The 63,873-nt window shown below is 41.7% G+C and overlaps 2 protein-coding genes and 1 non-coding gene across 4 annotated transcripts; 2 read left to right on the forward strand and 1 right to left on the reverse strand.

Moving 5' to 3' along the window:
* Positions 1-1,111: 1,111 nt before the first annotated feature.
* On the reverse strand, positions 1,112-7,931 carry LOC122111156 (HLA class II histocompatibility antigen, DR alpha chain). Of its 2 annotated transcripts, none has more exons than XM_042683894.1 (5): positions 7,790-7,931; positions 3,800-4,045; positions 3,056-3,337; positions 2,643-2,815; positions 1,112-1,484 (listed from the first exon to the last, which is right to left on the reverse strand). In XM_042683894.1, the coding sequence occupies exons 1-4, from the start codon at positions 7,866-7,868 to the stop codon at positions 2,664-2,666; spliced, it is 759 nt and encodes a 252-aa protein (XP_042539828.1). In that variant the 5' UTR covers positions 7,869-7,931; the 3' UTR covers positions 1,112-1,484; positions 2,643-2,663. The 2 variants fall into 2 exon arrangements, with proteins under 2 accessions (XP_042539828.1, XP_042539827.1); XM_042683893.1 differs by having other exon boundaries at positions 1,112-1,490; positions 2,653-2,815; positions 7,790-7,930.
* Positions 7,932-29,457: 21,526 nt separating this feature from the next.
* Positions 29,458-60,419, forward strand: Tsbp1 (testis expressed basic protein 1). Its single transcript, XM_042684249.1, has 21 exons — positions 29,458-29,472; positions 31,283-31,303; positions 32,261-32,281; positions 32,921-32,941; positions 36,255-36,275; positions 37,705-37,725; positions 39,251-39,271; positions 39,875-39,889; positions 40,578-40,598; positions 41,748-41,771; positions 42,068-42,091; positions 42,994-43,014; positions 44,379-44,399; positions 46,435-46,455; positions 48,079-48,093; positions 50,676-50,696; positions 51,014-51,031; positions 52,573-52,587; positions 53,720-53,740; positions 55,522-55,536; positions 58,730-60,419. Coding segments are annotated over exons 1-21 (1,803 nt in total). The 5' UTR covers positions 29,458-29,471; the 3' UTR covers positions 60,154-60,419.
* Positions 30,301-30,405, forward strand: LOC122111570. Its single transcript, XR_006148021.1, has one exon. It is a non-coding gene; the product is annotated as a U6 spliceosomal RNA (small nuclear RNA).
* Positions 60,420-63,873: the final 3,454 nt, after the last annotated feature.

Raw genomic sequence — 63,873 nt, forward strand, 5'->3', positions numbered from 1 at the left:
CTGCCCAGGCTGACTCTGAACTATGATCCTCAGATCTCAGCCTCCTGAGAAGCTGGGATTATCTATACAGTTTTAAGGACAAGAAATAGGAGGGGAGAAAGGAGGATTATTTCACAACACAACAATATTTCAGGTCAATAAAATGACCTGTGTGACACTATAATAACAGTTATATGACTTCATATACTTATCAGAACTGTATAATACATAGTGAACTATGGATTTTGGTTCATAATAAATAGCATTATTAGTTAATCTGTTGTAACAAATGTAGAATACTAACACAAGATTTAAATAACAGGAGCAACCTGAGGGGAGGGTACAGTTACAGAAGGGGCTAATCACAGCTCCTTATACTTTCTCCACAAGTTTTGTGTGAACTTAAAATGGCTCTAAGAAGCAAAGTCTAAGAAATGTACTCACCTGACGTATGTAACTGTAACCCCTCTATACATCACCTTTAAAAAAACAGTTAAGAAGTAAATAGGGGGGAAAAGTAAAGTCCATTAAACAACCTTTCTTACATGGAAGAACATAAATTTAGACAGATTTTTTTTTCTATACTTCTGTACATTTTACTGTGTTCTCAATTGCATACCTTGCTTATTTTAGAATAAAAGTTATACAAATGTGCCTAAATTGCATCCTCAATATTCTCAAGATGCTTGAAATGAGAACAAACCCTAATAAACCTGGGTATTTCTGGTTAATTTCACATCTTTTAGATACATTCAGCAGCCAGATATTTCAGGATGGAAGGAATATATATATATATATATATAATATACACATATTATATATATGGGATATTTTGGTTGGTTGTAGGGCTTGAACTCAAGGCCTGGGCACTGCCCCTAAACTCTTTTGCTCAGACTAGTACCTACCACTTTGAGCCATAGCTCCATTTCCAGTTTTTAAGTGACTAATTGGAGATAAGAGTCTCATGAGGACTTCTCTGGCTAGGCTGGCTTCAAACCACCATCCTCAGATCTCAGCCTCCTGAACAGCTAGGATTACAGGCATGAGCCGCTGGCACCCAACTGACCATGTATGTTTTTCAGAACCCTTCCACCCTTCCCCACCCCAATCCCACTAAGAACTGAATCAGACATGAAAAAAACACCACAAAAAAAGTTTATTGCAGGTAGACAAATCATAATTCAAAGAAATGCATGCAAGTTTTCTCCATGTAATGCTCAACATGTTCCATAGTGGAGACAGACATTATGGAATTGATCAGAGAGGAATGACATGGCAATGATAAAAGAGGAAATGGAGGGAGAGCAGACGAGGGAAGCCGTGGTGGACAAGCACCCAGTTCTCTGTCAGGCTAGGATGAGACTGGGGAAGACATCTCTACTCTTGATGTTTAGGGGTTAGAAAATGCTGAAGGTACCTATTTTCAGTGATGCGAACAGCTGGACATTTATCAGCTTTGGAAAGCTTTGAAAGCAGAAATTTCTTCACTGAACCTCTAAGATAGGTTTTACCTGTAATGAGACACATAAAGTTAGTTACTAAGAAGCTTAAGATGAATATTCTGAGCTCTTTCTTTCAGATATTCCCCAATCCTCCTAATCATTTGACTTTGGAAATGTCAAATGTAACATTACCAACGTGAATTGTAAACCCTACTTTTCAAGTTTGTATGACCTTTATCTCTCTCTCTTTCCCTGTCCCCCTCTCTCTCTTATTCTCTCTCCCTCCTTCCCTCCCTCTCCCTCCTTTTCTCCTTCTCTCTCTTTTGTGCCAATACTAGTTTGAACTCAGGATCTTATGCTCTTCCTTAGCTTTTACCCCCAAGGCTGGTGTTTTATCACATGAGCCACATCTCCACTTTCAGCATTTTTTACTTGTTAATTGAAGATTTAAGTTTCTCAGAGTTGTCTGCCCCAGCTGTCTTCAAACCTTGATCTTCAAGATCTCAACCTCCTAAATAGCTAGGGTTGTGGACATAAGCCACCAGTGCCTGCCTTAAGCTTTTCTTTTAAAAGATCTTCTAAGGCCGGGCACTGGTGGCTCATGCCTGTAATTCTCGATACTCAGGAGGCTGAGATCTGAGAATTGTGGTTCAAAGCCAGTTCAGGCAGGAAAGTCCGAAAGACTCTTATCTCCAATAAACCACCAGAAAACTGGAAGTGGTGCTGTAGCTCAAGTGGTAGAGTGCTAGCCTTGAGCTGAAGAGCTAAGGGACAGTGCCCAGGCCCAGAGTTCAAGACATATAGCCTATCAAAAACAAAAAAAAACTTCTAAGATCAGAAATAGCCCTTGACTGTTAAGGGATTTCCATTTCATGCCAGGAACTCACCCTAACTCTAAAGATGTCAGGCTCTGGAAATGCTTTGAAGTTGATGGGCTGCCTTAGAAAACACAATTCAATAAGTGCCTAAACCTTGAGGTTCCCTGCCTAAATAATCAGGATGCAGTATTCTAACATCCACTGGTCTTGAGACTGAAGGTTGGTTTGGAATTACATCTATGGGAAGTGATGACAGAGCCCAAGGCTATGGGAAACCAGATGATACCATTGCCTGATTTCTTCTAGCAAAAAGAAATCAAGAAGTCCAATTTTTCTTTCCCTGTGTAGTGTCACATGTGTTTCCCTCCTTCAGACACCACCATACTGTCTTCTTCTGGCCATACCAAACCCACCTCCATAGGTCTCACAGAGGTCCTCGGCGTTGTTTATTGCCTTTGTGTACACCCTTGATGATAAAAATGGTTCCAACAACAATGCCCACCAGACCCACAATCAGGCCCAGGGCGCACACGGCATTCTCTGTGGTTTCTGAGAGGGGAGCTGGCTGGTCCAACTCTGGAGGGAAAGAAAAGAATAGGTAGTAGTAAAAGGAGGGAGGGCCCATTTGAACACTAGTGATCAATAAATGAAAGAAGAGAAAAATAGAATTCGGTGTCGAGGCAATTGTAGATCTAAGCGGGGAGGAGTGTGAAATTACAGCAGAGCTTATGAAACACTAAATTCTGAGGGCCTAGTCACAAGCATCAAGGGAGGAAAACCTTAGAATAGGCAGGGAATTGAAGGGTGTTTGCATACCCCAGTGCTTGAGAAGAGGTTCATCCAGCCCCCAGTGCTCCACTTTGCAGTCATAAACATCTTCCGTGGAGGGCAGGAAGGGTAAGTAGTAGAATTTGCGGAAAAGGTTGTCGTCCCTGGGGAAGAAGACTGTCTCTGACACCCCCATGGTAACTGGTTTGCTGTTTTTCAGCCAGGTGACGTTGACCACTGGAGGAGAGAACTTGTCGACGAAACAGATGAGGACGTTGGGCTCCCCTGCTTCTGCAGGGCTGCTGGACAGCACGGTCACCTCTGGAGCCACTGGAGGACACATGACAGACATTAGCTTCCTATCTTTAGGCTTGCTTCTCAGTCTCGACCTTCTACACTGACTTGCGGTACAAACATATCTGAAGCAGCAGTTGGAATTAGGCCCTGAGAAGTGTATGCCCCATTCGCCAATGCCTATCTCTGATCTTCTAGAGCCAAGCTTGAAGTATATAAAATATCCAAGAACCTAATTTTTAATCCATCTCCCCACCACCACCACCACCACACATACATACCCTATAGACTCAGAGCAGTGAGTGCTCATGTATGGCAGAGATATTAAGGAAGGATAACTATTAGAAAATTCTTGGGCTTGTCCCATGAGAATATAGGGTTTTCTGAGGCATGGGTAGGCCTCAGAGCGAGAGTCATGATAATATGGCAGACATTGCTGAAGTATCTATTTTAAAGCTATGGATGCCCACATCCGGGAGTGCAGTCGAGAGGCAGTACCATTGGCATCTGGAGTGTAGTTGGAGCGCTTCATCATGATGTCCAGATTGGCTTTGTCCACAGCTATGTTGTCCAAGGCACCCTGAGCTTCAAAGCTGGCAAACTGTCCGAATTCTTTAAGCCTCCAAACCGTCTCTTTCTTTGCTATATCCACGTGAAAAATCTCATCACCATCAAAGTCAAACATGAATTCTCCTCTTTGGTCAGGAAGCAGATAGAACTCCGCCTGGATGATCTTATGTTCCTCTGAAAAGACAGGAAAGGGAGTTGAGGAGGGAATCAAGAGGAGACAAGAACACATATGCCATATGGGTAGGAGATGATGGAGAGGGAATGGGCCAAGTGGAATCAAGGAAGAGGGAGAGTTGGGATGAGTGGCAGATAACGGGCATCCTTACTGAGTAAAGCTGGAAGGTTGAAAACAACAACAACAATAAAACACAGCAGGGATTGGTTAGAGAGGGTAAATGGAAGGAGAGATCAGAGCTGTAGAATCAATAATATTGAAATTCATTCAGTTTCTTACCTAGATTATTTCTAGCTATTTATGTGTAGCTTTTCCAATTCTGCTGCTATGGTTCATTTCTACTGCAGGTTTTAAATAAGTAATTTCTTACTACATCCAAAGCCCTCTAAGCAAGCACTGATCACATTGTATTTAAAGACAAGACTTAGGGGAAATACAACGGGGTGGGGCGGTGGGGGGGGGGGGGAGGGTGATCTGAGGAGCCCGTGAAATTGAGATTAAGACCTTGTAGTGTTGTAGAGTGCTGGCTTTCATGGGTCCCAAGCCCTACCGTGAATACTACCTCTGTGTAAAAGATTGGCTCTAGATTGGCTTCAGCAACTTGATACCTATCTTAATGCTACTTGGATTGAGACTCTCGTTGAAGGTTCTATTCTCTCATGATTCACACTGAGTCTAACCAAATACAGGAAAAATCAACTTGAAAATAGTCAACTTGATTAACCATGTATGGCTGATAGACAGGTGGTTTCTCCACTTATGTCTTCAGAGGAAAAAGTGAGTGATTTAAAAGTCTGATTGTAGGGGAGGGGGGAGGCTGGGAAGGGATGTGAAGGGTAAACAAAGGAGGAGGCTGCAATGCTTGGTAAGAAATGTATGCATTATCCTGCCCATGTAATTGTAACCCCTCTGTACAGTATGTTCTCAAATAAAATAAAATAAAATTAAAAAAAAGTCTGATTGTATATTCATATACCTAGGGACTAATTTAGCATTTGCCTCTATACACAGATTTTCTTTTTTTTTGGGGGGGGGGGGGAGGGTGTCCAGTCGTGGGGCCTGAACTCTGGGCCTGGGCGCTGTCCCTCAGCTCAAGGCTCAAGGCTAGCGCTCTACCACTTGAGCCACATACCACTTCTGGCTTTTTTCTTTTTTGCTTATGTGGTGCAGAGGAATTGAACCCAGGGCCTCATGCATGCAAGGCAAGCGCTCTACCACTGAGCCAACTTCCCAGCCCTATACACAGATTTTCTAACTGCCTTTTCCCAACCCAAGGAAAGAGCTTGTGTCTTTCCTGGGCAGTAAAAATGTATACTTCATATTATGGATCTGAGATCTGGGTTATTTTCATTCTACCTGCAAATATCTGAAGGGATACCTCTGCGTGAACAAAAATACTCTCATTCACTCTTTCTATCTATGAGAGCACTGAAATTTAGTTTATATATAGTCTAGGTATAAGATATATATATATATACATATATATATAGTGCCCAGATAGAGGTTTCTAATTTTCAATTTTACTAATGTTCCAGAAAGAAAAATTAAAGCCCACAAATAACATTTGTTAATGCCTATCCATAATATTTCCCCACCCTCTGTAACTTTGGCTCAAACCAAGCCAAAAGTATTGCTACCCATCTTAGTTTTGTCCAAGTAAACTAAATTTGGCTATATTCTAAACTAATTTAGTGTATATATGTATTATACATTATATAGTAATATGTATGCTAAATTATATATACTAATTATATTCTAAACTAATTTAATATACATATACAATAGCATAAATGTTTGCTCTGGAGATGACAGAGAATGATAGCAGAAGCTCCATTTATTTGTTGTCCTATTCTTTTGGAAATATTTCTAAATAGCCATAGATCTTACAAGAGCTACTGTAGAATGAGGCAGGAGTAGCTAGCACTGTTCCAAATACTATTAAATTAAATGTCTGCCCTTCTCCTTCCCTTGTTGCTTTTGGATGACTTTTCTTTCTAGTGATCTTTAATACATTCATTGCTTATGTTCAAAATATGCTGACTGGCTGGGTGCTGGTGGCTCAAGCCTGTACTCCTAGTTACTCAGGAGGCTGAGATCAGATGGTTACAGTTCAAAGCCAAACCACATGAAAACTGGAAGTACAGCTGTGGCTCAAAGTAGCAGAGCATTAGCCTTGAGCAAAAGAGCTCAAGGACAGCACCCAGGCCCTGAGTTCAAACTCTTTTTTTTGGGGGGGGGGAGGTCCGGTCGTGGGGCCTGAACTCTGGGCCTGGGCGCTGTCCCTCAGCTCTTCAGTTCAAAGCAAGCACTCTACCCTTGAGTCACAGTACCACTTCCAGATTTTTTTTTCTGCTTATGTGGTGCTGAGGAATCGAACCCAGGGCCTCATGCATGCAAGGCAAGCGTTCTACCATTAAGCCACCTTCCCAGCCCCCAAACTCTTTTTTTTGGGAGGGGAGGTCAGTTGTGGGGCTTGAACTCTGGGCCTGAGCACTGTCCCTCAGCTCTTCAGTTCAAGGCCAGTGCTCTACCACTTAAGCTACAGCGCCACTTCCCGTTTTCTGAGTATTTATTGGAGATAAGAGTTTCACGGACTTTCCTGCCCAGGCTGGCTTTGAACCGTGATCCTCAGATCTCAGTCTCCTGAGTAGCTAGGATTACAGGCCTGAGCCAGCAGTGCCCAGACTGTTCAAACTCTTTAACTGACGAGGAGGAGGGTGGGGGAGGGAGGGAGGGAGGGAGGGAAAGAGGAGGAGGAGGAGAAAGAAGAAGAAGAAGAAGGAGGAGGAGGAGGAGGAGAAGGAGGAGGAGGAGGAGGAGGAGGAGAAGAAAATAAAAGTGAGAGAAGGGGTGGGTTAGGAGCAATGGGTGGCAATGTTATCAGACACTGTATTCATATACTGTTTTGTAGAATGGAAACTTTTTTGTACAACCACTTAAAGATAATAAAAAAAATTAAAAACTTGGGAGAAAGGGGGGCAGGGGTGAAAACCTAAAAGAAAATGCAAAAAAGAAGCACTATTCAAAAAGAAATATATTCATTACCTGACTTATATAACTGTAATCCCTCTGTGCATCACTTTTACAATACAGATTAAAAAAAATTAATGCCATGATTCAGCTAAGATAAGTGCTAAGAACTTTTCATACTTTTTTTTTTTCATTTAATTCTAAAATTTATGGTGAGGTTTCTAAGTTTTGGCGGGGTGGGGGGAGAAGAGCCAGTCCTGGAGCTTGATCTCAGGGCCTGAGCACTGTCCTTGAGCTTCTCTTGCTCAAGGCTAGCACTCTACCACTTGAGCCATAGCTCTGCTTCTGGCTTTTTTTTTTTTTTGGTAGTTTATTGTAGATAAGAGCCTCAGGGACTTTCCTGCCCAAGCTGGCTTCAAATCTTGATCTTCAGAACTCAGCCTCCTAAGTAGCTAAGATTACAGGCATGAGCCACTAGTGCCAACCTGAGATTTCTAATTTTTAATTTTACTAATGTTCCAGAAAGAAAAATTAAAGCCCACAAATAAAATCTGTTAATGCCTATCCGTAGTATTTCCCCCACCCTCTGTAACTTTGGCTTATACCAAGTCAAAAGTATCACTACCCAGTTTAGTTTTGTGCAAATAAACTAAATTTGACTTACTTCAATTTTTAATAGTTTCCTATTTAAGCCAAAGATTGTCCTGCAAATGTCCACAGTTCATTTCTCAAGAGCTTCGTCTACTGTCCCTAGTTTTTCTCTCAGGACTTACCTTTGATAGCCCATGACTCCTGAGGGCTCATCAGGATAGCCATGAAGAAAATTTCTAACAGGACTCCATTTAAGGCCATTTCTTCCTGGGTGTTGTGATGGGGACCCGCAGAGCTCTCAAGAGAGACAGACTAGAAAAGAATAAAGATAAGAGAATTAAAGTTCAAATCAGTGGAGCAGTAGCCAATCAGAAAATTCTTTTGAGATGACACAGCTGTTGCTAGGGAAAGGGCCCTCCTAAAGGGTGCCAGATAGGGAATATGTAGCTCAGCATTTAATACCAGACTCTTCATTTATTTGTTATTTCAAGAAGCAAATTTCCTTAAGAATTATTTTATCCATTTATTCCAGAAGTCTCTTAAGTGAGCAGAATAAAATTTTAAGTTTTTGAGAATATTATTCAATTTACTCTCTCGTGAATCCAATTACTCTCTCTCCCAATCCAAATTCTAGAAAGGAATATACTTAGGAGTAGTTGAAGCACATTAATGAGAAAAGAACTGGGGTTGGAGGCATGGTTCAGTTGGTAGAACACTTAGCCAGTGAGTAAAAGTGTCAGGTACTGAGTTCAAGTCCCTGTTTCAGACCAAAAGTTAGCTGGGGAGAGGGGCGAAAGACTATGGGGAAAGGGGGAGAGAGGGAGGAGGGAAGGAAGGATTGATGGAAGTACCATACCTAAAGTGGGTGCTAACACCAATCATGCCTCTGGGATATGATAGCATGAAGCTTTGTGTGTTTTGTTTTGATTTCTGTTTTTAGGAGCAATGAACCAAGTTAAACTGTCCGACTATGGAGAATGCTTGAATTTGGGCAGTACAGACAGCAGCTTCACTTAAGAATCTCCTGGGTTGGGCTGGGAAGGTGGCTCAGTGGTAGAGTGCTTGCCTTGCATGCCTGAGGCCCTGGGTTCAATTCCTCAGCACCACCACATAAGCAAAAAGAAAAAAGCCAGAAGTGGTGCTGTGGCTCAAGTGGTAGAGCGCTAGCCTTGAGCTGAAGAGCTGAGGGACAGCGCCCAAGCCCAGAGTTCAGGCCCCACGACCGGACCCAAAAATAAATAAATAAACAAGAATCTCCTGGGCGAGTTGGGAATGTGGCTTAGTGGTAGAGTGCTTGCCTAGCATGCATGAAGCCCTGCGTTCAATTCCTCAGTACCACATAAACACAAAAGGCTGGAAGTGGTGCTGGCTCAAGTGGTAGAGTGCTAGCCTTGAGGAGAAAAGAAGCTCAGGGACAGTGCATAACGCTGGGTAGAGACGGAAAGCTTTGCCTTAGAACACAGAGCTGAACTTATAAACAACCAAATGTAATGGAGGCACCTTCTCTGTGTGCCACACACTGGGGACACTCTTTTATAAGAGTCTGACTGGAGGGAGTGCCTCATTTGGCCACTTAGGTCAGTACCATAGACCGGGCACACTAAAGGTAAAGAATCCACAGGTAAACTTTACTACACCTTCTCTCATGTAAAGAGATTATGAAAGCTCTTCTGCCATACAGCTACTAGAGTTCTGAACCAAAGAAGATATTTTGATCTTCTCTCCATGGGGAATACTAAAAGATGAGAGTTTCTGAAGCTTCTGTGTTAGAACACAAAGTGTGAGAGAAAAGAAAAATTCAAACTACACGTGGACAGGACGGTAATCTCAGTGCTTCCAACAAAAAGTGACCTGTGGCTGGGATGTAGCTTAATGACAGAGTGCTTGCCTAGTATGCGTGAAGCCCTGGGTTCCATTCCCTTGTACCACATACACAGAAAAGGCCAGACATGGCCCTGTGCCTCAAGTGATAGAGTGCTAGCCTTGAGCAAAAGGAGCTCAGGAATAGTGCCCAGGCCCTGAGTTCAAGCCCCAGGACTGGCAAAAAAAACAAAATGTGAGCTGTCAGTGTTGCAAGTCTTGCGATAGTGTGTCTATCATTCAGCATCAGTTGTAACCCATCTGCTTAGGGTAGATTTCCACACTGCTGCACCATTATTCTGCTATGCAACTCCCCTCCCAGATCAGGAGGGCAAACATCCTAAACATTACTGATTTTCTCATCACATCCAAGGGCTTGCAACATCCTCACATGCTCTGAATTATTAATTCTGAGATCACTAAGAGGAGACCACAGCACAACTCTGTCCTATATATACATTCCTATCAGGAATGTATTTCTTGGAAGCAGGGTATAGGCTAGAAGAAGATCTATGATGTAGCCTCATCTCATCTTCAGAGGCAAAAGCACTAGTACTATTTTTCTGTGTACCATCATGCCTTAAAAGCTGCTTAACATACACACAGTTGCTTCAACAACTGAGCCTTCAATCCAAAGTGCTGCTCAGTAACCTATGACATGCCTTAGACCTCCACCACGGATTGGCTCTGCTAAGGAGATGACTAAAACTGAGACACTTTCAAAAAGACTTTCAGTTCTCCTTGTCTGAAATTGGCAAGAAGTTGTTCCTATTTGGCCAGCACTCACGGTTTCCTGGTCTCTCAAGCTCTAGCTTCTGGTGTGTGGTAGGGGATTTCCAAGGGCACCTGAATGGCGTCATCATCTTGATGTCATGAAGACTTGAGGCAAGCACTCTACCACTGAGCCATCGTCCCAGCCCCAATTTTCTGGTGGTTAATTGAAAATAAGAATCTAATGGAGGGCTGGGAAGGTGGCTCAGTGGTAGAGCGCTTGCCTTGCATGCATGAGGCCCTGGGTTCGATTCCTCAGCACCACCTAAGCAGAAAAAGCTAGAAATGGGCACTGTGGCTCAAGTGGTAGAGCACTCGCCTTGAGCTGAAGAGCTGAGGGACAGCGTCCAGGCCCAGAGTTCAGGCCCCATGACCGACAAAAAAGAAAGAAAGAAAGAGAGAAAGAGAGAGAGAAAGGGAGAGAGAAAGAAAGAAAGAAAGAAAGAAAGGAAGAAAGAAAGGAAGAAAGAAAGAAAGAAAGAGGCTAGAAAGGTGGCTCAGTGGTAGAGCGCTTGCCTTGCATGCATGAGGCCCTGGGTTCGATTCCTCAGCACCATATAAGCAAAAAGAAAAAAGCCAGAAGTGGCGCTGTGGCTCAAGTGGTAGAGCTCTAGCCTTGAGCTGAAGAACTGAGGGACAGTGCCCAGGCCCAGAGTTCAGGCCCCACGACTGGACTCAAAAAAAGAAAGAAAGAAAGAGAGAGAGAGAGAGAGAGAGAGAGGAAGGGAGGGAAGGAAAGAAAGGAAGGAAGGAAAGAAAGGAAGAAAGAAACTAATGGACTTATTTGCTTAGGCTGGCTTTGAACCACAATCACCAGATCTCAGCCTCCAGAGTAGCTACAATTACAGGCGTGAGCCACCAATGTCTAGCCTGGGGTTTCTTTTAAACAACAACTTCACTGCCAGGCTGTTTTGTCTGTGGAGGTTCTGGTGCATAGGGCAATAGGAGAGGAATGGAATGGGATCCATTCTCAAGAGACTGATCCTGGAGAAGAGGCCTGATCTAGGAGGTAAGACAGTGGCCTCACCCAGAGTACTGTTTTGGGGTGCATGTCTCAAAACTACTTGTCACTCTCTCCCGCTGCAGGCAGAAGACAGACCAAGAGCACTGAGGAACAACTACACTAGGATATGAAGAGGGCTGATTTTTCTTTCTCTTCCTTGCAGGACTTATACATGTGTAATTCCCATTGCCAGGAAATCTCTAAAAATAAATCATCTTTCTGGTGAGTTGACTTGAAAACTTTTAAAATCACTTTCTACCAAGTCTCTAAGAGTAGAAGCAGATAACCTCTGTGTGAATTTCCACAGGTTCATAGCAAAGACGCTAACATCTCTTGGTTTGATATTGTTTTCTAAATAAGAAAATTCCCTTATTCTCACATTTCATCTCCTTTCTTGTTTCACTCTCTCATCTTTCCAAGCCGCTTCACTCCCAATAGTGGCATGTAATACCTAAGAATACCTAAGAATAATGGGAGCAGTGAACATAACGTGCTGTCCTATGTTAAAACAAAAGAAATGGACCCCAGAAATGAATCGGTTTGTCCAAAGTAAAGCTTGGATACATTTATAGCAAAAGTTAGAATTTAAATCCCAGGCATTCGAAGTTCCTTTTGTCATCTGGTGCCTGAGACAGAAACAAGGAGGGAAGCAGAAAGGGAGAGGGAGAGAGAGAGGCAGGAGACAGAGAGGAGAGAGAGATCCTAGAATTTGGAGGAAATCAATCTTGTCAAGAGAGTAAGTCTTTGAAGGTCAGGACTGTGAGCGTGTCTCTGGTGCCCTCTGGAGGCCACATAGGCCTACAACTCCTATTCTTGCCTTCTCTGGAATCTGTTCCTCCTGCCGACTCTGTGTCATAAGCATTTGTCCAGATTCTCCCAAGTGTGAAGTCTAATCAGGATAGTAAAGAGTTTGTGTCTTCTTTTTCTCTTCCACATACAATTTTCATACAAAAAATTTCCATTCAGCCAGGTGCCAGTGGTTCACACCTATAATCCTAACCACTCAGGAGGCTGAGATCTGAGGATTACAGTTCAAAGTCAGTCTGGGCAGGAAAGTCTGTAAACTCTGAGCCCGGGTACTGTCCCTCAGCTCTTCAGCTCACCACTAGCGCTCTACCACTTGAGCCACAGTGCCACTTCCAGCTTTTTCTGCTTATGTGGTACTAAGGAATCGAACCCAGGGCCTCATGCATGCAAGGCAAGCACTCTACCACTGAGCCACCTTCCCAGCCCCATGTGAAGAGTCTTCTCTACAATGAACTACCAAAGAGCAGAAAGTAGAGCTGTGGCTCAAGCATTAGAGCTGTAGGCTTGATCAAAAAATGTTCAGGGACAGCACCCAGGACCTGAGTACAAGCCATAGGGGTGTGTGTGTTTGTGTGTGTGTGTGTGTGTGTGTGTGTGTGTGTGTGTGTGTGTGTTCATAGCATAATTTAGTCCACAGTTTTTATTTCAAAACTAGTTGGCCATAGGGAGCTGGTGGCTTACACCTGTAATCTTAGCTACTCTACTCAGGAGACTGAGATCTGAGGATCTCAGTTCAAAGACAGCCTGAGCAAGAAAGTGTGTGATACTCTTATCTCCAATTAGGCACTAAAAAAGCTGGCAGTAGGGGGCTATGGCTCAAGTGGTAGAGCACTAATCTTGAACAAGGATAGCTCAGGGACAGCACTCAGACTCTGAGTTTAAGAAAAAAGGAAACAAACTTGGTTGGCCACTATTTATATAATAATTTGTAAGGAAAGACACACACAAGTTTAAATAGAGCTATTTTAAGCAATTAATTGGTCATGAAACAAAACTAGGAAGATGGATACTGATTCCTGGCAGAATCTCAGCACTGACCTTACTGAAGAGTCTAGTTTTTATGCAAAGCACTAGGGTGTGTCATGACAAGTTGGTCTGGAAACCTCTAGATAATCTCCACCCCCTCCCCCATACCATGTGTCTCTGCTCAGTGTCACTTCTGTTCCGGGACAAGAAATGGGCCAGGGCTGGGGCAGGTTTTCCTCATTCCCAGCTCTGACCTCTGCTGCATGTCAAGGACACTTTTTGTTCCCAGACCATCACAATCCTCCCGCCCCACTGTGAGAGTGGCTTTTTATTCATAACACCACATTCTTTTTTTTTAATTTTATTTTATTGTCAAGGTGAACACCACATTCTTCACCCACCAACCCCATATCTTGCCTCTCTCTGGCCTCTTTCTGCCCATTTTTGTTTTTTGGTCTGTCATGGGGCTTGAACTCTGGGCCTGCATGCTGTCCCTGAGCCTGGCTGAACACCACACTCTTAGTGCCTGCATTCAGGCAGCATTTGAGTGTTCCAGGAACAATCAGGGTTTTCAGGGTCTGTGGGGAAAGGGAGTCTGTGGGCAAGGCTGCCATTTGGGTCCAGGGCCTAAGTGGGGAGCAGGCCCTGCTATGCTGATGGAGAGGTAGGGTGAAGAGATCCCTAAGCCTTCATCCATCCTTACGTTTGTCTCCTATGCAAACCTCTCTTCTTCACTTCACAGTGAAGGCCACACAGAAGGGCTTTACCTAAACTTAAGTGGGAAAGAGGAAATCCTCACACTAGAACTGCTAGAAGCATTTTCTACCCCTCAGGGCTGGCACTCTACTACTTGAGCCATAGCTCTACTTTGGGATTTTTTGTTGTTGTTGGGGAGGGGTTTGGGTGGTTAATTGGAGAGAAGAGTCTCACAAACTTTCCTACCTAGGCTGGCTTTGAACCACAATCCTCACATCTTAACTATGATTACAAGAATAATCCTAGTTTTATTTTTAAATACAAAAATGTTTTCACTTTTAGCTGGGTGCTGGTGGCGCACACCTGTAATCCTAGCTATTCAGGAGGCTGAGGATTGAGGTTCAAAGCCAGCCTAGGCAGGAAAGTCCATGAGACTCTTATCTCCACTTCACCAGAAAACCAGAAGTGGTGCTGTGGCTCAAATGGCAGAGCACTAGACTTGAGCTGAAGAGCTCTGGGACAATGCCCAGGCCCAGAGTTCAAGCCCCATGACTGACAAAAACAAAAATCGGAAAAAAAAATGTTTTTACTTTTGATTCCTAAACACTTCTAAAGTGTTCTCAGGCCTCGAATATCTCCAGAAAATTAGAAATCATTCTAAATCCTAATAAAGTTTCCACCCAATATCCTACATCAATTTCAAGATCCACCCAAGTATTCTTAAATCTTCCCAGCTGCTCAGTCTTCTTCCGGTCCCCTTAGAACCTCTGGAAGTTCTAAGGCATTGTTGCCACACCCACTCCGGAACCTTCCTAGACCACACCTCCCATAGGCCACTCAGGTCTCACCAACCTGAGCTACACAATTCCTCAGGGGCCCTCTGCATCTTCGCCTACGAGGGCCTCCCTGACACTCAAGCTCTTACTGCTTAGGAACAGTGAGCTTGACTTGCCATTTTATCTTTGTCTCCTCCTGACAAAGGAATCCAAATGACGTGGGATCCCCTGAAGACAATACCTGAAAAATGGCCATCTTGGGTATGGACCCTCACGGAGGCTTTCTTGATCTGTCTCAAGATCCTGCTTCTGGAGACACTGACACCATTGCTTTACCTCTTGGCCTGCTTTCCTTTCAAACTCAGGATCCATTGTTTTGTTCTCTCTCTTTCCTTGGGGAATCTGGGGGGAAATAGCTCATGTTTAACTAAGTTCTATAGTGAAACAGAGTTTCTTCTTTGGTTTGAACTGGTCAAAAACAATCAACTTCCAGCTGGGTCCTGGTGGTCCAGGTCTGTAAACCTAGCTACTGCTCAGGAGGCTGAGATCTGAGGGTTATGGTTCAAAGCCAGGCTAGGTGGTAAAGTCGGTGAGACTCCTATTTCAAATTAATCTCTGAAATGCTAGAAGTGGAGCTGTGGTTCAAGAGGTAGAGTGCTAGCTTTGAGCAAAGACACTCAGAGACAACACTTAGACAGAAAAAGAAAGAAAGAAAGAAAGGAAGGAAGGAAGGAAGGAGAGGGAGAAGGAGAGGGAGAGGGAGGGGAGGGAAAAAAGGGGGGGAAGATAGGAAGGCAGGGATGGTAAGGGGGAACAAAGGAGGAGGCAACAATGCTTGATAACAAATGTACTCATTACCTTGCTCATGTAATTGTAACTCCCTGTAGGGTATTTTCACAATTTAAAAAACAAAGAAAGAAAGAAAGAAAGAAGAAAAAGATAGATAGAAAGAAAGAAAGAGAGAGAGGGAGGGAGGGAGGAAGGGAGGGAGGGAGGAAGGAAGCAGGCAAGCAGGCAGGCAAGAGGAAAGAAAAGAAGGAAGGAAGGAAGGAAAAGAAGGAAGGAAGGAAGGAGCAAGAGAGAGGGAGGGAGGAAAGGAAGGAAGGAAGAAGGGAAGGAGGGAGGGAGGGAGGAGAGAGGGGAAAAAGACAAAGCCTGGTGTGGGTGGGAAGAAGAAGCAGTCTATCTGTCGACCAGAAATTTTCCCCGATAATGACCTGGCCCAAATCCATAAGCAGTACAGATGAGTTTTCTTTTGTTTCAGAAATAACTTTGGCTATCATCCTGACTCTACTGGGACTTGCAATTTTGGCTATTTTGGTGACAAGGTGGACACGGCGGAAACAAAATGGTGAGTGACAATGAATCTAAATGCAGGTTCCCCGTCACACACCCAGAGGAGGGGGCCAGGATCTAGTCTGCACCTCGCTCTCCTTACAACATAGCTGGAAATGTTGCCAGTGTTTGAGGGTCTGTTTCAACACAAGTCAAAGAATCTTGAACTTAGTGATACTCTTTGCAATGTTAAAGTCCTAAAGCTTATGTTATTAATGCTGTAAATTTTTTAAAAATCACAGAGCAGTTAGCAAGAGATAATAATAATAATGATAAGGATGATGATGATGATGATGATGATGATACTTTAAAACACCTTACACCTATAATCCTTACTTGGGAGACTGAGTGGGAATGAGAAGATTTTGAGTTGAGGTCAGTTCTGACAGAAGAATTTATGGGGGTCCTCTTCTCAACCCATAGCTGGTGTTCTGGCATACACCCGTCATCCCAAGCTACTTGGGAGCTAGGATTGGGAGAATCATGGTAACAGGCAATCTTGTATATGAGACCTTGTCTCCACAAGTGCAAAGCTGGACACCGTAGCACATGCCTGTGACCCCAGAAAACAACAGGAAGCTCCAAGTAGGCAGTTCAGGCACATCACTGGCATAGAGCAAGAAACGATCCAAAAACAACCAGTAAAAGACTGTTGGAGGTTTGGATCATCTGTAGAGTGCCAGCCTAGCATATCCAAAGCCCTGGGTTCAACACCTGTACCACCCTCCAAAAAATACTCTAAATTATCTAAGCTAAGGGAAATTACCTGAGTATGAAAAGAGAAAGAGAGCTGAACACCAGTGGCTCATACCTGTAATCCTGGCTATACAGGAGGCTGAGATCTGAGGATGGCGGTTTGAAGCCAGCCCAGGCAGGAAAGTCCATGAGAAGCCAGAAGTAAAACTCCACTCAATGGTAGAGCACTACTACTACTCAATGGTAGACTCAAATGATAGAGCACTAGCCTTGAGCATTAACACTTATGGACAGCACTCAGGCCCTGAGTTCAAGTTCTAAGGCTGGTACAAAAAAAAAATGGATTGATAAGACAGTAGCTAATAGACATCAATATCTAATATTACATGAAAAGAATTGGAGACTTAGTAACTTAATGAGGAAAGATGATAAAATGAGACAAATGCAGAGCAGTATTTGTCAGTGAAACAGAGATGGAGTTACTGAATGTGAACACTTATTTCTATAGCATAAGGCTCCTCATTATCTCTTCCCCTCCAGTCGCCTGTTCCCTCCTTATTTCTTATCTTCAGCCTCAACCCTCAGTGGGGAAAAAGTAGTGTGAAAATATGATACAATTTGGCTAGCTTTAAAAAGGTGTGGGAGAAAGTGTGAGTCAGGAATGCATTAAATCCGAAAGATCACCTTGGAGCAAAGAAGTATAATCTAGAATAAGGAAAACTGGGTCAGAGGGAATATATCTATCTCAAGTAATTAATAGAAACATTTTTGCCTAATTCTTTTTCACAGAAATGTATATCTCCAGATACAGTTCAGAACAAAGTAAGTACCTCCACCCATGAGAAAAAGAAATTAGTTAGCATGTGCCAATGTGGTAGGAACAAAATTTGTTCAGTTCATCATTTCATGTCCAGCACCTATTAAAAATAAACTTCTAAATTACCAAGAGAATGCTACCAAAGATTTCTTAGTACTTTGAAAGCCAACGTTTATTGCACAGAATAAATGAGTAAGCATGATCTTGAGTTTTGGAGATAGCAAACTCCTCAGGAATGAGACCAGATGATTCCATGAAAAGTCCAAATCTGATGAGTTAGTTCATGTTACATTAACTCTTGGGTCTTTAGATGAAAAACTCCACTGATAATCACAAAGGAAAATCATAGATCTCTGTCTGCTTTTGCTCTTAAGGTACTGGACTTCTGGACTATGAGGATGATAGAGGTAACTAGATTAAAAACTACTGTAGTGTAAGAATTGTTCTTTAGGAACATGATTAGTTAGCATAACATCTTTTTGTTGCTACAATGTCCAACCCTATATGCGTATGTATATGTAAGTACAAAAGATCTGTGCACTTTGCTCAGAAAACATTTTTCTCCCTAACACCACTAAAACAATTCATTGTTGGATGCTGGTAGCCCACACCTGTAATCTTAGCTACTCAAGAAGCTGAGATCTGAAGATTGTGGTTAAAAGCCAGCCCCGGCAGGAAAATCTGTAAGACTCTTTTCTCCAATGATCCACCAGAAAACCGGAAGTGGTGCTTTGGCTCAAAGTGGTAGAGCACAAGCCTTGAGCAAAGAGCTCAGGGATGGGCTGGGAAGGTGGCTCAGTGGTAGTGTGCTTGCCTCACTTACCTGAGGCCCTGGGTTCGATTCCTCAGCACCACATAAATGGAAAAAGCTGGAAGTGGCACTGTGGCTCAAGTGATAGAGCTCTAGCCTTGAGCTGAAGAGCTGAGGGTCAGCACCCAGGCCCAGAGTTCAAGCCCCAGGGCTGACAAAAAAAAAAAAAAAAGAGCTCAAGGACAGTGCCCAGGCCCAGAGTTCAAGCCCCAGGATTGTTTACTTCAGATCTTCTAAGGGTTAATGAACCTTCTTGAAATGATGTGTAAAGACGTGTAAAATTGGGGATAAAATGTTTACATCTGGGGGGAGGGACAGTCTTGGGGCCTGAACTCAGGGCCTGAGGGTTTTCCCTGAGTTTCTTTGGCTCAGGGCTAGTGCTCTACCAACTTGAGAGCCACAGAGCCACTTCAGGCCTATTCTGAGTAAGAGATAAGAATCTCATGGACTTTCCTGTCTAGGCTGGCTTCAAACCATGATCCTCAGATCTCAGCCTCCTGAGTAGCTAGGATTACAAACATGAGCCACCAGTGCTTTGTCTTATTCCTGTATTGAGCCACTAATGTCTCTAGTAGACCTGCCTACCAAAAGGGTTACGAGGTTTACATATAAAACAATTATATTCATTCTCTCTCTTTCTCTTTCTATCTCCTCTCTCTCTTTCTCTCTTTCTCTCTCTCTCTCTCTCTCTCTCTCTCTCTCTCTCTCTCTCTCTCATCCCTGAGGAGGAAGGGAAAAGAGAGAAATTTAGCTATTTTGGTCATTCTGCTTGTTGCTTATGTTTTATATTTGTTTCATCCCTCTCCTCCTTACCTCTCTATGATTCATCTGTCATAAACAATAAAGGTGAAAAGAAAAGAGTTATGGCGGGCTGGGAAGGTGGCTCAGTGGTAGAGCGCTTGCCTTGCATGCATGAGGCCCTAGGTTCAATTCCTAAGCACCACATAAGAAAAAAGAAAAAAGCCGGAAGTGGCACTGTGGCTCAAGTGGTAAAGCACTAGCCTTGAGCTGAAGAGCTGAGGGACAGTGCCCAGGCCCAGAGTTCAGGCCCCATGACCAGACCCTCCAAGAAAGAAAGAAAGAGAAAGAAAGGAAGGAAGGAAAGAAAGAAAGAGAGTTATGGCATCTTCTCTTTGCTTTCTGATGTAGAACCCAAAGAAAATGGGAATATCTGGGAAAATAACATATATTATTTGTAATGATGTAGAGTAATGGTAGACATATTTTTCGATGACCTGTTGGTAAGATTAATGTTTTCATTTCCTTTCCTAAAATAGGTATTTCCAATAAAAAATCTAAAAGATCAAGAGGTAAATATATTCTCATGTGATTAGAAAGCAAAGTAGATAACACCTCCCAACCTGTAATCTCACTGTGTTTTCATCTTCTTTTAGATTTCCAACATTCGTATTCAACAGAAAGTGGTAAATAAGTTAGATACTAGATCATTAAACAAATAACACATATAAGTATATTTATAAGAAATTAAGCCTTTGGGGGTTGGGAAGGTGGCTCAGTGGTAGAGTGCTTGCCTTGCATGCCTGAGGCCCTGGGTTTGATTCCTCAGCACCACAAAAACAGAAAAAGCTGGAAGTGGTGCAGTGGCTCAAGTGGTAGAGCACTAGCCTTGAGCTGAAGAGCTGAGGGACAGCTCCCAGGCCCAGAGTTCAGGCCCACGACCCGCAAAAAAAAAAAAGAAAAGAAAAGAAAAAAGAAATTAAGCATTTTGACTTTTTTTCTTCAATCCTATAATCATTTTACATGAGGCCCAAGGAAAGTATATTTTAAAATTACGATAAAACATAAGAAAAAATATCCACATTTCTTCCTGCCATAATAGTCTAAGGGGCTGTAAAACCTGCTGTGTGATTCAGCTTCCACTCACTCTGATAAAATATTGGAGAAAAACAACTAAAATGAAGAAAGATGTGCTTAGAGTCTCTGGTTTCCTAAGTCTCAGTTCATTTTCCCTTGGTCTAGCTGCTTTTAGGCACATGTCGGAGCAAACTACTCAGCTCATGCCAGTTGGAAAGCAGAGAGAGTTCATGTTCATAACAAAGTCCCTTCCCCCAAATACATTCTTAAATGAATTCATACATTCATGAGGTCAAGGCCCTCATAATCCAATCACTTCCAAAAGGCCCCACCTCTGAACCCTGATACATTCATTGGGGACAAACCCTTTGACACAGGAGCTTTGAGGTGAGGATTACAGGTATGAGCCACCACCAGTACCTGCCAACATGGCTTATTTTTGTGTGTGTGTGATTGACTTTGTTTCCAGATGTTTTAGCAATTCTGTTTCCATTATTTCACTAAGAAATAAGTTTTAGGGCTGGGAAGGTGGCTCAGTGGTACAGCGCTTGCCTTGCGTGCATGAGGCCCTGGGTTCGATTCCTCAGCACCACATAAGCAGGAAAAAAAAAGCCGGAAGTGGCGCTGTGGCTCAAGTGGTAGAGTGCTAGCCCTGAGCGGAATTGCTGAGGGACAGCGCCCAGGCCCAGAGTTCAGGCCCCACGACTGGACCCAAAAAAAAAAAAAAAAAAAAAAGAAGTTTTAGGTCATGAAAAATATATTCAAGAATAATAGATACATGAATATGTATTTGTTAAAAAAAAAAAGTGTCATGAAACCAGGCACCAATAGCTCGCGCCTGTAATTCTAGCTACTCAGGAGGCTGAGATCTGAGGATCACAGTTTGAAGCCAGCTGGGGCAAGAAAATATGTGAGACTCCTATCTCCAGTTAACCACCAAAAAGCCAGAAGTGGCTTTGAAAAAAAGCTAGAGTGGCTCAAGTGTTTGAGTGCTAGCCTTGAGCAAGGGAGCTCAGGGACAGTGCCCAGGCCCTCTGGTCAAGACCCCAGGATTTGCACCAAAATAAACAGTCATTGAACTTGAATTCTCAATTGACTAAGTAAATACCTTACCATTCCTTATCTTAATTGATCTCATTTGTCTTATAACTAATATATTCTTTTTCTGTTAGCCTTTGCCTGCTTTTTTAAAAATTTTATTTAACCCCTAAAGTAAGCCATGAAATCTTTTTTTTTTTTTGGGGGGGGGGGGGGGTAGTCCAGTTAAGGGGCCTGAACTCTGGGCCTGGGCACTGTCCCTCAGCTCTTCAGCTCAAGGCTAGCACTCTACCACTTGAGCCACAGTGCCACTTCCAGCTTTTTTTTTTTCTGCTTATGTGGTGCTGAGGAATCGAACCCAGGGCCTCATGCATGCAAGGCAAGCGCTCTACCACTGAGCCACCTTCCCAGCCCTAAGCCGTGAGATTTTCCCCTTGTTTCTTGCACTGGATATTTGAAGATGTTGATTAAATGATCCCCTATAATATAATCATAAATATGATTACATATTTTAGAAATCAAAAAATATAAGCTGATTTTTTCTTTGTTTTGTGTGTGTTTCAGTGATGTCCAGAGATTACAGTAAGTATTGTCTTGCTTCTTGACAAAAATTTGGCTCTCACAAAAAAACATTAATACTCCCTTAGATTGTCTTTTCAAGGAGGGGAGGGGGAAACCCCTATCAGAGCATATGATTTGTGCGTGCATGCGTGCATGCGTGTGTGTGTGAGCGTGTGTGTGCGTGTGAAATGCCTCCCTGGGCCTGGGTTTCAATCTTGAGAGGGTGTCACAATGAAGTTGATATGCAAAGGTTGAGGATCCAAATTCTGATGATTCACCTCATATTTTCCTGTGTGTTTTAGCACCAACAGCCAGCTCCGTAGGTAAGTCTTTTGTGGATTTCTTTCAATTCTATCTTCTGATTTGCAACCTCTGTTATTTCTGTATTTGTCTTTTCCCCTTCTTTTAGAAAAGGTTTAAAAATAAAGTGCAGAAATATCCTACACTTGTATAACCATGCCCTTGATTCAACCACTGATAATATTTTGGCATAGTAAGTAGTCCATCTGCTGATGAATTGATAAAGAAAACGTGGTATACATACACAGTAGAATATTATTCAGCCATAAAGAAAGCTGAAATTATGTTCTTTGCTGGAAAGTAGACCTGTAGTTCATCATGTTTATTGAGATAAGCCAAGCTCAAAAGGCCAAATATAGAATGATTTTGCTCATATATGGAACCTAGACTAAAATCATAACGATTAATGAGGAGGAGGAGGAAGTGGTGGTGGTGGTAGTGGTGGTGGTGGTGGTGGTGGTGGTGGTAGTGGTATTGGTAGTGGTGATGGTGGTAGCGGAACATGACTATAAACAGAAGAAACCATCTAGAGGAATGTATGGGAGTGGGGAGGGAAAAGGGGATGGTTAAGAGGATCAAAGCACCTTTCATATAAGTGTGTGTGTATGGATATGTAATGTTTTATATATATAGTAGATAATATAAAGATATAGCATAACAAAACTCAACAAACATTTGTTCAAAGTACACTTATATATATATACATATGCTAATGTATGCTAATGGAAAATAAATTTGAAGGAAGGTTAAGCATTTCCTCTCTATATACACAGAAACCTTTCCTTTCTTGCTTTCCATCTCATCTCTACCCTTTAAGACTTAGGAAAATGTTGTGGGCCAATCTTTTGCAAGTAAATAGAGAGGCTGAGCTATCAATCTTGGCAGCAGGCCCTCTTTATCTTCTCCTAATCAAGAAGCTCCTCATCTTGCTCTCTCACTACTCAGCATCCCCATAAGTGATTTACAGAAAGTAGAAAATCCCCTTTGGAGCAGTTATTTAGTAATAATTTAGTCTAACACAGGATCTTTCAAACAAAGGGAAAACCCAGAAATAAATTTGAGAGAGAAGGAGAAAGTTAAGAAAACAGCCAAGAGCCAGCTGAATAAAAATAAGACAAGATATAGAGACAAAAATGTTCAAGGACTTAGAAACTTGAAATCATTCCCTCTCTTCTAAAAGTTAAAGACCTCACCTCAAACTTTTGGCTAAGATTCACTGTACAAACTAAAAGGCCCATGGCACAGCTCTTTCGGTCCTATTCTACCTCAAGTGAATGGCAGGTGAAATACACCGGAAGTCTGAAGTTTGTACCTGAAAGTCAATCTGTAAGTAGATAAGGAGCTGCAGATCACATTGTGTGGCAATGGGTAACGGAAAACGGGATGGGATTGGTCCCTGCCTCTTTCCCACAACCATTGTGATACAATGTCTGTGGAATCTACGCTCCCCCACCCCCAAAGACACAGAACAACTCATTCTTGCTTTTGTTTTCTTTCAGGAACGTCTCGATCAACTATTGGTAAGTTCCTTTCCTTTTCCTCAATTCTGCCAACATTTCGCCAAGAGAACATTTACCTAAACACCCAAATTGATTCCACCAAAGCACAGCAGAAGCCAGTTTCCTATTTCTCCCTGATTTCTTTGCTTTCTATAACCAGATACCTCAAGAATCAGTCAGGGGCTGGGAAGGTGGCTCAGTGGTAGAGTGCTTGCCTTGCATGCATGAGACACTGGGTTCGATTCCTCGGCACCAAATAATCAGAAAAAGGTGGAAGTGGCGCTGACTCAAGTGGTAGAGCGCTAGCCTTGAGCTGAAGAGCTGAGGGACAGTGCTCAGGCCAAGAGTTCAGGCCCTACGACTGTCAAAAAAGAAAGAATCAGACTGACTTCTGGAAAGTAAATGAAAGTTCCTTGGGGGTTTTGTATGGCTGACAGTAATGTTCCCTAAAGATGTGCCCAAGTTGGCTGGCAATAATGAATACATGTGTAATCCCCACCTCCCTGAACTAGGTCTAACATTCCCAGGGGTTTGGTGTTCCCAGGGGCTCCATTTTCTGACCTTCACACACACATCCCCAGAAGAGGACAGAATAAAAAGTCACTTTTGAGCTAGAAAACCACATAACATTTTGTTTTTATTTATTTTTTTAAGAGAACAAATGGGTAAGTTCCTTTCTTTCCAAATTCTGCTTCTCTTGAGTCTGTCATTGAGCTGGGAAACTTATTCCTAATTCTCCAAGCTCTTTTCCCTCTTCTTCTTTCCCTTATCCACCATTATTTTATCTGAAATTAATGAGAGCTTTAGAAAATGGATGCCCACTGCTTAACAAAAAGCATAGGGAGTGGAATTTTGTTTTATCTAGCAATGATGGTTTTAGCAATACAAGAATAATTTTATGCCAGGCACCAGTGGCTCACGCCTGAAATCCTAGCTACTCAGAAGGCTGAGATCTGAGGATCATGGTTCAAAGCCAGTCCAGGCAGGAAAGTCTGTGAGACTCTTATCTCCAATAAACCACCAGAAAAACAGAAGTGGTGATATGGCTTAAAGTGGTAGAGTACTAGCCTTGAGCTGGAGAGCTAAGGGACAGCGCGCAGACCCAGTTCAAGCCCCACAATCGACAAAAAAAAAAAAAAGTTTTATTTTAACTTAGAATGAGGAGGGAAAATGAGTGTGGAATGTAAAAAGGATAGGGGATGGGAGGGAGACCTTGCATAGATTATAATTAAAGGAAGTCATGCTTACTGAGTGCATATTTAAAGGTACACATGAAAAAGTTTAAGAACATTGACTTTCAAAAGGTATAGAGCTAATAAAAAAGGTAAAAACTGAAGTAAGCCTTATTAGTTATACTAGTGCTTTTCTATCACCAAAACATTAGTAAATACATTTAATTTCCTAAATCCAAGTATCCTTTAGAAATGAAAACTGCATATGTCTAGTAATATGACTTCCATTTAAAATGCCATATAAAATCTTAAATTGTGAATTAATCTAAATCTGAAAAGTGATTGTGCTTGTCCAATACTATGCCATCCCTTACCCTATGAAAAAGACCAAGTTATGACATGATATGGCTCTTAAAAGCTGCCTTCAGGAAACTATCAGGTTCAATATTTTATAATTAAGGCAGGTTTTTCCTTAGTTTTGCTTTGTTTCACCTAATTTAGTCATACAAAAGTCTAGAAAAACTCTTGGAAAGTGTGTGGATTATTTAACTCTTTAACTCTATACTAACTTGGTTTTGTTGCTACTGTGTTTAGTGTTTCAGCAAGGCTCCATGTGGAAGTTTTTCTTCTAGTTTCAAAATCTGGACTTTTCCACTAGGAAGGGGATGTCTCCTAGTCTTGTTTGTTACTCTGGAAGGGTGACAAGACTTGAAGTTTATGAGCATCTACTTGGCCTTCATTGGCCCATTTAACCAATACTAGTCAGTTTAACCAACATTGGTCATGCTTACCTTTATCACCTTTCTCCTTCCCCAATGCAATGACCCGCCATTCTGTGCTTAAACAAATTCCTCTGCTCAGGCCTTTGGCCCCCCACTCCCACCCAGCTATCTTCCCAGCATTCATCTCCAACATAGCTATGAATTTTACCCTTCCTTTTACTTCTTACAGATTATGTTTGATTTTTCTCACATCCCAAATTGATCTTCAGGAAACTATGCTGTTCCTCCGGCTATGGGATTTGGGGGGGTGGGGGGGTGGAGGGAGGGAATGATGACTCATGTCTGATCTACTAGGAACTGTTTCTCAACGAGTTGAGAGCAGTATAATTGGAACCTCTAACAAGGACTTTCAAAGTAAGTTGATTTGTTAGCCAGGTTCCAGCGGCTCAGGCCTGGAATCCTAGCTACTCAGGAGGCTGAGACTTGAGGATGGCTGTAAAGCCAGCCACATCCACGACAGGAAAGGAAAGTCCATGAGACTCTTATCTCCAGTTAACCAGCAAAAAGGTAGAAGTGGTAGAGCGCTCGCCATCCATTAATGAAAAAGCTAAGGGACAGAGCCCAGCCAACTTCAAACTGGGCTTAAATTTAATTTCGTATACGGAGACCATTACCTGCATACAGCCTCTAGAACAAGGCTATCTAGAATTGTACACCAGATCTTCTTATCTCCAACAAAAAGTCAGAAATGGGGTGTAGCTGAGGGTCAGTGAGTGAGCACTCAGTACCCTACTGTTTGCAATAGAACTTTCTAGCTTTCTCATCTGTTACTACTCCTGATTTTTCACTATAATCTTCACAGCGTAAGCCAAGAGATAGTTCCACTGTAAAGACAGGGCGGGGGCGGGGGAGGGGGCAAGAAATGTTAAAAGATGGGATGATTTGCCAGAGTCATAGAGCTGGAGAATAGCAGAGCCGGCACTCAGATCCTTAACCTCAAGACTATTCATCTCTCACCTCTGGGAAGGGGGAAATGACTTCTGTAGTCCAATTCATAAGATTTTATTTGTCAATATTTATCCTAGGTGATGAAAGATATTTGAAAGCAGCTAAAGGATCTTTGAGTAAGTATCCCATATTTATAACTTCATTCTTTTTTATTTTCTGTAAAGTACCTACTATGGGGACAGGGAGGCTTGAAGAGGGTGGTGAAGAACATGGAAGGAAAGATTAAAAAAAAAAACAAAAACACTTGTTCCTTTACTACTATTTTCTTTTTTACCAGTGAGGAACTTGAGCCTGGTTGGTACTAAGACTTTTGTTTAGCAATGTGAAAACTCTGTTACTAAACAAATTCTCTAGAATATGTAAGAAAAATGCTGAGGTTGGGTGAGATGGTTTAGCATTTTAAAAACAAAGCTTGTAGAAAGATTTAGTAGAAGGAAGACAGTGACAATTGAAATCAAGAAGAAATAATTACAGAAAATGGAGGTGTGGCTCAGATGGCAGAGTGCCAGTTTTGAGCAAAAAGCAAAATGAAAGTGAGAGACCCTGAATTCAAGCCTCACTACCACCCCCCCAAAAAAAAAAAAGAAAAAAAATGATGGGGGCTGGGAAGGTGGCTCAGTGGTAGAGCGCTTGCCTTGCATGCCTGAGGCCCTGGGTTCGATTCCCAGCACCACATAAGCAAAAAGAAAAAACCGGAAGTGGCGCTGTGGCTCAAGTGGTAGAGCGCTAGCCTTGAGCTGAAGAGCTGAGGGACAGCACCCAGGCCCAGAGTTCAGGCCCCATGACCGGACCCAAAAAAAAAGAAAAAAAATGATTATAGAGTATAATCGTATCCAGCTCTTAAACAGCCTTCCTCTCACTGCCTTTCTTTGTAAATTTAACAGGTAGTACATGCTTGATCTGAAACTTTTGAATAGATGTCTTATGTCATACTCTCTCCAAACTTGACTTTTTTTATGTTTGAATTTTAGCTGGCACTCCAGGAACCATCAGTAAGTTATTTTTTCTTGTTAGTCATCCATTTGATTTACTACATGGTTAGACTAAGTGAGACATGTTATATTTCTCTTGATGTCTTTTCTTTCCTTCTGCACAAACTGTCCATTCTGTCCCCCTTTTCATCCTCTGTGGGAAAGTATTATCATCTACAGTGTTGACAATGTTTTCAGATTAAATGGCCAAAGAAAAGGGTCAGGAACAGAGGGGTCAAGTATTAAATAAGAAAATCCCCTGTCTGAGGTGTTCTAGTCATATCCATCAAAAGTGGCAGCCATTCCACTCAAGACTTACCTAGAGTGTTTATGAGCTGGGCCACTGGTGGCTCACATCTATAATCCTAGCTACTCAGGAGGCTGAGATCTAAGGATTATGGTTCGAAGCCAGCCTAGGCAGGAAAGTCCATGACACTTTTATCTCCAATTAACCATCAAAAAGCCAGAGGTAGAGCTGTGGCTGAAGTGGTAGAGTGCTAGCTTTGAGCATAAAAGCTCAGGGGACAGGGGCTGGGAAGTTGGCCCAGTGGTAGAGCTCTTGCCTTGCATGCCTGAGGCCCTGGGTTCGATTCCTCAGCACCACATAAGCAAAAAGAAAAAAGCCAGAAGTGGTGCTGTGGCTCAAGTGGTAGAGCGCTAGCCTTGAGCTGAAGAGCTGAGGGACAGCGCCCAGGCCCAGAGTTCAGGCCCCACGACTGGACCAAAAAAAAAAAAAGCTCAGGGGACAGCACCTAGGACCAGAGTTCAAGCCCCAGGATTGGCATACACACACACAAAGAGTGTGTCTGTATAATGCAATAAGATCCAGTGTGAAGACTGAAGGTCCCCAAGCTGTCACTGATGGTGATCTGACCTGCTATGACCAAAACAAAAGTCTAGAAGTTTCCAGGGAGAATTTGAAGTGATGTTATAACAAATATCTCTGGCAGAAGAACTGGGAGCAAGTAGAGAGGAAGGGGTATATGAGAGGTAGCTGATTTGGAAAAGGAGGGGGAAAGGGTAAATGGAAGCAATGACATATAACAGATGTGATGTATTAGATTTTATCAACCCTTTATCACCTTACTGCTCAGAGTAGTCCCAGGGCCTGCAGTCTTCGGGTTTGTTAGAGATGCAGAATCTCAGCCTGCTAATTACTCTGACCTAAACATACCCCATTTTTAAATGAAAATCCTCATGGCATTTGTGCTCACGTTATAATCTGAATGTTGTTGCTCTGCAGGATTTCAATCTTCTGTCCTTGGGAAGTAGCCAGTTAGTATACTTGGCCCACATCTAACCAGCTTTCCTGTTCCTACACAGAGTAGTTGACTTAAAGAAGTGACAAGAAAGAGAAAAGTCACCAGGATTTAACTCATTTCTTAGCACTCCTGAGGATGATTAGACCTTGAACTCTTGAGACAGAGCCAACCCTAAAGGAGAGAAAAGAAGTTTGAGGATTGGAACTCATGAGGCATCATACCCTGAGAAGACTGATGGACACACATGCGGGCCTCGTGTCCTGAGGCCTTTACTGACTCAAGTTCCCTGTGAATGCCATGAATCTCTGCAGAGTTTCTATTTCCTCTTATACTAAGATAAGACAGGCCAAGTTGCTGGGAAGGTGGCTCAGTGGTAGAGCGCTTGCCTTGCATGCTCAAGGCCCTGGGTTCGATTCCTTAGCACCACATAAGCAGAAAGAAAAAAAAAAAGCTGGAAGTGGCGCTGTGGCTCAAGTGGTAGAGCGCTAGCCTTGAGCTGAAGAGCTGAGGGACAGCACCCAGGCCCAGAGTTCAGGCCCCATGACCGGACCAAAAAAAAAAAGACAGGCCAAGTTACTCTATTGAATTAGAAGCCAAATACCACAAACACAATAATTCCACTGCTTTCTTTGAAAGACAAGACTGGGTTCTAGCTAAGCAAGTTCAAATGAACCCTGCCAATGGGTGCTTTTGCAGGCTGTGGCTGAGCAACCTCATAGCTGCAAACAGTTCACCCCACAGAGAAGGACCACTTCATCCCTACACTCACATTGTCAGAGTCTTGGGGCCCCCAAGATGAGGAATAGGCATTTATAAACTTCATTGCCTAACTATCCAAGGTGGAAACTTGTTCCCGGTTTCTTCATTTCTGATGTTTTCCCAGAAAGAATTTTGATGCAAACTGTATTTTCCTATGCCAAGACCTAATTAGTTCTGTTTTGATTTTTCCATCTTTCAGCTGGAGCTATTGGACCTATAAGTGAGTTCCTTTTGGTTTCTTGATTCTTTCTTTTTTACTTCATAAAATGTAATACATTACTATGTAAAAATTTTTAAATGTTAAGGCAAAGTTTATTTTACTCCCATTTGGTAAAGATAATGAGAAGTACTTGGTTCTTCTGCAAAGACATTCAGGAACAACAATAGAAAGTCCTCATAATTCATACATCCTTGGCTTTCTATGGGGCCTAGGACCCTGTTGGCCTCTGTTTCCATTCCTATACCCCTAGGACTGTCCACTCGAGTTCACTCAAATTGAATGCAATCAAATTGCACTCCATTGATTGCATTCAAGTCTCCTGAATTTCCCAACGACACGAGACAAAAGGCCCAGAATTATCAATGATTTCAGAAAAGGGAAAGCCAAATAGCTATATTTAAATTTTGTGTTTTCTTTCTATATTTTTCTTTTGCTTTTTTTTTCATTTACTGAAATCTCTCAGTTAAGCTGGATACTGAATGGAATCATCTCGACCTGATCTGTTGGGAAGGTCATGAGATTCCCCAAAAACATTATCTGCAGTCTTGCATGAGCATTCTCCCTCTGCTTCAAAGTTTCTTAAGAAAAATGTGATAGGGCTGGGAAGGTGGCTCAGTGGTAGAGCGCTTGCCTTGCATGCTTGAAGCCCTGGGTTCGATTCCTCAGCACCACCACATAAGCAAAAAGAAAAAAGCCGGAAGTGGTGCTATGGCTCAAGTGGTAGAGCGCTAGCCTTGAGCTGAAGAGCTGAGGGACAGCACCCAGGCCCAGAGTTCAGGCCCCACGACCAGACCCAAAAAAAAAAAAAAGAAAGAAAAATGTGATATAGTGCTCGTTTCAACAGCACATATACTAAAATTAGAATGATACAGAGATTAGCAATGGCCCCTGCGCAAGGATGACACACAAATTCATGAAGCGTTCCATATTTTTGAGATCCATTGCAACAATGAGATGTACAAGATGTTATATCAAAAAATGAACTTTACAACTTTGGCGGAGGGAGGGAGATGGGAAGGGATGGGCAGGGGAAACAAAGGAGGAGGCAGCAATGCTTGATAAGAAGTGCATTCATTGGGGGGGAGGGGGGGTATGATTGGGTGGGAGGGAGGGGGGAGGCTGGGAAGGGAGGTGAAGGGTAAACAAAGGAGGAGGCTGCAATGCTTGGTAAGAAATGTATGCATTATCCTGCCCATGTAATTGTAACCCCTCTGTACAGTATGTTCTCAAATAAAATTAAATAAAATTAAAAAAAAAAAAAAAAAAGAAGTGCATTCATTACCTTGCCCGTGTAATTGTAACCCCTCTGTAGGGTATTTTCACAATTTAAAAAAATGTGATATATATATATATATTCACTCCCATCAGGAAGAACAAAATTATGACTTTCACAGGAAAATATGAATGGAACTGGGAAAAATTTGTTAAGTGAAGTAAGGCTCAGAGAGACAAAGCCATGAATATTTTCTCTTATATGTGGAAGTCAGATCTGTATTATAAACATATACAGGACTCTGCACATACATACATAAACTAAAGTATGGTATATAATACTCAATGTATATATGTGAACATATGAACCAGGTAACTTGAGGGGATGGGTGGGGTTGGAAGAGAATGGGGGAAAATGATAGAAGAGGTAACCTTGATCAAGATGCGTTGAACTCATAAACTGACATGTTGAATTGAAACCCCCTTATACAACTACTTAAAGACAATTTATAAGAAATGTTTTCTTTAGGAAAAAAAATATTGGTGGTTTGAGAACTCAGTTAATGTCACACTGATTTTCCCCCTTTTTATATTTCAGTGCAATTCTCAGCACCCATCCGTAAGTATCAAGTTGGATTCTTCTCTACTCTGGTCCCTCTGATGACTGATCGTGTGTGTGTGTGTGTGTGTGTGTGTGTGTGTGTGTGTGTGTGTGTGTATGTGTGTGTGATTAATATGGAATAAATTTTTCTCAATCCTTCAAAGGATTTTAATCATCACTAAAAACAAAAGGAAGCCTCTATTCTTTTAGATCCTATGTATTGACAATAGGAAGCCTACCTAAGGCTTTCCATAAAAGCAACTCTTTTTTTGGGGGGGGGGGGAAGGAGGGGGGTTTGGTCGTGGGGCCTGAACTCTGGGCCTGGGCGCTGTCCCTCAGTTCTTCAGCTCAAGGCTAGCACTCTACCACTTGAGCCACAGCGCCACTTCCAGCTTTTTTCTTTTTTTGCTTATGTGGTGCTGAGGAATCGAACCCAAGGCCTCATGCATGGAAGGCAAGGAGGGGGGTTTGGTCGTGGGGCCTGAACTCTGGGCCTGGGCGCTGTCCCTTAGTTCTTCAGCTCAAGGCTAGCACTCTACCACTTGAGCCACAGCGCCACTTCCAGCTTTTTTCTTTTTTTGCTTATGTGGTGCTGAGGAATCGAACCCAAGGCCTCATGCATGGAAGGCAAGGAGGGGGGTTTGGTCGTGGGGCCTGAACTCTGGGCCTGGGCGCTGTCCCTTAGTTCTTCAGCTCAAGGCTAGCACTCTACCACTTGAGCCACAGCGCCACTTCCAGCTTTTTTCTTTTTTTGCTTATGTGGTGCTGAGGAATCGAACCCAAGGCCTCATGCATGGAAGGCAAGCGCTCTACCACTGAGCCACCTTCCCAGCCCCATAAAAGCAACTCTTGATCTTCATTTATGACAACCCCTTTCGAATGTGTACTAGATAAAAAACATTTCCTTCACAGTGATTCATAATGTTGATATAATGACATCCTCTCTCTCTGTCTCCCACTCCCTCTCTCTCTCAGCTGGATCTACAGGACCAATCAGTAAGTTTGCTGTCTGATTCTACATTATAGAGACTTTGTTTCCTGAAATATCCTCCCTAAGACACTATGGGAAAATTTTTTTCCTGGTTTCCACGGGATTTCAAAGGTTTGGAGTTCACATTTTCTTGGCCTTTTGGAGTTTCTTCTACCCAATATGTGATTAATAAGTAAGTCATTGATAAGTCTTGGACATACATCTTTGATAAACACCATCCATACTGTGAGGTAGCCCCTTGGAGAAGGCCTCCAGTGGCTTGCTAACAGCACATAAGGACTTCTCAAAACAGAGTGAGGTGGAAAAAAGTAAAGGAGAGAGGAAGAAAGTAGTTTAAATGAGGAATGATTTTTCTAATCTTCTACAAGGACTAAATGGACCAAAGAGTTAAGTCCTACTTAGTGTAGCTGCAACCTGCTGCTCGCTCAGTGGATCCATTGAATAAGAAAGGCCCTTCTAAGCTTTACCTTTCCACAGTATTTCCAACAACAATAAAAAAATCAATTACCCAGCTGCAGCTGATCTCAATTAGTGGTGCATATTCTTACTAAGGAAAGCATACAAATAGGAGCTGTGGTCTCCAAAGTTGGAAGTCATCTACTAATTTCTTTTACTTTTTAAATTTTCTTTGCTTCTTTTTCCAGAGCTCTCGCAAAAGACCATTGGTAAGTCATACTAGTCTCAATCATAATGCTTTTTTGTCCTTGACAATGTAAGTCCATTGTTATTTCAATTATTTACACCTACAGATCAAAGGGCTCATGATCCTTCCCAGAACTCCCCTAGACTGGGTTCAGCCAGGTTCTAATATATATTTTAGTTTCATAGCTTATAAATATAATTTATTTACATATGTTTATATTTTAATATTTTTATTTATATAGTTACTTACATATGTGATATATATATATATATATATACATACATATATATATATATATATATATATATTATGTGGCTGAAATACAGGGGGAAAATAAACCCATAGAAATTGTCCTTCCTCACCCATTTAAGTGTACCATTCCATGATTTTGAGCCAATATGTAACAAAGACTTAAAATACAGCACGTAAATATCTTGCTTTTCATGCAGGTTTTTTTTTTCACTATTAGATTATCTTCACTTTGTAAAGCAGTGCATTTTAAGTTTCTTTTCACTTCTAATTTCTCTGAAAGGTTCTCTCCAAGTCTCATCAACTTTTAATACCTTTCCCTATTACATTTTCCCATGGAAACAGTATCAATAATTGGTTCCAAGACACAAGAATTCATAATTATGTGTTTATAAACCAAGACCTCTCCTTGTCAAAGAGTTTGTTTCACATACTTTGTTATATTATTTCTTGCAAACATTAAGACATTAAAATTATAAAACTAAGGAAATATCACTTGAGTTTCTTCTATGTTCATGTAATAGATAAATATGAATCAAACATTTGTCACATTTTTGGAACTAATTCTCAACATACCTTACAAGTACTCATTTCAGGAGCTGGGCACCATTGCCTCCCACTTGAAATCCTTGCTACTCAGGAGGCTGAGTTCTAGAGAAGATCAGTTCCAAGCCAGAAATGTTCACTAGACTCCATCTCTAACCAGCAAAAATCAGGGATGGGGGTGTGGCCCAAGCAGTAGAACACAAGCCAAGCAACCAAGTTGAGCAAGTCTGAGGCTCTAAGTTCAATCCCTAAAACTCACAAAAATACCCATTTGTGCATTATTTTGTTGAATTTATACGCTATTCCAATAATTATGGGTCAGGCGGATATTATAACCACATTGAGAGTTGTCAATAATGATATTTTACTGGCTGTTCTTTCCACTATCATTTTTTTAGTGTGATATAGTGTGTTATTGACAGTGAATAAAATGAACTTCCAGTGCTGGAATTCAAGAGGGAAAAGAGCCTAAAGAAAGAGAAAGTGAAAAAAATCAACAATGAATGCAAAAAGTAGGAGTCAGACAAAATATTAGGGAAAGAGGAAAAATAGGAAGAAATAAATGTGAACAAAAGAAGAAAGATCAAATTCATTGGCAGATAGGAGAAGAGAATAAATGAGTACCAATAAAGCTGAGAAAGGGAAGAAAGGCAGATGTACAACAAGTCACAGATTAAGAATAGAAAGGGGGGCGCTGGGAAAGTGGCTCAGTGGTAGAGCGCTTGCCTTCCATGCATGAGGCCCTGGGTTCAATCCCTCAGCACCACATAAGCAAAAAAAAAAAAAGCCAAAAGTGGCGCTGTGGCTCAAGTGGTAGAGCGCTAGCCTTGAGCTGAAGAGCTGAGGGACAGCGCCCAGGCCCAGAGTTCAGGCCCCATGACCGGACCCAAAAAAAAAAAAAAAAAAGAATGGAAAGGAGGAAGAAATATAGGAAGAAACAATAAAATTTAAAGCATCTATCCAAGGATTTACTGATATTGAGAGGTAAGTATCCTAACAGTTCTGCTTCAGAATCAAAGGCACACATTAATAATATTAATAGATAAAAATAGAATCAAATATTAAATTACTTTACAGAACAGTTAAAATTGTAGCTTGTCTACTGTTCATAGACTAATATATCCAAATCTAGAAAAGCAAATCAAAATCTTCTAGCTATTTTGCACAGAAAATTATAAAAAACAAAAAAAAAAAGAATTTGAAAAGTAACGATTGGAGGCTTATGTGTATGATCCAAAGTATTTTCCATCATGAGCACCATAAAATGAGTACCTGTGGAAAAGAAAGACATTGTACTGCCTACTGGTAGGGGAGGGGTAGAGAATCTTTTTAGATTAACCTGTTTAGAGCAACAGAATTATCACAGCCCTCATCTAGCATTCAGTAGTAGGATCTAACACAGGAGGGAGCCATTGTCCCAGAAGAGCCACATTTTCTGTGTGTGTGCCTGTAACACTCAGGTATAGGTGTGTCCACAGGTAGACACTGAGGGCTATTTTCTTTGGCCTCCCAACAAGCAAATGTTGAGAGAACAATGGGAAGGAAATAAAAATGAGCAAAAAGAGAATTGGAGGACAGATAAAAGAAGAAGGGAGAACCCTGGTTTAGAACACCCCACCCCAGGTCCCTCAAAAACCAAGATATCCTATGACATTCCCACCGCATTTGGGGAAGTGATGGCTTCTTAATGGATATTTAGAGTTCTCCAAATTGAGGCAGTTTCTAATCAAAGGTCATTCGTACGCTTAGAAGTAACCTGAGTTTTTCATCATTATCAGCTCACTATAAGATCAGAGTTAGAATATCAGCTAAAGGCCCAATGCACATTAAAAACCATAGAGTTTGCTGGGCAATGTAGCTCACACCTGACATCCTAACTACTCAGGAGGGTGAGATCTAAGGATTGCAGCTTAAAGCCAGCCTGAGCAGGAAAGACCAGGAGACTCTTATCTCCAATTAATCACCAAAAAAAAAACAAAGTGGCGCTGTGACTCAAAGTATTGGAGTGCTAGCTTTGAGCAAAAGAACTCAGGGACAGCACTTAGGCCCTGAGTTCAAGCCCCACAATGGGGAAAAAAATTTAATTTTAAACCACAAAGATTTTGTTGCCCTATTGCTTAGAGACCTCTCCTTTAGTCCCCCATATGTGAATCTGTGAGAAGGAACAACCTGGTTCCTTACCTTCTACACTCATGCCTAGGCCTAAACATAGAGATGGTAAGAAATACTGAGTACAAGGATCATCCCTTAAGAAGGCAGTATCTTCCACTGCTACTGACGGGAAGGGAAAGTAGATTCATCTTCCTCTAATGTCTCCTACAGTGACAAGAGTCCTTCAGAAACCTCTGTCCTCAGGCTGGAATATGGCAGCCTTCTGCTCTAACTTAGATTTAGTTTGTTCTCTCTCATGATCTCATAACTGATTTCACTTCCTCTCTGCCTCCCTAAGCCCCACCTCTAGGATAGAATTAATTAAAACCAGAATATAAACTTTTCTGCTAAGTAACCATACTAATGTGTTAATTTGGATTTCTTTTTAGTGCAAACTCCAGGACCTATTGGTAAGTTGCTATAAATACATACACGTACACATACATATGTGTGTATACAAACTCATTTCTTCCTACTATGTCTGAAGGACTTGGGCTCCTTCAGAGCTAAATGTTTACATTTCTCCTTTAAAGGAAATGAAAATCATGATTCTCAGACTTCATTTCCACCCACTCTTGCCATCTCCATAATCAATCATAGTTTAGAAAATGGATATCACATAGCCTTAAAATTCCTAATAAGTAGCATACCATTTTCTCTAATAATGATTGAAAGGCTGTAACAATAACAATTAGCTAGCTTTCAAAGCAAAGATGTCATTAAAAGAATCTGAGGAGCCGGGCCCCAGTGGTTCACACCTGTAATCGTAGCTACTCAGGGGGCTGAGATTTGAGGACTGCAGTTCAAAGCCAGCCAGGACAGGAAAGTCTGTGATACTCTTATCTCCAATTAACCACCAGAAAACCAGAAGTAACACTGTGGCTCAAGTGGCAGAGTGCTCGCCTTGAGCTGAAGAGCTCAGGGACAGCAACCAGGCCCAGATTTCAAGCCCCATGACTGACAAAAAAAAAAAATCTGAGGAGTATAATGAATGAGTAAGAAGACAAAATTGACAGGATTGAGAGACCAGACGCAAGAGTGATATGACGGGAAAGGATGGAGGATGGGGAAAGGAATCCTATTAAGAATTTCATCTCTGTGGTTAGACACCAATATCTTACACCTGTAATCCAAACTGCTCAGGAGGCTGAGATCTGAGGATCACAGTTTGAAGGCAGCCTGGGTAGGAAAAAGTCCTTGAGACTCTTCAATTAACCACCTAACAACCAGAAGTAGAGCTGTGGCTCAAAGTGGTAGAGCGCTAACCTTGAGCTGAAAAATCAGCTCAGGGACAGCACCCAGGCCCTGAGTTCCAGACCCATGACTGACAAAAATCAAAAAGAAAAGAAAGGCAAGAATGAAGTGGTTATACTTCCTTCTAACTTAAACAGTAATCAGTCTCCTAGAGGAAGTTCTGGTTCTTATGAAGAGGCTGTATACAGCAGAGTATAGTATTAAAAATCGTTATCCTGTATACTCTAAATTTTTATTTATTTATTTTGTTGGTTGTAGAGCTTGAACTCAGGGCCTGGGTGTTGTCCCTGAGCTCATTTGCTCAAGGCTTAGAACTCTACCATTTTGAGCCAAAGTTCCACTTCCAGTTTTTTTGAGTGGTTAATTGTAGATAAGAGTCTCACGGAGACCTTCATGCCTGTGCTGGCTTTGAACTGCAATCCTCATATCTGTCTCCTGAGAACTAGGATTACAGGTATGAGTCAGGCACCTCTGAATAATACTTAGATTTTAAAATCCCTACAAATGCCAGTTTTACTGCTGTCTTTGAAAAACATCAATGGGATATTTATATTCAACAATCACAATTATTATTTTCTATTTTAGTGCAATATACTGGACGTAGTGGTAAGTCCCTCATCTGTTTGTTTGTTTGTTTTTTGGTCTCTTTTGTTTCTTGATCTTCTATTCCCTGTCCCAGTCTCTCTCCTGCCGTAAGAGCAGTAGTGTTAGGCATGTTTTCACACTTCCCAGTTTACTTGCTGAGAACCCTTCAGAGTAGTTGTTTTCATACTAAAAAAAAAAAAAAAAAAAAAAAAGTCTGGGTTTTTTTAAAATTACCTTTAAGTAGCTGTACAAAGGATTTGCTATTTAACAAAGCAGTTTATGAACATACTGCATATTGATCAATGTCACCCCTTTTGAAAAAGTATTCAAAAATACCCCCCCCTAGGTATAACTGTTTCTAAAATACAGTTTTTCTAGAGCACCAGGAGAAGAATAGTAGGGAAGTTTTCTAGTTGTGAATTATTTTGTAGCTTCCACGAAGGGCTTACTCAGAGATACTGGGAGCCAATGTAGGGGAAAATGACTAAAGGAAATCAAACTTTAAAAATAAATTTAAAAGGGGGAAATACAATAAAATTGAAACAAACTAAGGTCTTGCAAGTATTCTGAGGCAAGTTTGCCAGAGAAAACTGCAGGGCTAGTTTCCCTGAATTCCCAGTCTTCTCCTCTAAGACCTTTCTGTTTTCTCCAGTCCCAGATATCACCCACTTGGCCCTGCCCCTCATAGAAAGAGGAAAAGAACATTTCAAGAAACAGGATCTGAAAGTAGCTGGGCCACAGTCATAAGCATTAGCAGGAGCATCAGCCAGTCACAAACCACCTGTGAGGGAAAAAAATAAAGAAACAGCTCATGTGATTAGCTGGGGATGAGGAGGAACAATATTAAAATCTAGTTTGTGGCTGCGTAGGTGCCAGTGATTCACACTTGTCATCCTAGGCTGAGATCTGAGGATTGCAGTTCAAAGCCAGCCCAGGCAGCAAAGTCTGTGAGACTCTTATCTCCAATGAGCCACAAAAAGGCAGTAGTAGAGCTTTAGCTCAAGTGGTAGAGCTCTTTTTCAAGGCCCAGTACCAGAAGACAGAGACAGAGAAGAGCAGGTAGAGAGAGGACAGATAGAAAGAGAAAGAGGGTGGGGGGAAGAAATCTTACTTTATAGCCACTCTTCTATCCTGGACCAACAGAAACAGGCCTAGGGCTGCACAGGGCTGCGCTGAGCCACAGTGAGGCAGGTTGTAGAACCCCTTGTGCCCTCTCTGAGGTCATTCTTTTTTTTTTTTTTAATTTTTTTGGGGTCCGGTCGTGGGGCCTGAACTCTGGGCCTGAGCTCTGTCCCTCAGCTCTTCAGCTCAAGGCTAGCGCTCTACCACTTGAGCCACAGCCCCACTTCCGGCTTTTCTTTTCTGCTTATGTGGTGCTGAGGAATCGAACCCAGGGCCTCAGGTATGCAAGGCAAGCGCTCTACCACTGAGCCACCTTCCCAGCCCCTCTGAGGTCATTCTTAAGCTAATCAATCATGGGATAACAGAGATCTCTTGGTTCTCCACATGCTGATTGCTCCTCTTTTCCCTTTTGTTTTCCTACCAGTTGATTCTTCAGACACAACCTGTAAGTTTCATGCCTGTTTTTATATGAGGACTGCCCCTGTGGTCATAGTATTTGGACATCTTTCTACTCTGGGCTTGATTCCATCTGTGGGTGGAGAAACCTGTGGTCCTCCTCTAGCTCTTTGACTCCTTGCACTGTCTTGTTGGTGCCTGTTCCCCTCAGGAAAAGAACGAATGGAGGGAAAATACACACCTCAATATCAACCCGAGTACAGAGATCAGAGGAAATAAAGTTGACAGTAACTTATCAACAGGGTGGGACAATTGTATCAGTGGAGGAAAACCTACACAGGTTGGCTGGAACAGGGAGAAAGAAAGGGAAGGAAGAGCAATGGAAAGAAAATATCCCCAGTCCCGCAGGATGTCAAGCCACTATCAGGCATTGCAAAAAGGGAAAAAATAAGTCATCTCCTGGAAGGTTAAATGCAGAATTTCCCAAGGTGTGATGGTAGATGGGTGTGATGGTAGATGTACAAAACTCTAAAGCCCTTCCATTCAAGATGAGGATCCATTGCTATTTCTAGTATTCCCTCCTAGAAGAATAGTGGGAAAACTAGTTCCTCTTCCATTAGCCTCTTCACAGTCATTTCTTTTTGTTTTTCAGCTCCAGGAAACTCTTGTAAGTTTGTTTCCATTTGTGATGGAATAAAATGTTCTTCCCTAGTACCTAACAAATCTTAAACCAAAATGTTAGGATGCAATAGCTTAAAATTCTGATTTTCTTGATTCTCTATTTCCCCAGAACTCTTATAGGTTATTAACAATCTTCTAGAACATTTAAAGAGAAATTTAAAGAGGGGGGGGGAAGAAAACAAAAGAAATTTCCCCCCATGGTTCTAATGATTATAAATTAGGAGACATCTATACAGAAAGAAAGAATTAGGGCTGGGAAGGTGGCTCAGTGGTAGAGTCCTTGCCTTGCATGCATGAGGCCCTGGGTTCAATTCCTCAGCACCACGTAAGCAGAAAAAAAGCCAGAAGTGGCTCTGTGGCTCAAGTGGTAGGGTGCTAGCCTTAAGCTGAAAAGCTCGGGGATAGCGCCCAAGCCCAGAGGTCAGGCCCCATGACTGACAAAAAAGACAAGAAAAGAAAACAGAATTAAAGGAAATGATACAGATATTTCTGTTTTCTAGCTAGATCAGCTATACAAATAACAAGTTCTCTGCTATACACTCAGCAAAATCCAGGGATGATTATGAGAACTTATGTTCTAATAAAGAAACTTGAAACTCTTCATTTCCTTAGCTTTTTACATTACTTTTTAAAAATTTAAGAAACAATAAGGAATTTCTCTGCTTTCTTTTCAGATGGCTCACCTCCTCGTGTCAGTAAGTCTGTGTTGGTTTCCTTCTCTCACACAGGACTTTGTGGACCTCTGCTGGGGTCCAAAAGCCTGTCCACAAGGCATGCATAGGGCTGGAGGCATATGCTGGCCTCAGGCTATCTCATTATAAACCCCTGAAGATTCTAAATTATGTACTAGAAAGGTTTAACTAGGTTAATTCAAAAAGAGATGAAGAGCGGAGAAAAAGAATTGCACAGTTCTTTTTTTTTTTTTTTTTGGGTCCAGTCGTGGGGCCTGAACTCTGGGCCTGGGTGCTGTCCCTCAGCTCTTCAGCTCAAGGCTAGCACTCTACCACTTGAGCTACAGCTCCACTTCCAGCTTTTTTTTCTTTTTGCATATGTGGTGCTGAGGAATCGAACCCAGGGCCTCATGCATGCAAGGCAAGCGCTCTACCACTTAGCCACCTTCCCAGCCCCTAAATAAAACCTTTTTTTTTTTTTTCCGGTTGGTCGTGGGGCTTGAACTCTGGGCCTGGGCGCTGTCCCTGGGCTCTTCAGCTCAAGGCTATCACTCTACCACTTGAGCTACAGCGCCACTTCCAGAATTGCACAGTTCTAAGTCCTCAGTTAATAACAAATACTGTGTACAGAAAAGGAAAAAAAATGATGGGAGGGCAAACAAGACATGATTGTGTAACTGTTTATCATTTAGACCTCCTAGCCTACTTGGTCAGGAAAAATTTCCTGACCACCTATGGGTTTGAAGGCACAAAGTTTCTACTTTAATAATCTATGGGGAAAAAAGTAAACTATTTATTTACATAATAATAAAGAGTAAGCCAGGGGCTAGTGGTTCCACACCTGTCATTCTAGCTATTCAGGATCGGAGGATTATGGTTCAAAACCAACCAGGTTAGACATAGCCAAGAGACTTATCTCCGATTAACCACTAAAAAGCCAGCAGTGGAGATGAGGCTCAAATGGTCAAGCATTAGCTTTGAGCAAAAAAGCCAAGTAAGAGCATGAGGTTCTGAGTTCAAGCCCCAGTACTAGTATACAAACAATAGTAATAACAATAAGAAGAGTAGAGAGGAAAGTTTCTCAGTAGTTTACAGTAACATATTACAAGGGAATTGACAATGTCAAAAAACAAACTGAACTAAGATAACAGTTTTCTCTGTTCTCCTTACCAGGTAGACCAATTTCACTTGCCATCAGTAAGTCCACATTTCTGACACCATGGGGTCCCAGAATCCCTCTCTCCCCTGACAGTGCTGGGATTTGGGGGCCTGAGGCGCTTACTACTTTAACCATTTACCTTCCTAATTGTCTAAGTTACTAATGATCTTTTTAAGAAAATGCAACCTCTGCTAATTCACATGAAAAGTAAATAAACACCAAAGAGAAGAGTTTCCCTATTGATACAATGACCTACCAAGAAAGAACTCTCTATGTAGAAGGGGGGGAATTTTAATGGGAGAAGAAAATAATAAGATTCTTCCCTGTTTTTCAGCTGGTCAGCTTTCCACACCCAGTGGTAAGTTGTACTTGTTTTCCTGCTGCTTTCTGTGGTGATTGCTTGCCACAGGCCTAGTGCCTTTACCTGCTCTGCTCATTCTAACCTGTATATACTAACCTAAGACACATGACTTCCTGCTTCCTTTTCTGGTCCACCTGTGAAGGAAACCACCATTTATTAAATCTTTTTTCTTTGCCTGTCCTGGGACTTGAACTCAGGGCCTGGGTGCTGTCCCTGAGCTGCTTTGCACTCAAGCTAGCGCTCTACCACTTGAGCCACAGTGCCACTTCCAGCTTTTTCTGAGTAGTTTATTGGAGATAAGAGTGTCACAGACATTCCTGCCTGGGCTGGCTTTGAACTGTGATCTTTAGATCTCAGCCTCCTGAGTAGCTAGGTTGACAGGCATGAGCACTGGAGCCTGGCCATTTATTGAATTGTAAACACTGATTTACTCTGCATATCCTATAAGAACTATTAGTGTTCTTTAGTTATATTGCCCCATTTAATCCTTACAGGAGCTCCATTAGTAGTCTTATAAGAAAGAAGAAACAGGGGCTGGGAAGGTGGCTCAGTGGTAGAGCGCTTGCCTTGCATGCCTGAGGCCCTGGGTTCGATTCCTCAGCACCACATAAGCAAAAAGAAAAAAAGCCGGAAGTGGCGCTGTGGCTCAAGTGGTAGAGCGCTAGCCTTGAGCTGAAGAGCTGAGGGACAGCGCCCAGGCCCAGAGTTCAGGCCCCATGACCGGACCCAGAAAAAAAAAAAAAAAAAAGAAGACACAAGCCAAATAACTTGCCCAAAAGTGTATAGTCATAGAACCATACTTCAAACCTAGAATGTATATATACCAAAGATTTTTGCCTACACAAATATGGCTCTTTAAGAGGCATTCAAGTCACTGATTTCTAATTCTGTTTTTTTAGGTACACTGCTGACACCTTTATGTAAGTATAACATCTCTTTCTCTACCTTAGTTCTCTTTGTCCCCTTCATTTCACTTCTGTTTAAATGATCTGAGTTTCTCATCCCTAACCTCCTTATCACTCAGCTTCCTTCATATCATAGCTCCTAGATCATGAAAGAAAATACTGATTAGAAGGACCAAGTTAACATTTATCAACAAAATACTGGAGAATGTTAGGGGAAAATGGAGATGTAGGCAGAATTTTTTTTTTCTTTTTTTTGGGTCCGGTCGTGGGGCCTGAACTCTGGGCCTGGGCGCTGTCCCTCAGCTCCTCAGCTCAAGGCTAGCGCTCTACCACTTGAGCCACAGCGCCACTTTCTGGCTTTTTTCTTTTTGCTTACATGGTGCTGGGAATCGAACCCAGGGCCTCAGGCATGCAAGGCAAGCGCTCTACCACTGAGCCACCTTCCCAGCCCTAGGCAGAATTTTTGAGAGAGAAGGGGAGGGTATAGAAGCAGAGGGGAAGGGCGAAGAACAGAGAATGAAGGGGAGCAGGGAGGAGAGGGAAAGAAGGAGGGGAAAAAGAAGGAAGGGGAAGGGAAAAGAAAAGTAGCTATTTAGTAGCTACTTAGGAGGCTGAGATCTGAGGATCACGGTTTAAAGTCAACCAAGGCAAGAAAATCCATGAGACTCTTATCTCCAATAAACTACTCAAAAATAAATCAGGAAGAGGAGCTATGGTTCAAATGGTGGAACACTAGCCTTGAGTAAAAAAGCTCAGGGTAGTACTCAGGCCCTGAGTTCAAGTCCCAGGACCATTACCAAAAAAAATAGAAAAAGAACCCAAGTTTCCCCCAGTGATCACAACGTTATTCAAACAAAAAGCTCAAGTATTCCTTTTTTTTTTTTTTGATCGGTCGTGGGGCTTGAACTCTGGGCTTGGGCGCTGTTCCTGCGCTCTTCAGCTCAAAGTGAGTGCTCTACCGCTTGAGCCACAAGGCCACTTCCGGTTTTCTAGTGGTTTATTGGAGATAAGAGTCACAGACTTTCCTGCCGGGGCTGGCTTTGAACCACGATCCTCAGATCTCAGCCTCCTGAGTAGCTAGGATTACAGGCGTGAGCCACCAGCGCCCGGCTAAAAAGCTCAAGTATTCTTTAGCTAAGACTGTAACACAAAGTTGTTTACGTCCAATAAATGAAGAGACCCTTTAGGGAAGTCTTACCTTCAACATCATCATCACTGCTTAACCTCACATCTGAGTTGAATTGCAGCTGATCTTCAAGGCTGGTTTGGATCGTTTTTCCATGTGCCAACCCCTTACAGACACCAGCAAAATAACTAAGAGAACACTGTGTGGTTCATATTTTTTTAAGTAAATTAATTTATTTTGTTTATTCTTTTAGTGATCTCCCAGAGGATCGCAAGTAAGTTCTCCACTTTTCCTTAGGTTAGATGCTTCTATTTCTAAGGGCCCTTGTGTTTACTTCACATCCCATAAGGGCTTACCTACTGACTGAAAGGTACCTATTTTGGTTTGTAACTGTAGAATTTCTAGCCATTTCAGTTCTTCACTCAATTTCCCGGGTAACAGATGCCAACAGTGACTTAACAAGTCGCACTAAACATTGACAATAGTGTTAGTTCATATAAAATTTAGAAACCCAGTCTTCACAAGAAGATGCAAATCTTCAGCAATCCCAATAACCTCTGGAGTTCCTCAAACTAAGTTACATTAATATTAAAGGACAAACTCAGCACCATAATTCATACCATAATCTTCATTACGTAGGAGGCTGAAGTCAAATGGGTTTCCAGCCCAGGCAAAAAAGTTCACAAGACCCTGCTGTATGAAGTAGTGCATGCCTGTCATCCTAGCTACATGAGAGGCTGAGATCAGGAGGACCATGGATCCAGGCAAAAAATTCACAAGACCTAATCTCAATAGAAAATACTGGTGGTGTGGTCTATATTTGTCATTTCAGCTATTGTGAAAAGCATAATTTAATAAAAGAGGGTCATAATCCAGGCCAGCTTAAACAAAAAGCAAGGACCTAAAAATAAGCAGAGACAGCCAGGCACTGTAATCCTAACTACTCAGGAGGCTGAGAGAGGAGGACTGTGGTTTGAAACCAGCCCAAGCAAGAAAGTCTGTGAGACTCTTATCTCCAATGAAGCACCAAGAAAAGCTGGAAGAGAAGCTGTGGACCAAGTGGTAGAGTGAGATAGCTTTAAGAAACAAAGTTCTGGGTCAACACCCAGGTCCTGAGTTCAAGCCCCAGGACTGGCACCAAGTGATAACAATAGTAGTAGTAGTAGTAGTAGTAGTAGTAGTGAGAGCCAAATAGGTACACACACACACACACATATACACACACACACATACACACACATTGAGAGAGAGAGAGAGAAAGTTCATGCCAAGGTTAGAAATTCAATTCAGAATCTACCAGAGTTTAAGCAGGTACTCTAAATGAATATGATGAATTAGGTCCCCTAAGAACTGTGTAGAGTCACGTGCATTCTGATGACAAACACTGCTGCTCTGCTCTGGCCAACTTTTCCATGCAAGAAAGCAGATTTAGAGGTGCCAAAGCAGCTCAAGTGAAGCCAGGTTTGGGAGTATAATTTCCCAACATTTTAGCATGGATCCCTGTGGTAGATTTGCAAACATCCATATATATCTCCCTCCACTTCCATCTAAACACACTTGAAATATAACTGCACAACAATAATGAATGGCAAAGCTAGGACAAAGAGATTTGTATTTGAAGGAGAATTGGAGGTATTGACATAGAATGTGCTAGAGTTTCAAGACCCACTTCAAGATGGTAGCCAAGGTGGTAGAGAGCTGGAATCAGGATGTCTTGAAGTGAAGTTGGGAGCAGAAAACACACAGCGTGTCCATGGACAGGAACTAAGATATCTTCACCTCTCTGTGCCAGGAGCGAAACAGCATTCGTAACCCTGATAGGATAAGAAGAACCAAAAGTCTAACTGGAGGGGGTGATAGAGATATTGAGGGGTTGGTGGGATGGCTCAGGTGGTAGGGCGCCTGCCAGTGAGCAAAAGCATCAGATAATGAGTTTCAGTCCCAGTCTAGGACAAAAAGAGAGAGAAAGAGAGATTGAAAAGTAGGAAAGTAAGGAAGCTGGTATGCATGTGGTCTGTGGCATTTACTTTCATGAAAGTAGAAGAGGGATTACGAGGGAGGTGGGAAAGTAATCAGTAAAGGGGAGTTGAGGGATGCTAGCAGAGGGGTGAATATCAACAATAAATGCCACCTGTCAAAATTAAGCCCACTACTTTGTATAATTAGTGTATGCGAATAGAAACTAAAATCTGCCATGAATGAGGTCTTGCTCGCTCTTCTTATTCAGTGTGACACTGAATGACATCAATCAGAGATTATTTGTCTTTCTCCAGACAAACGCACTAATTTATTTGTCTTTTCTATTGAAGCAAAACCTGGGATGCCTGCAAGTAAGTTCCCTATTTCTCTCCATTTTATTGCTATATTAGTTTCTTGTGGCATCAATACATAGTCCCTATTGAGTCCTATTATGAGTGGGAAGGTACCAAAACCCAAGGTTTTGGCCTTTTTCTTGTTTTCTTTCTTTTTCTTATTTTCTTTTTCTTTTCTTTTTTTTTTTTGGTCGGTCATGGGGCTTGAACTCTGGGCCTGGACACTGTCACTCAGTTCTTCAGCTCAAAGCTAACATTCTACCACTTGAGCCACAATCGCCATTTCCGGTTTTTCTAGTGGTTTATTGGAGATAAGAGTCTCATGGACTTTTCCTGCCAGGGCTAGCTATGAACTGTGATCCTCAGATCTCAGCCTCCTGAGTAGCTAGGATTATAGGCTTGAGCCACCAGCGCCTGGCAACTCTGGTCTATTCTGTGGTCTAACTCTGTGGTCTACTCATTTTCTCTAGTATTCCATAGCTCCTAATGTCCAGATTCCCTACTCCTATTTATTTCCAATGGCTTGCATATTTAATCATTGAAATAGCTTAATATCTGATATGGTGCTTTACTCAATGTACCAGGTTCATGACTTTACCTATGCACATACTTTATATCAGATTAGTATTTTTGCTCTTATTATTCAGGGGTAGATTGTGATTAAGAGGAAAACGTAGGGGCTGGGAAGGTGGCTCAGTGGTAGAGCGCTTGCCTTGCATGCATGGGGCCCTGAGTCTGATTCCTCAGTACCACATAAACAAAAAAAGTTGGAAGTGGCGCTGTGGCTCAAGTGGTAGAGCACTAGCCTTGAGCTGAAGAGCTGAGGGACATGCCCAGGCCCAGAGTTCAGGCCCCATGAACTACTGAAAAAAAAAAAAAAGTGGAAAATGTAAGACTAGGTATCTCACTCACAATCTCACAACTACAAGTACTAGGTCCACCTACCTGATCTAAAAGTTAAGTAGTACCTCCATCAAGCTAAATAAGATATTTATGCTTTTGGAGGGAAAAAAGAAACTTTTCTAAAATTAACCTAAAAGTATAATGGAATGAGCAAGTTGAATCAAACACAATCATTGCAAAGAAATAAAAAGAAAGGAATAAGAAAATAATCAAGGGCTGGGAAGGTGGCTCAGTGGTTAAAGCACTTGCCTTGCATGCCTGAGGCACTGGGTTCGATTCCTCAGCACCACATAAGCAAAAAGAAAAAAGCCAGAAGTGGCACTGTGGCTCAAGTGGTAGAGCGCTAGCCTTGAGCTGAAGAGCTGAGGGACAGTGCCCAGGCCCAGAGTTCAGGCCCCATGACCGGACCCAAAAAAAAAAAAAAAAAAGAAAGAAAGTAATCAAGTGACCCAATACATTATACCACTGAATTTTGAAACTTCAAATCAGCAGAGAGAAATAAAGAGGAAATAGCCTCTCTCGATGATCACTGTCTTATCCTTGCTTTCCAAAAAGGAACCCAAATTAAGACACTTGAAGAGAACAATCTCAAGATGGTCTCCCACTATTGTTAATTGATCCTAAAGAGAGTTTGGTGGTCTCTGAGTTCTGTTTCTAAAACTTCCAGTAGAAAGACTCTGAGAAGTAACTATGTTTGTTATGTAGAAACCTCTCTTATTCAATTATTTCTTTTTACAGTAAAACAAAAACCAAGTAAGTTCTGTCTATTTATCGATCCTGAGGTTGGTTCCTGTACAGATTATATCCTTTTCCAAGCATATAAGACCTCAACATTCAAGACTTTTTTTCATTTTTTTTGCTCTATATTGAATGGCTTCCTCTAACAACACTGAAAGATATTTTAGAAAAATAAAAATGTCCAGGCCCCAGTGACTCACGCCTGTAATCCCAGCTACACAGGAGGCTGAGATCTCACAATAGCAGCACAAAGCCAGCTCAGGCAAGAAAGTCTGTGAGATCCCCTGATCTCCAATTAACCACCAAATGGCTGGGAAGTGAGCTCTGGCTCGAATAATAGAGTGCCAGTTTTGAGCAAGATACCTCAGGGACAGTGCCCAGGCCCTGATTTCAAAGCCCCAGAACCAGAAAAACAAAGAAAAAGATGACCTTTTTAAAGATAGCATGAAGTCAGAAATGGTATTTTCAAATGAGTTTCATTGGGTTATTTGGGTTTCAATTTATTTTGAATATAATTATTTTGAACATAATAATTATATACATTCATGAGGTATAATATGACCACTTAATATGTGTATACAAAGTATAACAATCAAATCAAGCTAATTAGCAGTCCTATCTTATTTTTTTTAAATCATCATTTCTTGTGTATGGAATACACAAGTCCCTTTCTTCTAGTTCTTTATAAAGTATATAATGAGTTTTTTACAAACTATTGTCACTCTACTGTGCTATAAGATAGTAGGACAGTGGCATACTAGAGGTCATAAGAAGCAAGAAAGTAAAGGCAGGCATGTTAGAACTGCCCATCATTCTTAATCTTTGTATACAAATAAGTTCTTCTCCTTTGATTAATACACATCTATAAAATAAAACTGACAAACAGAAATAATTTTGGATGGGATAAGAAAAAAATTGAATTAGCTTTACTGGCTTTTCCACACACAAGAAAGAATAGTTTATTCGCATACATTAGCTGCACAAGGGTTTCTTTGTGATATTCCCATACACACATGCAAAGATCTTATTTAGCTATGGCTCCTCTTTGTTCCCCATCCTCACTTCTTAAGACAATTTCTACAGGTTTCTTTGTGCTAGTTTCATACATGTTTGTCTCCACACAAACTCCCTCTCCTTTTGTCCTCCCCCTCCCACTGTACCCACACCCAAACAGAACATGTTTTACATTCCCTGTCATTCTTTTTCTTTTTTTGCCAGTCATAGGGCTTGAACTCAGAGCCTAGACACTGTCCCTGAGCTGTTTTTGCTCAAGGCTAGCACTCTACCACTTGACCACTTCCAGCTTTTTTGTGTATGTGGTACTGAGGAATTGAACCCAGGGCTTCATGCATGTTAGGCAAGCACTCTACCACTAAGCCACATTCCTAACCCCATAGAGTAGATTCTGCATATGAGAGAGAATGTGTGGTATTTATCTTTCTTACTCTGGCTTATTTCATGTAACATGACAATCCCTAGCACCACCCATTTCTCTGCAAATGACAAAACTTCACTCTTCTTTGCAGCTGAATAATACTCCATTGTGTATGCCACGTTTTCTTTGTCTACTCATTGGTTAATGGACACCTAAACTACTTCCGTATTTTTGACTCTTGTGAATAGGGCTACTATAAAACCTAACTCTATGTAGGTGTCTTAACTGTATTGGATTAACTGACTGGCATTCTTTGCCACATATGCTCAATTAAACATGGTAGAAATTACACTGAAAAGTAGGAAAATCATGGAGAGAGTAAGCAATGAGAGAATAAAGGGGGGAAATCAAGCAAAACTGATGAGAAATGAGGGGTTTTCTGGCTCTTTTATGCTTCATTTTCCAAGAGAAATTAGATAATAAAAAGGAAACTTAAGCCAGGTGTCATGCCTGTAATGCTAGCTGAGATCTGAGAATTGCAGTTCAAAGCTAGCTCAAGCAGGAAAATCTGTGAGACTCTTATCTCCAAAAGCCAGAAGTGGTGCTGTAGCTCAAATGGTCGCGTGTTAGCCTTGACCAAAAGGAGCTTAGGGACACTGCCCAGGCCCAGAGTTTAAGGGCCAGGACCAGCAAAATAAGTACTCACTTCAACTCTCAAAATAGTTAGATTACCATGTTTGCTCTGTATGTGTGTGTGTGTGAGTGTGTGTGTGTGTGAGAAAGAGAGAGAGAGAGAGAGAGAGAGAGAGAGAGAGAGAGAGAGAGAGAGATCCTGGGGCTTGAATTTAGGAGCTGAGCACTGTCCCTGAGCTTTTGTACTCAATGCTAGTGCTCTACCACTTGAGCCACAGTTCTACTTCCAGTTTTTTTGGTGGTTAATTGGAGATAATAGTCTCACAAACTTCCCTACCTGGGCTAGCTTTGAACCATAACCCTCAAATCTCAGCCTCCTTAGAAGCTAGGATTATAGGCATGAGCCACCAGCACTTGGCAGAATACTGTCTCAAAGGACTAAAGTAACTCATTATAAGGCTTGTAGGTTGAATTCTTCCATTTCATCCCAAAATTCCTGTCTGTAAACAGTGCTAGAAAGAATTCTGTTATCATTGTTAATTCTGCTATTAGTGTCAACCCATGCTAATAATTTGTATTTGGATTTTAGTACAGGTAACAGTGCCTATAAGTAAGTTCCTTTCTTCATAAATCTAGTGGAAATTGGGTACCCAATATGAGGAGGACTTTCTTTTCCAAATTCTCACCTAAATTCCGTGTAATAATCTGTGTATAGAATCTGTCTCTTACTCAGCAATCTGCTGATGTAAGAAAAAAAGAGAAAAGAAAGAAAAGGAAAGGAAAAAAGAAAGTTGATATCTCTGACTCCATTACACATAAATTTTGGGGTAGTGGGGGTTGGTGTCACCCAAATGTCTGTGTTAGAGACACATATTCTTGATCCAGAATCTTTACTAATACATTTTTATTTCATGTTGTCCGGCCCAGAAAATCCAGCACCTGTTGGTAAGTTATTATGCATTTATTTCTTAATTCTAATATCCTTTAGCTGGCCATCATAGATTCTTCAAAGTTGACAGTGGCTAGTCCAAATAGTTTATGTGTTGTTAAGGAGCTGAGTGTTTTCATCAGATGGTAAAAATCTTTGTTCCATTTGAGGAAAGCAGTAGTATTAAGGCAAATTCTGTTAAAGACAATAGGTGAACTTGCCTAGCAATCTTGAGACTCTGAATTCAATCTCTAGAACCTCAAAAAATAAGTATAATAATAATGTGTTAAAAAGGCACTAGGTGAAAATATGACCTTGATTTGGGTGAGATTTTTCTAGCAAATTCACCAATCTTCCAGTTGCTTTCCACATTCCCTCCACATGTACCCTCCCATGAAGGCAATCATTTTTGTCAGATGGCTATATTTTCAACTCTTCCCTAAATGACTAAAGAATAGGTTTTTATTTATTGTAATAAGTTACTATATACTCAAAACATACATATGTCTGCTAGTTGATTAATACTAATACTTGATACTGAAAATGAGTATTTAGTTTCTACTATCTTCAGTTGTACAAAGGAGTCTCAATTCAACATGTCAGTTTATGAGTACAAGGTATCTTGATCCATGTCACCCCGTTCATCATTCTCCCTCATCTCTCCAACCCCACCAATCCCCTCAGTTTTCCTAGTTCTGTTTTCACATATATACATTGAATATTATAGCTGCATCATCCCACCCTTCCTCTCTTTGTCTACTTCCCTCCCCTTGGCCGCCTCATCGACCCTGAAACCTCAAGGTTCAGCTTCCTGGAATCCATGTTGTGAGACTATAAGTTTGCTGGCAAACTAGTATCTAAATATTAACAATTCCTCATACTGCATGCCATCCCTCCCCTATTCTAGTTACCTACAGTGTCTGTGATGTTAGAGATATGATTAAGGGTTTTTCTCTATCATGTATCTTTGTAGCTACCTTCTTAGGAGACAGAGTGATACAGTATCTTAGGAAGGTTTTTTTTTCTTTATCACTATTACTATAAAGAATACGATAATTGAATGTATTTTGTTTGTTGTTGTTGTTATTTTTGTGGGTCATGGGGCTTGAACTCTGGGCCTGGGCGCTGTCCCTGAGCTCTTCAGCTCAAGGCTAGCACTCTACCACTTGAGCCACAGCACCACTCCCAGTTTTCCGGTACTTTATTAGAGATTAGATGTCATGGGCTTTCCTGCCCAGGCTGGAAAGTGGAGCTGTAAGCTCAAGTGGTAGAGCGCTTGCTTTGAGCAAAAAAGCCAAGTGACAGTGAGAGAGCCTGAGTTCAAGCACTCATATTGGCACCAATAATAATAATAATTTTTAAAATTTTGCTTCATTAGCTCATTACTCTCCAAATAACCTGGTTATTTAGGTTCTAAAAACTGGGTTTAAATTGAATTAATAAGAGAAAGCATATTCTGAGAGAATTTAATATTTTCCAAAAGACTGCTTTCTGATACTTGAAGTAGGTTTTCATGTATATAATTTTGAAATCTAATCCATTTTCTTTTCCTTTTTAGCATTTTGCCCACTAAGTAAGTTCCCATTATCTTTCTGAATTTTGTCTAAATTGGTTCTGCATTTGGAATCTGTTGTATCTGGTTCATTTTATTCATTGGTTGGGTGGGTTGGTTGGTTGGTGGTTGTGGTAGTGATGGAGGTCTTTGGGTCAATTTTTGTTTTGTTTTGATAAAAAAAAAAAAAAAACAGGACATCATATGGAAAGGATAAAAAGGGAAAATGTGTTTCTCTGGTTAGAGAATTAAAATGCAGAGGAAAAAAAGAGAAACAATATTCAAACAATGTGGTCAGATTACAATGAAACCTTTGTATTTCAACTTGTAGAATCACAAAACGAAATCCCAAAAGGTAAAAGGTAGAAACACTAAAAATTATACCTAGCAAGTGAGACATTAAAGAGCTACAGACTGAAGGCAGGTGTAATAGCTCATTTCTATAATCCCAGATACTCAGGAGGCAGCAATTGAAAAGATCATGGTCCCAAGGCCAGCTCCAGCAAAAAATTAGCAAGACCCCCAAGAGCTACAAAATATCATTCTTACTTTTTCAACCATTTATAAATGCAAAATCTAATTGTACCTCCCAGTGCGTACAAAAATAGAAGCAAGCTGCATTTATCTAGGGGCTGGGCTTTGCCAAATCTTGCTGTAGATTTCAGATATCCTAAGACTACATTCTCACCCCTGATAAACAATCCTGGTATTGTATTTCTTGCAATTTCATGCTTTCTAATTATTGTATTTTTATTTTAGGTGTATTAAGTAACATCAACCCAAGAGATACACCTATATGTCAATATGAGTTGAAATATATATCTGACAAGCATACCTAAAGTAATTCTTAAGTGAATGATGTTAGCATGTGTCTTCTAACTAAGGACATTATATATCCTATGTTTTATAAATGCTAATCATGGAACTCTAAATAAAATTGCTAGTTACTGATGAAAAGTAATGGCAATTTGGATTATTCAGATTGTCCTAAAGGACAACAGGCTAAGGAAGGGAAGGCAATGAAATTTCCTCATATTTAACTAAACAGAACTTAGCAATTAATAACACAGATTCTATCAATATAGAGGCTGGAGACTTGGGAAGAAGGGAAAACCCAGAATCTATTAATTTTTTTTGCCTTTTTCTCTTTCAGTGGACAACTCTGGAAAAATCAGTAAGTTTGGATCATTTCCTTACCTTTCTTGTTTCTACAATTAGGACCTTACAGACTGTGTTCGCAAATTTTCTTGAGTTACAAGTTCATCTATCTTAAAGTAGTCATCTTTTTTTTTTCAGCCCTGGGCTTGAATTCTGGGCTTGGGCACTGTCCCTCAGCTCTTTAGCTCAAGGCAAGTGCTCTACCACTTGAGCCACAGCACCACTTCTGGTTTTCTAGTGGTTTATTGGAGATAAGAGTCTCATGGACTTTTCCTGCCTGGGCTGGCTTTGAACCATGATCCTCAGGTCTCAACTTCCTGAGTAGCTAAGATTACAGGCATGAACCACTGGTGCCCGGCTTAGTAGTCATCATTTCTTAAATGATTTCCTCTCATTTTGGTTTTGATTCCCTCTTCACCTATTTTTCTTGTGTAACAAAGTATAATTGCTTTCCCTTGGTTCCTAGCTCTGTATCACCAATAATCATCAATAGCAGAAATCACCAATTAGTCAACCAAAATGACTAGTTGGCAATTGGGAACTTTACATTTAAAAAGAAAATGCTAGGGGCTGAGAAGGTGGCTCAGTGGTAGAGTACTTGCCTTGCATGCATGAGGCCCTGGGTTCGATTCCTCAGCACCACATAAGCAGAAAAAGCTGGAAGTGGTGCTGTGGCTCAAGTGGTAGAGCACTCCTAGCCTTGAGCTGAAGAGCTGAGGGACAGTGCCCAGGGCCAGAGTTCAGGCCCCATGACTGGCCCAAAAAAAAAAGAAAGAAAGAATGAAAATGCTCAGAGATTTGACAGCAACTAAGTACCAAGACATGATGATTTTGACATTTTTCAAACTAATTAGAATAGCTTAAAATTTTGACTCTTAAAAGAATTTTATGTAGTGTGTAGTCCTAGCTACTCAGGAAGCTGAGATCTAAGGATCATGGTTCAAAGCCAGCCCGGACAGCAAAGTCTACAAGACCCTTATCTCCAAATAAAACAGAAGGTGCTGTGGCTCAAAGCCGTAGAGGTCTGGTCTTGAGCAGAAAGAGCTCAGAAATAGCACCCAGACCCTAAGTTCAAGCCCCATGACCAACAACAAGAAAAGACAAAAAAGGTAGGATGTAAGTCAAGAGCAGTGGTTCATGCCTGTGGAATCCTAGCTACTCAGGAGACTGAGATCTGAGGATCTCAGTTCAAAGCCAGACAGGGCAGGAAAGTTAGAGACATTCTTAACTCCATTTAATCACCAAAAATGCTGGAAGTGGAGATGAAGCTCAAGTGGCAGAGTGCTAGCCTTCAACAAAAAAGCTCAGGGAGCAGGGCACCAGTGGCTCACACCTATAATCCCTAGCTACTCAGAAGACTGAGACCTGAGAATCAGAGTTCAAAACCAGCCTAAGCAGAATAGTCCATGAAACTCTTATCTTCAATTAACCACCAGAAAACCAGAAGTGGTTCTGTGGCTCAAAGTGGTAGAACACTATCCTTGAGCTGAAGAGCTCAGGGACAGTGCTCAGGCCCAGAGTTCAAGCCTCAGACCTCTCCCACTCCACCCCTCCCCCAAAAAAGTAGGAACTGTAATAGTTGGGATTTTAGTAGAATTCATCTTACTTATCCAAGGATTAAAGATTACCCTCTCTGCAGAGTAGAATAGGAAACATTGGCCTGTAACAGTCCTGAAGGTAATTTGTCTTCCATGTAGATTCTATTTCTGAATTAACCTAAAAAGAATATTATTGGAAAGTGGGTTCTCTTTAAGCTGGAAAATGCTCACTGATCTTTCTTTTGTGTTTTACTTTTAGCACTATTTCCAATGGGTAAGTTCCTTAACAATTATTAGCTAGGATATTTACATTGCTTGTCATTGTTTTCTGAACTGGACATTTCTACTCCTACAGTACAGGCATGTGGATCAAATATCCCTTTTATCTGGAATCACCGGGGTTTTCTGTATGTGGGTGCCAGTACTGGGCCTTGAACTCATGGGCACCATGCTCTTGTTTACCTTTTTTTTTTGGAGGGGGTGGGAGGGTCTGGGCGTGGGGCCTGAACTCTGGGCCTAGGTGCTATCCCTCAGCTCTTCAGCTCAAGGCTAGCAGTGCTCTAACATTTGAGCCATAGCACCACTTCCAGCTTTTTTTTCTGCTTATGTGGTGCTGAGGAATAGAACCCAGGGTCTCATACATGCAAGGCAAGTGCTCTACCACTGAGCCACCCTCTCAGCCCCTTTTATTTTCTGCTTATGTGGTGCTGAGGAATCGAACCCAGGGCCTCATGCATGCAAGGCAAGCACTCTACCACTGAGCCACCTTCCCAGCCCTTGCTTAGCTGTTTCGTGCAAGGCTGACCACTTGAGCCACACCTCTACTTCCTCATCTAGCACTTAAGTACATTCTTTGACAAAAAAAATTATTGTTATTATAAAGGTAATCTACAAATTAAATACATAGTTTTAGAGATACTGCTACAGAGAAAATGAAGTTCATAGGAAAGGATTGTTGATATCTTCCAGCCATCTTATCCTAGACTTTAAAAAGAATCTCATTGGCTCCCAGTAATATGCAATGAAAGAAAGATTGGTTTCTGAGTTCTGTTAGCTTTTTTGCTGGGAATTTAGAATTCATTTTCAAGTAAAGTCTTCTGGATCACACTGTTAGGGGAAAAATCTAGTTACATTCCTTTTTTTGAAGGACAGTAGGGATGGAGTACCTGCTATATATTGGATATTGGGCTATGCACCTTCAAAACAGTATTTCTTTCTTTTTTTTTTTTTTTTTTTTTTTTTTTTAATTTAATTTAATTTTATTTGTGAACACAGTATTTCTTTTTTTTCCCCCTCAGGATTAGCACTTTGCCACTTTCAGCCACAGCTCCATTTCTGGTTCACAGCTCCACTTCTGGTGTTCTGGTGGTTAATTGGAGATAAGGGTGTCTCAGGGGCTTTTCTGCCTTGGCTGGCTTTGAAATGCAATCCTCAGATCTCAGCCTCCTGAGTGGCTAGAATCACAGGCATGAGCCACTGACACCCTGCTCTTACTCTTTTTATAGTCCTATTTTTTGAGTGCCTGTCCTGAGGCTTAAACTCAGGGCCTGAACGCTGTCCCTGAGTTCTTTTGCTCAATGGCACTCTACCACAGCTCTACTTTCAAGTTTTTCTGGTACTTAAGTAGAGATAAGAATCTCATGAACATACTGGCTTAGAACCATGCTCCTTGGAGCTGAGCTTCCAGAGTAGCTAGGATTATAGGCATGAACCACCAGCACCTGTGGCAGCTATTATTATCTCCAACTTTACAGATCTGGAAACTGGCTCAGATGTGGTGTAAAGAGTTGGAAAATACTGTTAAACCTTTCTGGCACTGAAGTACCGATTCTATACCAACACCTTGTCTCCTACATTATGTCATAATGCTTTTTTGTGACTAGTCATGAAACCTTATCTAGTAATCAACTATTTATAAATATAAATATGTGTCTACTAGAGATATTGACTAATGTTCACAAAAAGAATTCTTCTTAAAATAGATAAGTTCCCATTTAAATCAATCTTTGATTTGTGTGTGTCGTGTGTGTGTGTGTGTGTGTGTGTGCATGTATGCACATGTGTGCTAGTAATAGAGCTTGAAGTCAGGGCCTGGGCCCAGTCCTTTGGCTTTTTTTTTTTTTTTTTTTTCTCAAGGCTAGTGCTCTACCACTTGAGCCTTTGCTCTACTTCCAGATTTTTGGTGGTTACTTGGAAACAAGAGTCTCATGAACTTTGCTGCCTAGGCTGATTTCCAGCTACAACCTCAGATCTCAGCCTCCTGAGTAACTAGGATTACAGGTGTAAGTCAGTAGTGTCTGGCTGATGTTTTGTTTTCTAAATTCAGGTTTCTCCCTACGGGGCTTATTTAAATCATGACCTTCAAGAAACTATATTAAAAAAAATAGAGTACTAATTTTTTAAATATACATGTATATATAATCATAAGAAACAAGCCGGGCGCATGTGGCTCACGCCTGTAATCCTAGCTACTCAGGAGGCTGAGATCTGAGGATCACGGTTCAAAGCCAGCCCGGGCAGGAAAGACTGTGAGACTCCTATCTCCAATAAACCACCAGAAAACCGGAAGTGGCGCTGTAGCTCAAGTGGTAGAGGGCTCGCCTTGAGCTGAGGAGCTGAAGGACAGCGCCCAGGCCCAGAGTTCAAGCCCCACGACCGACAAAAAAAAAAAAAAAAAATCATAAGAAACAAGTAAGACCCATCTAATGAGATATATTTCAATCTTTCCAAACAAAATCTGAAGGAGCAATCATTTTATTTAGAAATAGTATGTTGTTTTTTTTTTGTTTTTGTCAGCCTTGGGGCTTGAACTCTGGGCTTGGGCACTGTCCTTGCACTCTTTGGCTCAAGGCAAGTGCTCTACCTCTAGATCCACAGCACCACTTCCGGTTTTCTGAGTGGTTTATTGGAGATAAGAGTCTCACGGACTTTCCTGGCTTTGAACCGTGATCCTCAGCTCTCAGCCTCCTGTATAGCTAGGATTACAGGCATGAGCCACCAGCGCCCGGCTTATGTATTCTTTTATATAAGAAATAGTATAGGCCAGACACTGATGGATAATGCCTGTAATGCTAACAACTCAGGAGACTGAAATCTGAGGATCCTGGTTCAAGGCCAGCATGGACAGACAAATCTAAAACTCTTATCTCCAATAACCAGTAACAGGGTTGGAAGTAGAGCTGTGGAGCAAGTGATAGAGCACCAGCCTTGAATAACATGACAAGCAATAACGGGAGGCTCTCCTGAGTTCAAGCCTCCATAGTGGCACCAAAACAACAAAAAGTGGAATTTTATCAATACTTCTATAATTTTCACCTTTTCCACTATTTTATACTTTCAGGAAATTTTCATATTATATCCAGTTTGTCCATTTTAAGACAAAATATGGAAACCAGTATGTGGGGGATAGAGGGAGATAAAGCAGAAGAACTTGATATTTGAATCATGCACTTTTATTGTGTACGCAGTTATGCTTCCAGGTAACAAGGCTGAAGGACCTAAAAAACAATGCGATAACAAAGTCCAGTTTCTGGAACATGGAGGAACTACAAGTGATCCGAAGAGCCAAGAGGAAACCAAGGAAGCAGAGTGTTATGAATCCTTGTTTCCAACACACACAAAAGAGCCAAATGGCATGTCACTGGAGGAAGACAAGCTAGAAATAGAGATCATGTTAAAGAGCGACTCTGAAATACTAAAAGAAGAGGAATCCCCGGTGAAGAAGAGCGATGCCAGAGTCCCGAGAGAACAGAGTGCCCAAGAAAATGCTAAGGTGGCATTACGAAAAGAAGAGGAATCCCCAGTGAAGAGGAGTGAGGTGGAGATTCCCAAAGGAAAGGAACACAAAGTCAGGCAAAGTGAGGTCGGGGTTCCAAAAGAACCTGAAGTCCAAGAAAAGAGGGAAGTGTTCGTACCAAAAAGACAGGAACCCTTCATAAATAAGAGTGAGGTAATAGTACCAAAAAGACAGGAATTGCAAGAAATGAATGAGATGGCAGCAGCCAAACAAGCTGAAGCCCCAGAGAGGAAGAACGAGGCAGGCGAACCAAAGGGACAGGAGTCCCGAATAAAGCCGAGTGAAGCGTCCATACCAAAAAGACCGGACTCCCAGAGGAGTGTGATGGGCATGTCCCACCGAGCCGAGGCCCCAGAGAGGAGGATCGAGGCAGGAGAGCTAACAGGACAGGAGTCCCGAATAAAGCCGAGGGAAGTATTCATACCAAAAGGACAGGACTCCCAGAGGAGTGTGATGGGCATGTCCCACCGAGCCGAGGCCCTAGAGAGGAAGATCGAGGCAGGAGAACCCAAAGGACAGGAGTCCCGAATAAGGAAAAGTGAAGTCGGACTACCAAAAAGACAGGAATCCTATGCAAGAGTGACTAAAGAACCTGAAGCCCAAGAGAAGAAAAATGAGGTACTAGCACTGAAAGGACCGGAAACCCAAGCGAAGAAGAGTGAGGCGTTAGTACCGAAAGGACCAGAAATCCAAGCTAAGAAGAGTGAGGCGTTAGTACCGAAAGGACCAGAAACCCAAGCCAAGAAGAGTGAGGCGTTAGTACCGAAAGGACCAGAAACCCAAGCCAAGAAGAGTGAGGCGTTAGTACCGAAAGGACCAGAAACCCAAGCCAAGAAGAGTGAGGCGTTAGTACCAAAAGGACCAGAAACCCAAGCGAAGAAGAATGAGGCAGAAGCTCGTGAAGGACAGGAATCCCAAGAAAAGAAAAATGAGCCAGGAATACCAAACAAACGAGAGGCCCAAACAGGGGAAAAGATGTCAAGGAATAAGGGAAAGGAAGGCCAGAGAAATGAGGGAGGTGCACTGATGAATCAAAATAATGGCCAGTTGATGAAGGCAAAGGTAACAAAGAAAAAGATACTGTTAAGGAATTAGATGTGAAAGGTAAATTTAAAAAAAAATATTTAAGGGGGCCAAAGCACATAAAGAAAATGAGTAAATACAAAGAGAACTGATCCTTGTAATTCCCCTCCTCCAAATACAAGGCACGTACCAGCCGCAGGAGTCTAAATAAAAAATCAACGTCATCTATAGATCTACAGTTTCTGCTCTTCAGAAGTTTCATCAGGTTGAGATATCTTAGCCACAAGCCAGCTTTTAAATGTGTGCTTTATAAGTCAATCCATAATAGCATCCAATCAAGAAGGGCTGGGTACTCTGAAATAAAACATTTTTACTAAAGAAATGTGTATGATTTCATTTTTTTTAATTTTTTTTTGTCATTCATGGAGGCTTGAACTCAGGGCCTGAGCTCTTTTGCTCAAGGTTAGCACTCTGCCACTTTAAGCCACAGCTCCACTTCTGGTTTTCTGGTGGCTAATTGAAGATAAAAGTCTCACAGCCTGCCTTTCCCTGGATTACAGGTGTGAGCAACCAGTGCACAATTAAGAGATGTCTAATTTCCTTTGACAAATATTCTGTCTCTAATTTACCCAACTAAACAATCTCTCTTCATAGTCATTGGTAGCAAGATAATCTATTAGCACTAAGGAATATTCAGAAAAACACAAGTCAGAGTTCCTGCGGAAAAGTAGTTTGTAATATAGAGAGTCATATATGTATAAGTAATTTTTTTTAATCAGTGTTTAAAAGTGTCAAGAAGTGGGCTGGAAAAGTGGCTCGGTGGTAGAGTGCTTGCCTCGTATGCATGAGGCCCTGGGTTCCATATCTTAGCACACATAAACAGAAAAGGCCGGAAGTGGCACTATGTCTCAAGTGGTAGAGCACTAGCCATGAGCTGAAGAGCTGAGGGACAGTACCCAGGCCCAGAGTTCAAACCCCACAGCCAGCAAAAGAAAAGTGTCCAAAACTGCTTTAGAGGGCTGGGAAGATGGCTCAGTGGTAAAGTGCTTGCCTTGCATGCATGAAGCCCTCAGCACCACATAAGCAGAAAAAGCCAGAAGTGGTGCTGTGGCTCAAATGGTAGAGCACTAGCCTTGAGCTCAAGAGCTGAGGGACAGCGCCCAGTCCCGGAGTTCAGGTCCCATGCTTTAGCTAACCCAGGCACTGGTGGCTCACACCTGTAATCCTAAATACTCAGGAGGCTGAGACTTGATCATTACAGTTTGGAACCAGTCCAGACAGGAAAGTCCATGAGACACTTATTTCCAATTAACCACCAAAAATTCAGAAATGGAGCTGAGCCTCAAGTGGTAGAGTGATAGCCTTAATTTAAGAAAACTGAATTTCTTATTTTGCTCTTCAGGAAGATGAAAGACTTCTGACATGATTAAGAAGGACAGTGAGTAAATTTGCATTACAAAAAAAATTAATCTTGGGATTGTGCAAAATAGATGGAAGAAAAGAAACACCAGGGGCTGGGAAGGTGGCTCAGTGGTAAAGCACTTGCCTTGCATGCCTGAGCCCCTGGGTTCGATTCCCCAGCACCACATAAGCAAAAAGACAAAAGCTGGAAGTAGCGCTATGGCTACTAGAGCGCTAGCCTTGAGCTGAAGAGCTGAGGGGCAGCGCCCAGGCCCAGAGTTCAGGCCCCACGACCGGACCCAAAAAAAAAAAAAGAAAAGAAACACCAGAAATAGTAAATCGAAGTAAGAAGTGTAGCTTTGGGTGGCAGAGAAGAAACAAGAAGAAATCACTATTTCGTGGTGACCAGTAGGAGTAAGGAAAACAAAACAATTGATAACTCCCTAACATTTTTAAATCATCAGTGTATTTTTTTTTCATAACAAGCCTCTTCATTTACCAGCAAGAAAAAATACTTTGAATAGGAAAGACATGTCGTGATAAGCTAGAACATGATTAATTTTTTCCTTCAGTATTTGCTTGGGGGGAAAAGGATACCACATTTCTACTCAATTATGGAAAGCACTTTATAGTTCAGAAGTTTGTTGTTTTTATACACTCCATTATGCCATGAAGTTGTAGGAAGTACACTCTAGCCAGCTCAGGCTGCTTCCCTCTTGAATCTCACAAGGTGTTCTCTTTGGCTTCTTTTCCTGATCATTTTCTTTCACACACTTGAGAGCAGCCTTACCCATGAGACTGCTTACTGTATTCAATGTGCACACTGATGCTCTTGGCATGAAGCTTGCCCTTCACTTGCTTGTGTATAACAATGCCAAGAACATGATGGGAAATGTTATAGACTCCTTTTACCATGGTCATGTTTGTAGAGCATTTTTACTTGAGTACAACTTAACGGGAAGGATTATATATTTCAGATCATGACATCAGAGGTGCCAATCCATTATGATGGGTGAGGTGTAGTTCAGTGTCATGGCAGACAGAAAGCAGAGATCAGGAATACAGGAATGGCTAAGGACATGCCCCCAGTGACCTCTTCCCTCCAACTGGGCCCCACACCTTACCTTTCATTTCCCGATAATACTATCCTATCAAGAATCCATTGGGATCAATCTCCTGTTTAGGTCAGAGCCCTCATGATTCAATCACCTCTGGAAATGGCACAACAGACACCCAAGAACTCTGTTTTATTAATCTGGGCAGTTCCCAATCCAATCAATCAAATTGACAAGATTAAGTATCACAAACAGTTCCTAATCCCTTTGATGCCTACAATATCACAGGTCATACAGATTGGTATATGTGCCCGGAGGAACAGTTCCATGCTTCTTTTTTTTTGTTGTTGTTGGTCGTAGGACTTGAACTTGGGCCTGGGTGCTGTCCCTAAGCTCTTCAGCTCAAGGCTAGCACTCTATACCACTTGAGCCACAGTGCCACTTCCAGTTTTCTAGTGGTTTAATGGAGATAAGAGTCTCACGGAATTTCCTGCCTCGGCTGGCTTTGAACAGTGATACTCAGATCTCAGTCTCCTGAGTAGTTAGGATTATAGGTGTGAGCCACCAGCGCCCGGCTCCATGCTTTCTAAAAGATCTAGAAAACAGACATTGGGTGCCTCTTGTGCTCATCATTTTGGTGATAGTAGTTCTGGCTAAAAGACACTCCATAGCTTTTGAAACTAGATGAGAAAAAAAAAAACAGTGCCAAACTAGGTTCTAGTTTGTGGGACAAAGAGAGAATAGACTATTGAATGTAAGAAGATAAACATCAGCTGGGTGTCAATGGCTCACACCTGTAATCCTAGCTACTCAGGAGGCTGAGATCTGAGAATTGCGGTTGGAAGTCACACCCGGCAGGAAAGTCTATGAGACTCTCATCTCCAATGAATCACCAAAAAGCCAGAAGTGGAGCCACAGTTCAAGTGGTACAGTGCTAGCCTTGAGCTAAAAAGCTTAGGGATAGTGCCCAGGTCCTGAGTTAAAGCCCCACAGCAGGCACCAAAAAGAAGAAAAGGAAGGGGAGGAAGGAAAAGAGAAAAAAGGCGGGGGAGAAGGCAGAAGAGGAAAAAGAAGAGGAAGAGGGGGTGGTGAAGGAGGAGGTGGACAAACACTGAGAGAACTAGAAATAGCAGTTGAAGCCCTAGAGTAAATAAAATGGCTTCCCCAAGAAGGAAGGGTACAGGGCAGCCACACTAGAAGTCTGAACACTGGGCTTTGAGTATATAATAGGTTAAAACAGAAAATTAACAGGAATAGGAAGACACAGGAGAAACTTGTATAATGAAATGCTCCAATCATTATTTAAAAAATGAGTTTCAAGAAGAGTGAATGGTTA

This window comes from Dipodomys spectabilis, unplaced genomic scaffold, assembly GCF_019054845.1.
Source record: "Dipodomys spectabilis isolate Male_0828 unplaced genomic scaffold, ASM1905484v1 ptg000085l, whole genome shotgun sequence".
Taxonomy (NCBI): Eukaryota; Metazoa; Chordata; class Mammalia; order Rodentia; family Heteromyidae; genus Dipodomys; species Dipodomys spectabilis.

Excerpts from the sequence above, each read along its gene's own strand:
- Tsbp1 (XM_042684249.1), top strand. Across the intron at positions 31,304-32,260 it reads GCAATTCTCAGCACCCATCC|CTGGATCTACAGGACCAATC; the intron begins GTAAGTATCAAG and ends TCTCTCTCTCAG. Across the intron at positions 42,092-42,993 it reads TCAGCTTTCCACACCCAGTG|GTACACTGCTGACACCTTTA; the intron begins GTAAGTTGTACT and ends CTGTTTTTTTAG.
- LOC122111156 (XM_042683894.1), bottom strand. The coding sequence starts at position 7,868 with ATGGCCTTAAATGGAGTCCTGTTAGAAATTTTCTTCATGGCTATCCTG. Across the intron at positions 4,046-7,789 it reads GGAGTCATGGGCTATCAAAG|AGGAACATAAGATCATCCAG; the intron begins GTAAGTCCTGAG and ends CTGTCTTTTCAG. Across the intron at positions 2,816-3,055 it reads ACCTCTTCTCAAGCACTGGG|AGTTGGACCAGCCAGCTCCC; the intron begins GTATGCAAACAC and ends CTTTCCCTCCAG.